Below are 66,884 nucleotides of genomic sequence, written 5' to 3'. Positions count from 1 at the left end.
CTATTTATAGTAACTTAAAAGGGAAGTAATTAAAAAAATTTATTGTAAGTGAACAAAAGAAGGATCTGCCAAATAAATCTGATGACATAAATGAAATTTAAGATCCGTATCTTCATTAGTTACGGAGATATACCCATTTTAATTTGAAATAAAGGGAGGTAATTTGACATAAAATCAGTCCATAGTTATCTACCCTGATTGGTTCAGTCCAACTAATGACAATAATGAAATTTCAAATAAGTCCTACAAGTACTTACTGATATAAATCCATTTTGATTACAAACAGGAGAGGTAATCAGATATAAAATAACTCTGGAACCTACAATTGGATCTGATTTGTCATGGAATCCAAGATTTATTGTTGTTGAAGATATTTTGGAAGTTTGTATCAAATAAAACCATAAATGAAGTATCTATATGGCTGCAAAAGCCAAAATAGCCAATTTTGGACCTTTAAAGGGCCATAACTCTGGAACCCATGATGGAATCTGGCCAGTTCAAGAAAGGAACCAAGATCTTGTGGTAATACAAGTTGTGTGCAAGTTTGGTTAAAATCAAATCATAAATGAAGCTGCTATTGTGCAGACAAGGTCAAAAAAGCTAATTTTGGCCCTTTCAGGGGCCATAACTCTGGAACCCATTAAGGATCTGGCCAGTTTAAAAAAGAAACAGAGATCTTATGGTGACACAAGTTTTGTGCAAGTTTGATTAAATTCAAATCATAAATGAAGCTGTTATTGTGCAGACAAGGTCAAAATAGCTAATTTTGGCCCTTTTAGGGGTCATAACTCTGGAACCCATTATGGAATTTCACCAGTTGAAGAAAGGAACCAAGATCTTATGGTGATACATGTTGTTTGCAAGTTTGGTTAAAATAAAATCATAAATGAAACTGCTATTGTGCAGACAAGGTCAAAATAGCTAATTCTGGCCCTTTCAGGGGCCATAACTCTGGAACCCATATTGGAATCTGGGGCCTCCGTGGCCGAGTTGCTCCTCATCGATGTGGGTTCGAGCCTCACTCGGGGCGTTGAATTCTTCATGTGAGGAAGCCATCCAGCTGGCTTACGGAAGGTCGGTGGTTCTACCCAGGTGCCCGCTCGTGATGAAATAATGCACGGAGGGGCACCTAGGGTCTTCCTCCACCATCAAAGCTGGAAAGTCGCCATATGACCTATAATTGTGTCGGTGCGATGTTTAACCCAACAAAACAAAACAAACATATTGGAATCTGGCCAGTTCAAGAAAGGAACGAAGATCTTATGGTGATACAAGTTGTGTGCCAGTTTGGTAAAAATCAAGTTATAAATAAAGCTGCTATTGTGCAGACAAGGTCAAAATAGCTAATTTTGGCCCTTTCAGAGGCCATAACTCTGGAACCCATAATGGGATCTGGCCACTTCAAGAAAGGAACCGAGATCTTATGGTGATACAAGTTGTGTGCAAGTTTGGGTAAAATAAAATCATAAATGAAACCACTATTGTGCAAACAAGAAATTGTTGACGCACGGACACACGAGACAGACGGACTGACGACAGACGAAGGGTGATCACAAAAGCTCACCTTGTCACTATGTGACAGGTGAGCTAATAAAGCTAGAATGTGTCTGTAGGACACAAGGTGTGCCCCCCACTGGTACATTTGTCACAGATAAGGGGCAATAATTCAAATGTTTGCAGTCTGAATGGGATATAGCCTCAACAAACATTTTATGAAAAGGATTCATTATTCTAGGCCATATCCTTTTTGAGCTATGAGCATCATAAAGAAAAAATCCACTATTTTGGCTATTTCAAGGGCCATAACTCTGTAATAAGAACTAAGATTCTCAAAAAGAATGCCAAGTGTGCAAGGTAACATAACGATAAAGACTACAGCAAGGTTTCCTGAATTTACATCTAAGACTTTTTGAGCTAGGCACATAATGATAATTAGGTGAAAAAGTGCATTTTTTTACTATTTCAGGGGCCATAACTTTAAAAATAGGGGGTGGAGCCAGCCAAAAAATTAGAGGTGTGTAAGTTTATATCGTGATAAAGACTTATGCAAGTTTTCAACCATTTATATTAAATACTTTTGAGCTAGGTGTGTCACAAGGTGAAATGTACATTTTTAACTATTTCAGGGGCCATAACTCTAAAAATAGGGGGGCGGATCCAAATGAAAAATAGGAGGTGCCCAAGTTCATATCATGATTAAAACTCATGCAAGGTTTCATGAATCTATATCAAATACTTTTTGAGCTAGGCATGTCACAAGGTGAAAATGTACATTTTTGACTATTTCAGGGGCCATAACTCTGGGTGGAGCCAGATGAAAAATAGGAGGTGCACAAGTTCATATCATGATTAAGACTCATGCAAGGTTTCATGAATCTATATCAAATACTTTTTGAGTTAGGCATGTCACAAGGTGAAAATGTGCATTTTTGACTATTTCAGGGGCCATAACTCTGAAATTAGGGGGCGGAGCCAGATGAAAAATACGAGGTGCAGAAGTTCATATCATGATTAAGACTCATGCAAGGTTTCATGAATCTATATCAAATACTTTTTGAGCTAGGCGTGTCACAAGGTGAAAATGTGCATTTTTGACTATTTCAGGGGCCATAACTCTAAAATTAGGGGGCGGAGCCAGACGAAAAATAGAAGGTGCGCAAGTTCATATCATGATAAAGACTCGTGCAAGGTTTCATTAATTTATATCAAATACTTTTTGAGCTAGGCATGTCACGAACTTTGGACGGACGGACAAGAGCAAATCTATATGCCTCCACCACTCATGGGGGGTGGGGGCACAAAAATGTTAAAGTTTTTTTCTTTATAAGTCTATGTTACCTAATGAATCCCATGGTGGGGCCTATTTTGACCCAAAGGGTATGATTTAAAACAAGAGGGCCAAGATGGCCCTAGGGCGCTCACCTGAGTAACACGCCAAAACAGTGTAAACATGTTTTACCTAGTGATTTCATGGAGACAAATATTCTGACCAATTTTCATCAAGATTGGACCAAAAAATGTGGCCTCTTGAGTGTAAACAAGCATTTTCTTTGATGTGACCTAGTTTTTTACCTCTACATGACCCAGATTCGAACTTGTCCATTTCTTGAAAACAAACATTCTGACAAAGTTTCATGAAGATTGGAGCAAAAAAGTGGCCTCTAAGAGTGTATACTAGCTTTTCCTTTGATTTGACCACATGACCTGGTTTTTGACCCCACATGACCCAGATTTGAAATTATCCAAGACTTCATGATAACAAACATTCTGACCAAGTTTTATGAAGATAGAATCAAAAATGTGCCCCTAGGGTGTAAACAAGCTTATTCTTTGATTTGACCTGGTGACCTAGTTTTTGACCCCACATGACCCAGATAAAAATTCATCAGATATTTCATGCAGAAAAACATTCTGACCAAGTTTCATGAGCATGCACAAGGGTTTTCTTTGATTTTAACAGGTGACCTAGTTTTTGACCCCAGATGATCCAGATTCTAACTTTCGCTAAAGATCATAAAGTTCATCCTTTTGACCAAGTTTCGTGAAGATAGGATCATAAACATGGCCTCTGGAGTGTTATCAAGCTTTTCCTTTGATTTGATCGGCTGACCTAGTTTTTGACCACACATGACCCAGATTCGAATATGACCTAGAAGTCATCAAGACAAACATTCTGAACAATTCTCATGAGTTTCAAACGTAAACTATGGACTCTGGAGTGTTAACAAGATTTTCCTTTGATCTAACCTAGGGACCTAGTTTTTGAACCCACATGACCCTGTTTCCACTTTGGCTTAGAGATCATTAAGACAAAAATTCTGACCAAGTTTCACAAATGTGGCCTCTAGAATGTTCCCAAGCTTTTCCTTTGATTTGACAGGGTGAACTATGCAATGATACATGCCAAATATTTTAGCTCACACTATTACAGTTTTAAACAAGATTTTTAAGTATATAAGTTTATGTAAAACAAGTGAACATAGGACTGAGCAAATTATGACCTGCGCAGCATGATTTGAACAAACTTGGTAGTGGACAACTACACAATGCTACTGGTCAAATATCTAACCTCAGGGCATTGTAGTTTTCAGGTCAGCTACGACTTGGGACTATTAAATATGGTACTTACAATTTATAAACATGTTATAATTGCATCAATGCATGCCAGGCAATTCTAGCACAAAACATGTAAACAAGAGCTGTCTGATGACAGCGCGCTCGACTATTCGAAGAATTGACTGAAGAATGGGGTCAAAATATTTCCACGGATATTCAGACAAAAGAAATAAATAGATTAGACAAACAATGTTCCTGTATTACTTTGATTTCGGTAAGTCTTGCACTAAATGGCAATATAAGAGCCAATTTCAAAGTCCAAAAAGGGCCATTATTCAGTCAAAATAGTTATGTACTCTTGCCTACAGATGGAAATCATAATGATAAACAAGTGTTCAAAGTTTAAAAGCCATATGTCAAATAGTTTTGACAAAACATGGACTTGTATGAAAACAGAACCAATTTCAAAATCCAAAAAGGACCATAATTCAGCCAAAATAGATGACAGAGTTATGTTCTCTTTCCTACAGATAGAGACTATTATACTAAACAAGTGATAAAAGTTTCAAAGCCATATGTCAAACACTTTACAAAAAATATGAACTGGTACGAAAAACTTAACCAAGATTTCTAAGTCAAAAGGGGCCATAATTCAGCCAAAATCCTTGATGGAGTTATGTACTCTTGCCTATAACTGGACATGGTGATGGTAAACAGGTGTTAAAAGTTTCAAAGCTTTATCTCAAAAGACTTTGTCAAAATATGAACTGGTACGAAATATTAACCCAGATTTCTAAGTCAAAAAGGGCCATAATTCAGCCAAAATCCTTGATGGAGTTATGTGCTCTTGCCTATAACTGGACATGGTGATGGTAAACAAGTATTGAAAGTTTCAAAGCTTTACCTCAAGAGACTTTGTCAAAATATGAACTGGTACGAAAAACTTAACCATGATTTCTAAGTCAAAAGGGGCCATAATTCAGCTAAAATCCTTGATGGAGTTATGTACTCTTGCCTATAACTGGACATGATGATGGTAAACAGGTGTTGAAAGTTTCAAAGCTTTATCTCAAAAGACTGTCAAAATATGAACTGGTATGAAATATTAACCAAGATTTCTAAGTCAAAAAGGGCCGTAATTCAGTCAAAATCCTTGATGGAGTTATGTGCTCTTGCCTATAACTAGACATGGTGATGGTAAACAAGTATTGAAAGTTTCAAAGCTTTATCTCAAAAGACTTTGTCAAAATATGAACTGGTACGAAAAACTTAACCATGATTTCTAAGTCAAAAGGGGCCATAATTCAGCCAAAATCCTTGATTGAGTTATGTGCTCTTGCCTATAACTGGCCATGATGATGGGAAACAAGTGTTGAAAGTTTCAAAGCTTTATCTCAAAAGACTTTGTCAAAATGTGGACTGGTACGAAAAACTTAACCCAAGGTGTGACGCCGACGCCGACACCGACGCCGACGCCGTGGTGAGTAGGATAGCTCTACTTATTCTTCGAATAGTCGAGCTAAAAATATTTAAAAAAAAATAGATTTGACATTTTATCAGAACCTTTCAGTAAATGCCAGCAGCTGATGTCTCTTTGTGAGTGATGCACTTTAGGGCCCATATACACATTTTTGTTTTGGTCATATTTGGTTGTGAAGTTCTGTAAATTTCCTTCATTTTTATATGAAATAAATATTTGTAGATAGATGCTTCATTCTTAAATATACTCTTACTTATTTACCTGAATTTAGAAGATAGCTTTCTTAAATCATATGACCTATCTATAGATTTAAACAAAATAGCTACATTGTTTATATTTTGCCATGGGACATCTGTAATCGAAGTGTGAGAATCTTCTTCATATGCATTATCTACCTATTAAAACACCCTCTAAACAAGGCAATATAGCAGTTTTATGCTAGAATGTCAATTTGAAATGTACCCAATATGCTCATAAAAATATTCTAAAAACAGTTTTACAAATCACACTCTGCAGCAGACCAGTCTACACTAGACAAATTTAATTCTACACATTTTGCCAGTCAAGTATAAATTATACTATCCACACAAAACAAGGGGTTAAATAAAGTTTGGAATAGAAATTCTCAAGAAAAGCAATAACCAAAAACAGAAGTATGTGTTTGTAACATTTATTTTCAATAAGTGTAAGCATTTATGATACAACACAACACACACCTCCCTGTACCCCACCCACTCAAGAATACCCTTCTGTTCAGTAAGTATGTACCACATTGTTAAATGTAAAACAAGTAAATGTATGTAGGTATAGTCTTCCTTGATGACTTGTACAGTTCAATGCAGCCATACTGGGAAGATAGTAATGTAGTTTAGATTAATAGTTATGATGATATACCAGTAAATAAATTTCATGAAAGACTTTCAACACTGCATTTATAATCAGCTACGTTTTGATAGATTATTCAAACAAATCAAAATTTTGTTTCAGTAAATGAAAGCTTGGTTAAAATGAAGTAAGTCTAAATACATGGACGAAACAGCACAGAAATTGCAGTGGTACAATATTCCTGACAAAAACAAAACTAAAACACATCTTCTATGTTGTAATAACTTTGTCTCAAGTTTATCATTTTAAATCTCTTGTGTATTTCATTAACATTTAAGCCCCTTTGTCTACAACCCCATAGTAGAAAGCAAACAATATAATAAGGTTATTCTTTTTGAGATTTACTCTTCAGTTACTAATTTTACTGATAGTTCAACCAGACTGGTCGAGGAAAACTACACAATTTTAAAGAATACAAATAAAGTACTGGCTACTAATTTTCTCTATAGTTTAAACCAAATACTAAGAGCATGTCTGGTTCAACTCTACTTTGTAGATACAATTCAGAAAAAACAAACAAAGAAAAAACAAGAGAACTTTTTTTTCAGGTAACATGTAGAACTGAATAAATAAGAGGGAAAATTGCTACCACCATAGAATAAAATATAAAGTAATAATGTAGCATTTCTTCTTTAATAGACAAAGCAACACACATTTGAATACATACACATTTAAAAGGCATAAACCAGAAAATCAACACTTCGTTTACATCATATATTGCACATTTAATACCAGGGTCCACAGTTAGGTAGCACTATCCTCTTAAACTGCCACTGGATAATTTCTGTACTAAACAGTCACAATATGTAAAGCACATTTCCAGAATCCTATCAATATTTCAAAAGTGAATGGCATCATAAGCAGCAATGTCTATTTTTGGATGTCCTTGGATTCCCATATTTCATTGTAGTCTGCAAAAATATGTAACAGAACACTAAATGAATACATGTAGTAACTAGCTGTTAACTTGTATTTATCAAAAGAAAAGTTTACAATTAAACAATGTTAATGTGCAAAACAACGTAATTACTATCCAATGTGAATTATCAAATCTTGGAAATGATTGCTTGTTCAGGTTTTAAATCAAACTGACACAATTTAGATCATATGGTGACCTTCGTGAAGGAACACCCCATGTGTCTCTTGTGGCATTATTAATATTTCAGGCATGAATTGGGTACCACACTGACCTGGGTAAAAGCACCAGCCTCTCTGAAGCCAACTATAGACGACTTCCCCCAATGACAACATGAGTTAGGGCTCCATCCCAGAACTGAGGAGCAAACAACTTGAAGTCAAAAACCTTGACTACTGGGGATAGAGTAATGGATGCCTCTTCTTGGCATTACACTGCTAGTGATGCACAAGTGGGTAAATGTAGAAGTGATGATTTCAAAGATGCATCAGAAAATCTGAAAGTTTTCTTACCTGTAAAGAAGCTAAGGCTGTAAATCTATTTTCCTTTCCCTTTGCCAGTTGGTTTAAAGTGTTGATAGTAACTAACTGTGAAGTCAACCATTAAATCTTGTGTACATTCTGGCAGCTCACTGGTAAATGTTCCTAAATACAAGAATTAATGACATTTAAAAACATGTAACTGCACTAGGACAATGATGACCCTAAATCGCTCACCTGAGTAATATGAGCCACATGTTTAAAATGGCAAACTGATGCTAAAATATTACAAAGTAGGTCAGTAGGTTACATTCATGGTCAATGAAAGTCAGTTTTAAGATCGGGTGAAAACTGTACATGTCATCCAAATTTCAAGGCTGTATCTTAAAAAACAAGAAAGTAGGTCAGTAGGTCAAGGTCACAGTCAAGTGACCCCCACTTGGGGTCATCAGGTAATTATAATTAAACAGTCTAGGAAATATGATCTGATAATTTTTTAAGTATTATTCCTATATAACTCATATAATAAGTGACTCCAAGGGCAGGGCCTCTTTTACTCCAGGAGCATAATTTAAACAATCTTGCAGGGCCTCTTTTCACCCCAGGGGCATAATTTAAACAATCTTGCTAGGAATCCACTAGGCAATGCTATATACCAAATATCAAAGGCCTAGGCCTTGAACTTTCAGACAAGATTTTTTTCCCTATATAAGTCTATGTTAAATTTGGGACCCCCAGGGCAGGGCCTCTTTTCACCCCAGGGGCATAATTTAAACAATCCTGTTAGGAATCCACTAGGCAATGCTATATACCAAATATCAAAGGCCTAGGCCTTGAACTTTCAGACAAGAAGATTTTTTTTCCTATATAAGTCTATGTTCAATTTGGGACCCCCAGGGCAGGGCCTCTTTTCACCCCAAGGGCATAATTTGAACATTTTGGTAGAGGACCACAAGGCAATGCAACGTACCAAATATCAAAAGCTTAGGCCTTGCAGTTTCAGGTGAGAAGATGTTTTTTTAAAAAAATCATATATACGTCTATGTAAAACTTGAGACCCCTGGGGTACAATTTGAACAATCTTCATAGAGGACCATAAGATAATATCACATGCCAAATATCAATGCTCTATGCCTTGCGCTTGTGGACAAGAAGATTTTTTAGTTTTTTCCAATATAAGTCTATGTAAAACTTGAGACCCCTGGGGCAGGGCCTCTTTTCACCCCAGGTTATAATTTGAAGAATTTTGGTAGAGGACCACAAAGCAATGTTACATACAAAATATCAAAGGCATAGGTCTTGTGATTTCAGACAATAAGATTTTTTTTCCCTATATAAGTCTATGTTAAATTTGGGACCCCAGGGAAGGGCCTCTTTTCAACCCAGGGGCATAATTTGAACAATTTTGGTAGAGGACCACAAGGCAATGCAACATACCAAATATCAAAAGCTTAGGCCTTGCAGTTTCAGGCAAAAAGATTTTTAAAGTTTTTTCCTATATAAGTCTGTCTAAAACTTGTGACCCTGGGGCAGGGCCTCTTTTCACCCCAGAAGCACAATTTGAACAATCTTGATAGAGGACCATGAGATGATGTCACATGCTAAATATCAAGGCTCTATGCCTTGTGGCTTTGAACAAGAACATTTTTAAAGTTTTTCCTTTTGGTTGCCATGGCAACAAGAGTTCTGCATGGAATTCAATTCTTTGAATATTTTTGAAAGGAGGCGGCCACCCAAGGATCATTCCTTTGAAGTTTGGTGTAATTCTGTCCAATGGTTTTCAAGAAGACTTTTTTAGAAAATGTTGACGGATGGACGACGGACATAGAGCAGTCACATAAGCTCACCATGAGCCTTTGGCTCAGGTGAGCTAAAAATAAGACAATTTTTTGTTTTTTTTGTTGTGGTCATAGGACGACCTTCCAGCAAGAGCCCAGGTACCCCTCCTTGCTTTATTTCACCATGGGTGGGCACCTGGGTAGAACCACCAACCTTCCGTTAGCCAGCTGGATGGCTTCCTCGCATGAAGAATTCACCCCCAAAATAGGACTATTGCCCAGCATCAAATAGCCCCTACCTCAAGAGACATTTGTCATACTTGCAGCAATAGGATCCACATTTTTACAATGAATGTTAAGTGGATATTCTGCATATTCTCCCAATAACCTACCTCCTTTCAAGTCATTTTTCATGAACAAATTTCTTGTACTTCGAAAATTACCAAATAAAGTATCCTTTCTGACTGATGGATTAACAGCTAAATGGATGGACAGCTTAATGGATGGACTACTAATGGATGAACAGATGGGACAAAATGAAAGTATCTGTATATTCTACATATTGCCTTCTACCTATGTCCCAGGTTTCATAAAAATTTCTTGTACTTTTTAGTTTGTGCCGAATCCATCATTTGTGACTAACATTACAGACAGGTGAATGAACAGACAGAAAAATGTACATGTAGAACAAAAAATAATGGGCATATTCCCAACATTGTCTTTTACCTATTTACTAAATCTCAAGAAAAAAATCCCTTATACTTTTTTAACTTATCACAGAGTCCACATCTTTGTCTTATTTTTGGACTATTTGTTGTCACAGCAACCACATTTCTGCCACATAAACTAAACAGAAGATTGTGCATCTTTTTCATATTTCCATCTATCCATGTACCTATGCACAGTGTATGTTCATTCAGATTTAAGCCTTAAAATTAATAAGGAACTTCTAAGACGGTTTATACCACATACTGCACTGAAACATAACCTCTTTCCAGCCTATCAAAAACTTAGAAATAATAGTAAACATGACAGATGATGAAAGGGACAGGTGATTTACTGGCATTTAAATAAAATAGGGTTATCATAATAGTAGCTCGATATGGTATGCTGTATTCGGCTCTTGTGAATTTTGCCAGATTGGATCTCAAGAGGCGCGCAAGCTCAAGTTTAATCTGTCCTTGCAAAATCCACGAGAGTCAAATACAAACTCCCAGATCTGACTACTGTTGTAATGAACCTTTTATTACATACCTCCAACTTTTTGTTTGTTGTTTTGTTATGAAACAAAATCTTCATTGTCAATGTTAAAATAGAAATGAGTGGTTTTTGTGTGCGCGCTTTTACAGAACTGTCAGGTTATGCATATCAAATAAAAAAAGTCTGGCAACATACAATACAAAAGGTACAATATGGAATTTTTCTGCCTGTTCATATTTACTTGTAAAGTACAAGCAGTATTTTCTACAGAATTTATATATGTATATAATAAAGTAGTTTATACACATGGCACTAACCTGGAGAGCCAGAAAATACAGTAAATGGGGGAACAACTGTCTCTGGTGGTAACACAGTGTTATCAGCTATTGCACAACAGTCCTTCAGCACACATCTTCTACCCTATAATACAGAACAGTGATTCAGCATAAGAAATATAAAAACTTTGAAAAAGGACTTTTAACTAATCTATTACATACCAGTATTAAAATCACTCAATTTGGTCTATACCACCAAAGGCAATAAAACTATAAAATATACTTTTGAAAGATGCCACTGTTATTTCAAGTGAACAAGTTTTGTCTGGGTTATCTGATAATACTACATGCTAAAAATGAGTTTTCTTGTTACATGACTCTTATCTTTTGACATTTTCAATGACTCTTATCTTTTGACATTTTCAGAGTTTCAATGACAATACAAAAGCAATTGTGGTGTCTGAATGAATTGATTTAATGTATGACTATTTTGGTTTTAAATGTCAAATCGTCCAGTTGAGGCTATGATACAAAACAGATAAGATTATTGTCAAACTCAGATATCTGATGTATTCTTACAACGTGTGCATAAAAATACATCAGACACCCATGACTCTCTTTCCATACACTATCAGTATTAGGTCTGAAAATGTTGTTGTTCCGTCACAGATGATTTCTTAACATCAGGTGAACTGAGTAAGCTGGAGAAATGTTGAAAAGGACACAATTCTTGTTTATGATGTTCTAAAGAGGCATACAGTAAAACCTGCTTTAGCAGTCACCTCTATTAAGCAGCCAACTTGTCTTAAGCAACCAGTGTCTCACTTCCAAAAGTGGTCATTCATTCTATAAATTACCTGCATTGAGCAGCCACCTGCTGTAAGCAGCCACTTTTCCCCACTCCCTTGAAATTGGCTGGCTGCTTAAGACAGGTTTTACTGTAATTAAAATTTCAGTTTCAGTACAAATATTCAGTATAACAGAATTCCTTCTTACAATTACACAGTTTTTCCCAATATGTACATATGATCCCACTTGTGCAGCATTTACAATAGAACCTTCATCTATAAACACATGGTCCCCAATATGGAGTGGAAAAAATGCAACTCTGAAAAAAACAAACAAGTTAAACATAGAAATTAACACATATAAATAACTTATAATTCATTACTATTTAATTAAATACATATATTCTTTTATGTTTTCAATTCACCAGTGTGTTTCAGGCAGTATTTTAAGGATTATCCTCACAGCATCAATGTCACACTAACTGAATATTAAGACAAAACAAAATGGTGAAAAAAAGCTGTTGAAAAGTTAAACTACAGCAGAAAACGAGTTCTGTCATTTTGTATCCCATCCATTATTTAAAGCAGGCATTTTTGTAATAAACACATCATAAGAGACATAATATCACTTAGGAAAAGAGCAATCTCTTTTTTCACCACCTAGCAAATGTAATTTTAATGTTTGTGTGTCCACTAGCCTTCTTCTTGTAGCAGTCTTCTTATATATGACCTAGTGACTTAACAGGTCAATGAACTTGAGGACAACAGAAGTCTATCAGACTTAACCTAGAAGCACTTACTCTAAAAGCAGAAATTTATGCGAGGGTTTAATTTTCATTTTATTTGTGAGTTCTCTCACCTCGCCTTGCAAAGATTAATCATCCCCTAAATATAAACCATTAGAACAATAAATGAAAATCAAGAATATCTTGTCATTACACAAACCTTCCTCAGTACATCAAATCATAACGGTCACACCTACAAATATTGAATATTTCCTATGTTTCTATAACAGCTATAGGATAATACAATTTTAAAATGAATAGAAAACAAAACAAGAGCTGTCGGAGGACAGCAACGCTCGACTATTCAACAGCCTTGTCAATTGAATGAATACAAAAGTTGAAAAGGGGGCATAATTTTGTAAAATGCAAAGTAGAGGTATTGAACCTCTGTACAGCATGTCATATCAAGACAGTGAACAAGTGTGTGAAGTTTCAATTTTTTCCAATTTGTGGATACTGAGATACCAGCTTACATACAAAAACTTAACAAAAAACTGCTAAGTTAAAGGGGCATAATTTTGTAAAAATGCCAAGTAGAGTTATGGGACCTTCACAGTGCATGTTAGATCATGACAGTGAACAAGTGTTTGAAGTTTCAATCCATTCCAATTAGTGGATACTGAGATATCAGATTACATACAAAAATTTAACCAAAAACTGCTAAGTCGAAAAAGGGGCATAATTTTGAAAAAAAAGAGAGTAGAGTTATGGGACTTGCTTAGTGCATGTCAGATCATGATAGTGAACAAGTATGTGAAGTTTCAATCCATTCCCATTAGTAAGTACTGAGATACCAGCTTACATACAAAACCTTAACCAAAAATTTCTAAGTCGAAAAAGGGGCATAATTTTGTAAAAAAGCAAAATAGAGTTATGGAACATGTGCAATGTAGATCAGTTCATCACAGTGAATAAGTGTGTGAAGTTTCAATCCATTTCCACAAGTGGTTACTGAGTTACCAGCTTACATACAAAACCTTAACCAAAAATTTCTAAGTCGAAAAAGGGGCATAATTTTGTAAAAAAGCAAAATAGAGTTATGGAACCTGTGCAATGTAAGTCAGTTTGTCACAGTGAATAAGTGTGTGAAGTTTCAATCCATTCCCACAAGTGGTTACTGAGATACCAGCTTACATACAAAACCTTAACCAAAATCGGGACGCGGACGTGGACGCAGACGCCGACGCGGACGCGGACGCCGACGCATGGGCGAGTGCAATAGCTCACTATTCTATGAATAGTCGAGCTAAAAATGTATAATTTAAAACTGATATAATAACTTTTATGTTAGCAGTTTGTTTAATTAAATATTGACATCTAGGCCCCTGGATGTAGATTACATGTATAACCATATTTGTTACACATAAAGAGTTGTCAATATTTACAGGTAATTTGAGGTGTTAAAACATAGCAGCCATTCTTTATGAGACATTCAAAGCATACCTGTCTAGAGATAACACTTTGCGATGTGTAACTTAATTGGACACAGCCGAAACAAGCAGACCTATTTCTAAAATGTTGTGAATATAAAGCCTCGCGAATATACACAATATTACAAATTCGCTAAATTTTGACCCAGCAAAAGTATTTACTTTTACAGTATGTCATTTAACAGTAACTAACACAAAGCAGACAAAACTTATCCTCACTGCAACTTACCCTTTGCTAAATTTTTTAAATGGTGGTCTGATGACAGCTTTCCTGCTGATCACACAGTGTCTACCTATCCTTACATTAGCCAGATCCCCTCGTATAACACAGTCTGTCATGATTATACTCTGAAATAACAAGATATAAATCATTTATGCTGATCACACAGTGTCTACCTATCCTTACATTTGCCAGATCCCCTTGTATAACACAGTCAATCATGAATATACTCTGAAATAACAAGATATAAATCATTTATGCTGGTCACACAGTGTCTACCTATCCTTACATTTGCCAGATCCCCTTGTATAACACAGTCAATCATGAATATACTCTGAAATAACAAGATATAAATCATTTATGCTGGTTACACAGTGTCTACCTATCCTTACATTAGCCAGATCCCCTCGTATAACACAGTCTGTCATGATTATACTCTGAAATAACAAGATATAAATCATTTATGCTGGTTACACAGTGTCTACCTATCCTTATATTAGCCAGATCCCCTCGTATAACACAGTCTGTCATGATTATACTCTGAAATTACAAGATATAAATCATTTATGCTGGTTACACAGTGTCTACCTATCCTTATATATTTAATAACAGCCAGATCCCCTTGTATAACACAGTCTGTTATGATTATACTCTGAAATAACAAGATATAAATCATTTATGCTGGTTACACAGTGTCTACCTATCCTTATATATTTAATAACAGCCAGATCCCCTCGTATAACACAGTCTGTCATGATTATACTCTGAAATAACAAGATATAAATCATTTATGCTGGTTACACAGTGTCTATCTACCCTTACATTAGCCAGATCCCCTCGTATAACACAGTCTGTCATGATTATACTCTGAAATAACAAGATATAAATCATTTGTGCTGGTTACACAGTGTCTACCTATCCTTACATTTGCCAGATCCCCTCGTATAACACAGTCTGTCATGATTATACTCTGAAATAACAAGATATAAATCATTTATGCTGGTTACACAGTGTCTACCTATCCTTACATTAGCCAGATCCCCTTGTATAACACAGTCTGTCATGATTATACTCTGAAATAACAAGATATAAATCATTTATGCTGATCACACAGTGTCTATCTATCCTTACATTTGCCAGATCCCCTCGTATAACACAGTCGGTTATGAATATACTCTGAAATAACAAGATATAAATCATTTATGCTGGTTACACAGTGTCTACCTATCCTTACATTTGCCAGATCTCCTCGTACAACACAGTCTGTCATGATTATACTTTGAAATAACAAGACATAAATCATTTCTGCTGGTTACACAATGTCTACCTATCCTTATATTTAATAACAGCCAGATCCCCTCGTATAACACAGTCTGTCATGATTATACGCTGAAATAACAAGATATAAATCATTTCTGCTGGTTACACAATGTCTACCTATCCTTATATTTAATAACAGCCAGATCCCCTCGTATAACACAGTCTGTCATGATTATACTCTGAAATAACAAGATATAAATCATTTATGCTGGTTACACAGTGTCTACCTATCCTTACATTAGCCAGATCCCCTCGTATAACACAGTCGGTTATGATTATACTCTGAAATAACAAGATATAATCATTTCTGCTGGTTACACAATGTCTACCTATCCTTATATTTAATAACAGCCAGATCCCCTCGTATAACACAGTCTGTCATGATTATACTCTGAAATAACAAGATATAAATCATTTATGCTGGTTACACAGTGTCTACCTATCCTTACATTTGCTAAATCCCCTTGTATAACACAGTCGGTTATGATTATACTCTGAAATAACAAGATATAAATCATTTCTGCTGGTTACACAATGTCTACCTATCCTTATATTTAATAACAGCCAGATCCCCTCGTATAACACAGTCTGTCATGATTATACTCTGAAATAACAAGATATAAATCATTTATGCTGATCACACAGTGTCTACCTATCCTTACATTTGCCAGATCCCCTTGTATAACACAGTCAATCATGAATATACTCTGAAATAACAAGATATAAATCATTTATGCTGGTGACACAGTGTCTACCTATCCTTACATTAGCCAGATCCCCTCGTATAACACAGTCTGTCATGATTATACTCTGAAATAACAAGATATAAATCATTTATGCTGGTTACACAGTGTCTACCTATCCTTACATTAGCCAGATCCCCTAGTATAACACAGTCTGTCATGATTATACTCTGAAATAACAAGATATAAATCATTTATGCTGGTTACACAGTGTCTACCTATCCTTACATTAGCCAGATCCCCTCGTATAACACAGTCTGTCATGATTATACTCTGAAATAACAAGATATAAATCATTTATGCTGGTTACACAGTGTCTACCTATCCTTATATATTTAATAACAGCCAGATCCCCTTGTATAACACAGTCTGTTATGATTATACTTTGAAATAACAAGATATAAATCATTTATGCTGGTTACACAGTGTCTACCTATCCTTATATATTTAATAACAGCCAGATCCCCTTGTATAACACAGTCTGTCATGATTATACTCTGAAATAACAAGATATAAATCATTTATGCTGGTTACACAGTGTCTATCTACCCTTACATTAGCCAGATCCCCTCGTATAACACAGTCTGTCATGATTATACTCTGAAATAACAAGATATAAATCATTTATGCTGGTTACACAGTGTCTACCTATCCTTACATTTGCCAGATCCCCTCGTATAACACAGTCTGTCATGATTATACTCTGAAATAACAAGATATAAATCATTTATGCTGATCACACAGTGTCTATCTATCCTTACATTTGCCAGATCCCCTCGTATAACACAGTCGGTTATGAATATACTCTGAAATAACAAGATATAAATCATTTATGCTGGTTACACAGTGTCTACCTATCCTTACATTTGCCAGATCCCCTCGTACAACACAGTCTGTCATGATTATACTTTGAAATAACAAGACATAAATCATTTCTGCTGGTTACACAATGTCTACCTATCTTTATATTTAATAACAGCCAGATCCCCTCGTATAACACAGTCTGTCATGATTATACGCTGAAATAACAAGATATAAATCATTTCTGCTGGTTACACAATGTCTACCTATCCTTATATTTAATAACAGCCAGATCCCCTCGTATAACACAGTCTGTCATGATTATACTCTGAAATAACAAGATATAAATCATTTATGCTGGTTACACAGTGTCTACCTATCCTTACATTAGCCAGATCCCCTTGTATAACACAGTCGGTTATGATTATACTCTGAAATAACAAGATATAAATCATTTCTGCTGGTTACACAATGTCTACCTATCCTTATATTTAATAACAGCCAGATCCCCTCGTATAACACAGTCTGTCATGATTATACTCTGAAATAACAAGATATAAATCATTTATGCTGGTTACACAGTGTCTACCTATCCTTACATTTGCATGATCCTCTTGTATAACACAGTCTGTCATGATTATACAGTGTAACTTCCGAAAACCGAACAACCTCCGGACCAGCCTAAAAGTTCGGTTTTTGGAAGTTTCCGGAATTCAGAAGTTTGAAAGTTTGTAGGCGAAGTGGACTTGGTGCACAAGAGTTATGTTTTCTTACACGTAGGATGAAGGAGATTATTATCCTTTTTTGATTTTACAATTTAATTAAAAGTAAATAATTAATTTATTAATTAATTACAAACATTAAGGATAATAAATACATAAATAACAAATATAAAAAGAAACAACATATCTTAAGTAATAGCATTTACGCAAATATTTTCCACTTACATTTACCTTTTTTGGAGTTTGGAGTTCGTCAACATTTCATTAATGTTGACAATGCATAGTTTAATCGATGTAACTAAATGAACTAAAACACCTATCTTTCTTTCATTCAAACATTAAAAAAGTTTTTTACACTAAGATATTTAATTTATCACGTTTTCATAATATGAATACAAATAAAAGTAATCACTGATTACTTGCTTACTTTTGCATCAAATGATCATTGTGATTATCTAGCGTGTCAAAATAAACGCGGGCTGCTGATAGATAAACAAAAGAACATGTTGACAGCATTTTTGGATTAACAGGTGACATTTTTAACCCAGCAAAAATTTTGCTGTTCGGTTTTCGGAAGTCAATTTTAGTGTTGAAATATAAACGGTCCTTCAAAAATCGTCCAGTTTTCAGAATTCGGAAATTCCAGTTTTCAGAAGTTAAAAATAAATAGAAATAAGAACAGAAAAAATCGGGACCTTGGGTTTCGTGCGGTTTTCAAAGGTTTCCGGTTTTCAGAAGGTCCGGTTTTCGGAAGTTACACTGTACTCTGAAATAACAAGATATAAATCATTTCTACTGATCACACAATGTCTGTCTATTCTTACACTGGCCAGATCTCCTGGTATAAGATAGTCTGTCATGAATCATGACAGTAAGAAGATATGTCATTCCTCACAATTAAGCTGAGAATGATTTGAGGATTTTTTTCCTTGTTTTCTTTTGTTCAATCATTTTTTTCTATCAAAAGTGCCATACGTGTAGAAGATTATCTCAAATGTTCAGATGCAAATTATGTCTAGTACTGTCCACTGATATAATGTGCATATCAATGTCAAGCTTACAAAATAAATGTAAGATATCAGGATCCAGTACTCAGTATTAACCTCCCCAAACCATGAGGAAAAAACACTGACTGCTCAAGGACACAAGAGAATAAGCAAAAATACTTGAGTTGTCCACAGACTTTGAGTGATGCAAAAACAGAAAATATTTGTAAAATGACTTGGGACCATATTTACTGCTCGAATGAGCCTGGATACTCAAGTCATCAATGTTTGAGGGAGGGGTGTTTCCCTCTCTGTACTCTGCTGATCATGGGGATCAGCCTGTCCTAGTGTCTGGTCTGGAGGTAGGTACATCACCTATTCATTGAAGTCCAACAAAGGTATCCATTCTGATAATGACATTAACATTTACTCTAAAATTTAATAACAAAACATTTTCTCTACAAATAAAAGTAGAATTAAAGGAAATATTGTTATAGTATTTAAAGGTGCAAAATAAGACAAATGAATAGACATAAATCTTAAAACAAGACTACACATTTTGAAATATACTACTAAACATTACGATAGCCGTGCAATATTCCCTTGAAATCAACATATGTACAGAGAAACAAATTATTGTTTTTTTATTTCCTTAGACTGACATGGGTGGTCATTTGTCCTACTTTCGTGTTTATCGCTTTTCCGAAATCGGTCGGAAATTCTTCGGGATCACGTGATTTTAAAATTAATTCAAACGAATATCCGTTTAAAGACGCGTGACAAAATAACTGTATTTCCATGATGGTAATTATACACGATTTGAATGAAAAATATGAAATGTACAAATTTTTAGTTACAAACTGACAGCGACATATATCAGGCCAAGACAATATGTTTAATGTCTAAAATTTTATTGAATTAATATAGCCATATCTAAATAAATCCGTGTATTTAGGTAAATTTCAATCACATTTGCTACACTGTAAGATAGTTATTCATTTATATTCATAAAACTATGTTGAAAAGAGGTTAACTGAAAAAGTTTGCAGACGAAGTTGTGAAAACACTTGTATTTGAGAAGGGCATAAATTGTCCTCCCAAAAACTTGTAGTATAGCTGTATATTACCTGTATTATAAGAATGATTTTCATGAAGTTTTTGTGAGTTACAAAAATGTTGAATTCCCTATGCTAAGTTTGTAAAAATCAAGTTATCGTTTGGGCATTATGTCTCGTTTCGGAGGATTCTTCCGAAAAATTCCGAAGATACGTGACCTTTTCGTAAGCAGTCAGAAAACATACTTTCGGTTTGAAATTGGCAATTTTTTGAACATATTCATGACTACTTGGTCAGATCTGATGCAGTGGGTCATATTTTCAGTAAATAGAAAGTCTCAACTACAAACTCTGGTTTTCATGTAATACTCGTTCTGGTGTTAGTAGTGGACCTTTAAAGCTTCAAGAAGAACTATTTACAGTTAAACATTTTGTATACACACCTTTCCACTAATTACAATATTTTGACTTCCACACAGTACTGATGAACGACTGACCTTGTTCCCTGATGCCTGAAATTTTACAAAACAAATAATATATGCACCAATAACTAAACAATATAGGTATTTGTATACCATATATACTGTAAAATCTTTCTTCTGTTAAAGCCCTGCTCCAGTCCTACCTTTGAACCTTAAATTGTCACTAAAAAAGCATGAAAATCCTGACTATGAACAGTGACGCCTGTCAAAATAGAGTCTTATTTTATATAAAATTCTATAAAAAATACCTGTGGTTTTGCGTGCGAAAGTGTGGCACGTGGCTGTTAACTGTTACCTATTGTAATCATGGGTTGCATACACACAATAGAATTTGAATAGCCTCGGAGCAGGGCTTTAACCAGAGACATGAAAGTTTAAGATGCCATGATGAACCAAACAAGTTTTACTGACAGTCAGACTCCTTTAGTCATTGTACTGATTAGTTTAAACATATTTTATTCCCAGTAATACATGTACAAATCAAATACATACATCATTATCATAGTTTGAACAAGATAAGTAGGAAAGGATAAGAATGAAAGACACATAGTCTTATAGAATTCTTCTCCTTAATTGTATTGATTGCTGCTAAGTACCGGTATATGTATTCAGATTAGAGTCTTGAGTTTAGATACATGTCAATGTAAGCCTAAAAATATATCATTATTAAGCAGATCTATGTAGATTTAAAGTAATTTGATGAATTTAACAGATGATGCAAGTCTGACTGCTAAACAGGCACTTTCATAATTAACTGTATTTAAATAACTTTTAATGAGCACCAAAATATCACACTTTAACATTCAGCAACCAGTTCCACAATATCACAGTATTCCAAAGCAAATATTTGAACAATGGGTTGGAAATAGTGTAATCATTTTTAGTAAGCATGTACATATAAAAAGGATCAGTTCACATACTTTGGCTTACTTTTCATGCACTAAATTTTGTATCTTCCACACATCCTTTAAAGGTTTAGGAAGTATTCCAAAACACTGAATATTTTATATAGATAACATGTTATTCTAATATTTTACTTAACCATCTAATGTTCTGCCATACTGTCCCGTACTGCAAAAATTCATTGAAAACAATGGTGAGACTTTGAAGGCAGTTACTGCCCGAATGGTCCCATTATAGAAGTCATTTTCTTTCGGAATTAATTGTTTTATCCTAGTTATTGACATTGTCTTATGAGCTTTTTGTCATCTAGTTTATAAATTCTTCAATTACTCTTCAAACACAAGTGTCGTATTTTGAATTACATTTAATTCAAAAAAGAATCTTACTTAAACAGACCCCACTTCAGACAGTCAAGCGCTTTTAAATTACTCGGACATTTCAATGGAACTTGTAAACCACCATGTCTTTATTACTGATCAATCCATGATCACGTGCGATGCTTGAAATTTACAAACACGGTGGGCACGTATCGACTTTTTTGTTAAAAAATTTTCTACTATACTTAAACTGGCTTCATTTTAAAAAGGCGGAATTTTCTGATGAATACTTTTGGTAACGTGCAGTAAGCATACATGTTATGAGGAAAATTGGTTGTTTTCTTTACTCAACAAATATTTTCTAGTTATGGTGATATATCACAGATAAACCTTAAATTTGCTTCTGTACGTAAAGTATGAATTGTACTTTCTGCATTAAACTAGAATATAATAACTATATGCACCAAAATTTTAATTCTAAGAGGGCATGCTGTATAATACCATAGAGCAAGCTCCAGATAATTGGTAATAATTAAGCTTTAGTCTGCTCCACTGATCTGTCTAGCAATACAGAGTCAGTAACAAGCCAATGGGAGACTTTGGTCAGTTATCTCCCATTCATAAAACTTATTAAATAAGTACATAGTTCTTCATTGGATTATCTTTGTTATCGCTATTTATTGTAACATGACGTTAAAGCTAAGTACTGATCATCAGACTGTTTATTTAAAAAATCCTTCAACTACATTCGTAAACACTCAAGTGTTATTGACATTACATTTATTAACAAAATACAAATCTCATACCTTAAACTGAGATATCTCATAGGCAAAACGTGATAAAGTCGAGATTCCAAATGAGGACTTCTTACAATTTTATCATCTTGGACATTGTCCAATAAGGGAGACAATTTGAAACTCACCAATGTCCCTCATTAATTACTGTATCAAATACCATGATCCACCGTGTGAATGCTAATCTAACAAGAGCACCGCCTTGTGGGTGCTGACGCTCATCTGACTTTTTTTTGTGTAATAGAAATATTGTCCTACCCATGATATTCTAAGACTAAAAAGGGCCATCATTCTTGCAAAAAGCAGGATAGAGTTATGTTTCTTGATGTACAGTGTCCACTTATGATGGTGAAAAACTGTTGCAAGTTTTAAAGCAATAGCTTTGATAGTTTATGAGAAAAGTTGACTTAAACATAATACTCAACCAAGAAAATGATTTTCTAAGTCCAAAAGGGGCAAGAATTATTGCAAAAAGCAGGATGGAGCTATGTTGCTTGCTGTACAGGGTTAGCTTATGATGGTGAACAAGTGTTGCAAGTTTCAAAGCAATAGCTTTGATAGTTTAAGAGAAAAAGTTGACCTAAACATAAAACTTAACCAAGAAATCTGATATTTTCTAAGTCCAAAAGGGGCCATAAATCTTGCAAAAAGCAGGATGGAGTTATGTTTCTTGCTGTACAGGGTCAACTTATGATGGTGAACAAGTGTTGCAAGTTTTAAAGCAATAGCTTTGATAGTTTAGGATAAAAGCTGACCTAAACATAAAACTTAACCAAGAAAACTGATTTTCTAAGTCCAAAAGGGGCAATAAATCTTGCACAAAGCAAGATGGAATTATGTTTCTTAATGTACAGGGTCTGCTTATGATGGTGAACAAGTATTCCAAGTTTCAAAGCAATAGCTTTGATAGTTTAGGAGAAAAGTTGACCTAAACATAAAACTTAACCAAGAAATCTGATATTCTCTAAGTACAAAAGGGGCCATAAATCTTGCAAAAAGCAAGATGGAGTTATGTTTCTTGCTATACAGGGTCAGCTTATGATGGTGAACAAGTATTCCAAGTTTCAAAGCAATAGCTTTGATAGTTTAGGAGAAAACCTGACCTAAACATAAAACTTAACCAGGCAACGCCGACGCAGACGCTGACAACCGCTCAAGTGATGACAATAACTCATCATTTTTTTTCAAAAAATCAGATGAGCTAAAAATAGCCAGGCTTTCCCTATGCTCATAGAAAATTGTCTTAATCCTCAATGGCAAATCATTTAACTTGCATATTGTCAATTAACAAACATACCACATTTAACCTACAACTATGAAGGTTTAAACAATACACAACTGATAAGTGCATATAGTTCCAGTCATCTATTGTTCATATTGATCTACTGGTAACTTACTAATACTATAAATCATTCTCTATCTATATATAGATACATGTACATAGTATTGATAATAGCATTGGAATTAAATATAAATAATTGAAATCTTCTGCTAAACTTCATAAATAAATGACTTTCCATATCCAGTGGGTAAAATTATTTTTCTAAGAGAGAAGGAAAAATAAATGCGGAGAAGAGTCTAAATTAAAAATAAGCATACGACCTCATGCAGTTGCATGCTGTTTTTCCTTCAGAATCCTTTAAGATCAATCTCTGCAGACATCTAAAGACTAATTATCGCCACTTAACATGTGATTGATACAACCTTTTGAACAATATGTGTGGAACCGCCGATTTTTTAAAGAAATGTATAGATCTGATAACTTGCAAAAAATGAAGTAAAGGGTGAAATGTGCGCACATAACACTGTTTGAAACCAATTTTACATTTGTATGCGCATTGCAGATATTTGACCTGTTGAATATTTCTTCTTTTAATCAAGGCAAGTATCTTAGCTTGTGGCATGAGTTAAAATAAATATTTGACTTATTTTACAGACTGCTTTTAAATACATTTTTTTCTTAATTCATGACATTTCCTAAAAATGAGACACCACTAGATCTGTAAAGAAAATATTAATATTGTATTTATTTTAAACTGAATTACTGACGAAATCTTTCTGCATACAGAAATACGCATCAATACAGATATTATCTGATTTCCACTTCTGAATCAATTAACCTTTAGCCTGAGGCCGGCAAGTGATTCTGCCTTTGCGACCAGTGCAGACCAATATCAGTCTGCACTTCCATGCAGGCTGATCATGGTCTGCACTGTTCGCTACTCAGTCAGTAAATTTTCAGTGAACACGGTTCCAGTGGGTTTTTTTCACTTTTAGGGGAAGGGGTCGGTGCCCTTTGGAGGGGAAAAAATCAACGTAAAACTAAGAAAAGGGGAATTCTGGTTGGTGTTGAAATAAACAAGTTTCAAGTATTGATAAATTCAGGCCCCATAATAGCATGTGACATGACATATAACACAATGTAGCATAGTAATACCAGATGGCAAGACCAAATAAGTTTTTCAAATGTGGTGGACAAGACATCAATTTTTGACCAGAAGATGTTGAGCATTCAATCACCAGAAAAACTGACCTACCAAAATTTACAACAAAAATTAGGTCCCTTCCTAGACAAGCTTACTGTCGCTGAGTGGCTGCTTTTTTATTTCTGACATTTGCAGCCAACGTTAAATTTGCCACTGCCAAAAAAGAAAAAGGACTTTGTCAAAAATGAGGCCATTGAGGGAAGGCCCCAAAGGAAATACCAAGCGCCAAAAAGCTAGATCAATAGAAAACGTAATCGTTTATTTGTAGTTATCGTCAGAGCAAATGCTTGTCAAAAGTTGAATAACAGCAGAGCTACCGGCGCCGCTGACAGCGTCGCATTACGGTTAAACGTGTGAAAAACAAGAGCTGTCCGTAAGACAGCCAAGCTCGACTATTCGAAATATTGTCCCAGAGGCAGGAAAATATTACTTAAAAAGGTTAAATATCAATAGAATTTTAAGTTCAAAAGGGGGAATAATTTGACCAAAATGCATATCAGTTATGGGACTTGCTGCTATCAACTAGTTTTATAACCCCTAAGGCACATGTGAAGTTTCAATTCAATATCTGCATTAGTTTTGGAGATAGAAACTCGCATGTAAAACTTTAACCAGAATTTTCAAAGTCCAAAAGGGGGCATAATTTGCCCAAAATACATGCCAGAGTTATGGAACTTGATCCAGTGAGGTTAGTAATTGATATAGAAAAAGAAAAAATAAGTTTCAAATCTATATGCCTTTTAGTAATAGCTGTATGTACTTGCACACAAAACTTTAACCAGAATTTGCTAAGTCCAAAAGGGGGCATAATTTGGCCAAAATGAAGGTCAGAGTTATGGGACTTGCTGCTATCAACTAGTTTTATAACCCCGAAGACACATGTGAAGTTTCAAATCAATATCTGCATTAGTTTTGGAGATAATAACTTGCATGTAAAACTTTAACCAAAATTTTCTAAGTCTAAAAGGGGGCATAATCTGCTCAAAAACATGTCAGAGTTATGGAACTTGACCCAGTGAGGTTGGTAATTGATCTAGAAAAAGAAAAAATAAGTTTCAAATCTATATGCCTTTTAGAAATAGCTGTATGTACTTGCACGCAAAACTTTAACCAGAATTTTCTAAGTCCAAAAGGGGGCATAATTTGGCCAAAATGAAGGTCAGAGTTATTGGACTTGCTGCTATCAACTAGTTTTATAACCCCGAAGACACATGTGAAGTTTCAAATCAATATCTGCATTAGTTTTGGAGGTAATAACTTGCATGTAAAACTTTAACCAAAATTTTCTAAGTCTAAAAGGGGGCATAATTTGCTCAAAATACATGTCAGAGTTATGGGTCTTGACCCAGTGAGGTTGGTAATTGATCTAGAAAAAGAAAAAATAAGTTTCAAATCTATATGCCTTTTAGAAATAGCTGTATGTACTTGCACGCAAAACTTTAACCAGAATTTTCTAAGTCCAAAAGGGGGCATAATTTGGCCAAAATGAAAGTCAGATTTATGGGACTTGCTGCTATCAACTAGTTTTATAACCCCGAAGACACGTGAAGTTTCAAATCAATATCTGCATTAGTTTTGGAGATTGTAACTTGCATGTAAAACTTTAAACAAAATTTTCAAAGTCCAAAAGGGGGCATAATTTGCTCAAAATACATGTCAGAGTTATGGGACTTGACCCAGAGAGGTTGGTAATTGACCTAGAAAAAGAAAAAGTAAGTTTCAAAGCTATATGCCTTTAAATGATAGCTGTATGTACTTGCATGCAAAAACTTAACCAAGGTGTGACGCCGACGCCGACGCCAGGGTGAGTAGAATAGCTAGACTATTCTTCGAATAGTCGAGCTAACAAAATGAATAAAACTGTGTAAAGAATTACTATCGAGTTGCAAAATTCGTGGTACTTTTTTGGAATCGGTGTTGTTCGGGTTTCTTCCAGCACACAATGCTCATAGTAATTAATCAGTAAGAAAGTCAGTAGACGCTTGCTGTTAACGGTTGACAAAAGCGTTTCGCTTACTGCTTTGAACGTTGAATAAAAATGTAAATGAGCGTTTGATAATAAGAATTTAGTGCTAAATACATTTTCTATGAAGAAAAAACAGATAAAATACAATATTTTCAATGCGAAACAATTTTCATCACGCTTCCATAACTGAAATTTATTATATATACTTATATTTGAGTTGATGATGTCATACTTCCTCATTGGTGCAGTGGTTAGCGAGTTCGCTTTGAAAACCAAAGGTCGGGAGTTTGATCCTCAGCAGATGCATTTTTTTTTATTGGTTTTTTTTTTATTTCAGTTTTTTTTTAATATTTATTATGAGTTTTAAAAGCATTTTAAAAAATAAAGTCATTCATGGGAAATTTAACAAGACTTAGTGTTTTGTTAGTGAAGTCAGGTTCCAAATGTCTGTAGATAAAACTTACTTTTAAAAAAGTTTTGGGATCAAAATATACAGGCATTGAACTGTGAAAAGCACATAATGCTCTTCTCCCCGTTCACATATATTTCATCCACAAGCTTAAAAATCACTGACCAGAGTTTATTACTAGGAAAAAAATCCTATTGCCTATGAATTATCAAACATCAAAAAGGCTCCTACTACCATTCCTATTCTATACCAGTAGTGCCAAAAGATTAACCATAAAAATGTCATAGACTGTTAACTTAGCAGTTCAGTAAATAAAACAGAAGTTTTCGAGAATTTCGGCAAACAGTGATTTTCTCTGGGTAAAATTCTCATCACTAACTTTGAAAGATGTCTAGTCTTTTGGATTTTAAACAAGCTTTGTACATGTAAATGATTTTCATTCTCCCATAACAGATGTCTATCATAGCAGTATTTTTGCCTTAATTAAAGTTGGACACATTCTTCCTTCTAAAAAGAACCTTAACTTTCTTTAGTTCGTATATAGCATATTTGTAGATTTTTCGCATATCAAGATTTAATCTTAATGCATTCTAAGACATTCATTCAGAAATCATGAATTATCATCAATTCTTAAAATTTTAATAGAATCTAGATCTTAATGAACATAAACTTCCTAAAACTGATTCCAGATAATTCCAGCAGCACTCCTTTAATTTTCAAGGGGCACTGGTAACTTTTTCAAGGGAGCTCTGCCTTCTAGGTAGCACCTAAGTTCATATTAATGTTAATCTTGACTCACTGTTTCAATGTACTCCGGATTATTGTAGAATGTGTCAACCAGTTCCATCTTGTTGGTGACTGTGGAGCAGAACACAGAGTTTACAAATAAAGTCAAATCAATAGGAATAAGTTGTATCTATATTTACAAACTGAATGTTCTCGATATCTCAACCATATTTCGATAAAACGATCTTTTCTACACAAATTCTGCCCGTATTTTTAAGAAAGTGGAATAATTTTGGCGAGCTTGATTAATAAAAATTATCCGACGGATATGCTTGATTCTCATTAAACTGTTATTTGAACTTAATCGATCAAGTTGTCGTTATTGGGGCAAGGGACAGTAAATTTGAAAACTCCACAACTCTGCGCTGATACCAGTGCGAAAAAAATCATAAAAAAATCCAATTTCGACAAATTCAAGGCAATTGTTGAGCGAATGTCTCGCATAGACATAGCCCCTTCATTATGTGACATTTTCAGTCTGCCGATTCTGTTGCTTCTGTGATAAAAACGAGTAAAACGCAGGTTTCAGGACACTAAATTTTTAGACAAAAATGGCCCAAAATGCACTCCTTGCGCGACCTGTACCGTATTATCTGCAAATGACTGACCTAAAACACATGCATATTTTTAAAGCATGTGGGCAGACGAAAATAATGGTGGGAAGAAAAGTATCACATAACCGTTTACTTTTTCCGCAAATTTGAGCTGAAGCTGGATGGATGGAGGACTGTTTCCAATTCGTCTGACTTCCGTTACCTCAGGTAATGTTTTAGACCCGGCTGTCTACATGGAGCTAGGAAAATCGATACATGCACATATTTATTTTACACAATAATCACTCGTACGCAGGAATCCTTAGTTCTATAAACATCATAAATAACCAGTTGAATATATATGCCTGTAAAGTACATATGTCTATTTTATTTAAAAAACGTACCCGGGCCAAATGCGAAACTGGCCCCTGCCACTTAAGCGGCATTACACTAGGTTTTTATTTAACTTATATTTTCTGGAATAACACTGTACCTGCTGAGTAAGACATATCTGCCAATAATGCTCCAAGGATGCAAGGTTGTCAAAGTCTTCTTGGAGCTGCGTAAGTGTTTCTTGGTATTGATGATCATGGATCTGAATAGAAGGCAGACATCAGCAGAACTCGGACTGGACATTATGTTAAGCCAGCAGGAGAAGAGGACCGACAACAATGCCATTGAGGCCACCGATGTGATGGGTGAGGTATCTGAGCTGGAAACCTCAAGGGTGAATGTTTTCACGGATCCCATAGTGAGCTATCTTTTGTAAGAAACGTGAATGAAGAACTTTGTCAACAGCTTTTGAGAAGTCGATCTGATGGTTGTTGCCGATGCCTTTGGCGAAATCATAGATGGTGGGGAAGAGTGTTGCTGGAATGCCTTTGACGGAATCATTGTTGGCTGTCTGTGAGGATATAAGAACATTTCCGGAACATATGGCCAATTTTGCCAAGGTCTGCAGAGAGGTGGAACATTTGAAAGGTCGTCACAGTAACGACTGTGACAGGGCGGCGTTTTGTATCTGACAGATGCACATAAGTTGAAAAGACAGATTCAGATACAAGCGATCAGGATGCGATACCCTTATTATTGGTGAATACAGCCCATATGGTTCTTAAACGTGCCGCTTCGGTGTAAACCACTGTTGCGCCTCGGCGAAGCCTTCTTTCTGAGAAGAATTACTTCTGGTTCCATATACAACATGTAGTTGATTGAATATACTCAAGGATATCATTACAGTGTCCGGATCGGGATTTGAACCCCGGACCCTTCTAGATGAAATTTAAGCGTGTTAAAACCACACCGCTGGGCTTTTCTTTACATATACCGGTATCACACGCGAGAAGGAGTGGTCGTGACTCTAGCGGGACCGGCCCAAACCCACGACCTCTGAGTTTAATTAAAACACTAGACTACCTTACATGTGGTAAGTTCAGAATCCCAAAACTGCAGGTTTGCTATTTTTCAGCTGGAGTTTGGGTCTCAAAACAGTGACATGACTACAGTGCACTGGCTATGTCCCGATTTATAGTCGCGCCATCAGTTACCCGAATGTGTTTCCCACCTGATACCACAACTTGCAGAAAATACCCAAGTTCTAGAAGTTTCTCTGATTTTTTTTTAGTTTATACTACCTCACTTAAGGTCGATTATATAACAGGCTCTACAATTTTTATTAATCACTCTCGACTCCTCCTTTCTAATGGTATACACTGCCACGAGGATACGAGGGAAGATTAGCGAGTTTTCCCTTCAATGCTGCGCGCCGAACAAGGGCTAAATGTTTAGCTTGCCAATTTGTCAGTCACCAAATACGCGGGTCACAATATATTAATTATCCTAAAACAATATTTTAGGAGCGGTGTATCGACAACAACGCACTGACATAAAATTAATAATAGTCTTGAAAACGATTCTTTGGAAACATTGCACAGAAACAAGCAAAATAAAAGAGACTCAGTTTCATTTCAAGTATTAATAAAAGGTCATGAACAGTACATCCCCCGCGTCCCTAGTACATAAACCTCTGATAAAAATTTCCTCAATTTCGAACATGAATGCAGTTATTATCTGTGACAGGCAGGTATTCTTTAAGCGACAAAACAATAAAAATCTTGTTTTCTTTGACATCACAACATTTTTCTCTCACCATGGTAGATAACAACTAAAGTATAAATTTGCAGTACTTCCTTCTTGGAAAAGAAATCTGATAAAACTTCTGATAACAGAACATTAAAGGGTGATTTTCATAACAATAGTAAAAATAGGAAAAGTCATGATATAAAGTGACGTATCTTTAAACAAAGTGGCATACTAATTACGTTTAAACAGAATGTAACGTGAAAAATGTATAATATCAGAATATAATGATAGGCATTTAACTAGAGCATTTTATTTTCAAGGGAAATAATTGTGGTCTGACTGTATTATTTTGAAAATCACAGTTGAGATTTTTTTTATGTGTGCACCGGTACAGTTTTGCGGGAAGCGAAAGTTGACATGGAATTTTGTCTTCTTCTAAAAACAAGGTAAGTTGACAGTTTTTGTTGAAATATATATCTGATAGCTGACACATAGGAGAATGTTTTGGTTTATATCCATCTTACAGATTTTTTTGAAAATGAAGAGAAACAGGGGGAATTCTGTAAATTTCTTCTTATATGCAAATGAGCTGAAAATGTATTGAAATGACTAGATCAGAAGTTTATGCCTTTCCAGTAAGTTTTTTCCTACCTTTGACGATAGTTATTAAAAAGTATAGATATCCACCTCTTTGCTGATATTAGTACCTAAAATTTTCAGCCTGTGAATAGCTGTGGAAATTTGGGACTTCCTTTTTTTGAAGATATAAATAGATCTAAGCTATATTTAGACTAAAGTTTTTTTCAGTATAACAGCATGTAGAGAACCCTTACATACAGTCAAATATTCTTGATATTGCAAGGAAATATTATGCATTTTTCAAGTGCTTGCTGTTTCTTATGTTGTGCATACTTGATATAGGTCATTGTCAATGTCAACTATCACTATACTGACATTTGAAGTTGTTGTTTTTTTCCAAATTACCTCCCTTATATATGCATTTTTCTTCATTCATTTCATTGATAATTACTTCCCTTTATGTTTAGCAAAAATTCTCAGATTGCATTTAATTAACTCCCTTTATTTAACATGAAAAATTATCTTGTGTAATGATAATTTGTATATTTTACTTATAGTGTCTGATACATGTAGTTGCAGTCTGTCTTTGGAAGCTGTAGAAATAACAAGGAAGAGGCTGACATAGTGGTATAGTTTGTTATATATGAAGTTTATTGATGGCATTCATGTCATGATGATATCATTAAAGTACAACATACATTGATTTTCTGACAGTCATGTGTTATTACATTTGAACTGAGACTGTTTTATAATCAGGTTCGTGATACAATTATTAATATACATTGTATACAATAGTTGCATTTTTTTCAATATTAATTGCAGCTTTATAAATTAGAACACTTCAGGTTCATGTTTGATATAGTTTATTAATGATTATAATTTTAATCATACAATGAGTTATGAGATATTTTATTAATTTTAATATATTTAGATTAATAAATGTAAAAAGTCTGTATTAAATGCATAGGTCATCTTTTGTACAAAAATAAAGGAAAAAAATGTTGTATAATTTTCATTTTCAGTTTTGGCAGGGAAAAGTTTGAGTATGTACATGTACAGTTGTTTGACCTGTCTTACCCTGTGGCAGTCCAAGAAGATATTACCATTATGAAAAATGCAGGAGGTATTATGCTTTTGTATGTTAAACAAAGGTCTCAAAGCATTTATATGCTGTATGGCTACATTCTTGCTCCTGAAATAACTGTACAAGACAGCTATAAGGCTGACATTCCTGACAAGATGTGAACCTTCTGGACTTAATGTCAGCCTGGCATAAACATTTCTTTCCTGTAGCTTTGTGTATCCCTCAATTTACTAAGTACATATCTCCATTAAAAATAATGATAATAGATATGGTTTAGTAATAAATGTGTGATAGCTTTGTAATGTCAACATTTCAAAAATAGAATGAACATGTACTTTGATAATAAATATTGAAATACAAATTTCAGTATATTGTATCAGTCAGCAAAAACATGAAGTACATTTGTATCTTTGTATTAAGATAATTAAAACAATTATATTCAAATGCTTTGACACTGATTTTATGTTGATTTCCTAGAATGTGTGTGAATTAATGTTTTACAATATTTCAGAACTTGAAGACAATGGTTAGTGCAGAAGGGACATAAAAGTTATGACAAAAGTAACAGATATAAATAAGGTAAACTATTGTGATAAAAAGACATGGCCAGTGCTGCACATCACAAAGGCAATATTGAATTTAATTTTTTGTCACTTATGAATTCTGTAAAGCTGATTTTGCAATATATATAAAATGATTAGGATTAATTTTTTTACTGTGATCTTTTTTCACATGATTTTGTCAAGACTGACAATTTGTTCATTGGAATAAGATAGTTAAAGGCGGCATTGTGTCACATAAAAATATGTCTGCATAGTTGCCTAACATTAAATGTCAAATTGTAAACAAGGAAATTCTAAATTTGGAAAATCCTTTGTTGTTTTTCTTCATTTAGCTCAATTGAAGGAGAAGAAGTTTGAAGCAATTTTCACAGTACAACCTCTCCAGAGTAGCTCACTCTGAAGCAAAAACCTCTCTATAACAACATCATAAGAATTTCCCTAAGCTGAAATATAACTATCAAATTTACTTCTCCAGAACAACAACCTCAAAATAACTAAAATATTTGTATATCCCACAGGGTGTTGCTCTACATAGGTTGCACTGTACTTATAATATCTATGATTTCAAATGCTTTAAGAAAAACAACACTTTCAACAAGGGGAAAAGTGAACATATATTACTCATAAGGTGAAGTTTTGGCAGTTCTCAAGTTCATTGTTTTTGCATGCTATATAAAAACACTTTAGGTAGTTTATCATTATTACATCATATTCTAATCAGAGGTTGTAGGTTGTTGTTGGAGCTTTTGGGTGAGATCATAGGTGAACATCATCAGATTTATCTGTTTATTTTTTCACCATTTTATTGAATATATGTACATTGAATGTTATAAAATATGCAGTCTTTTCAGTCCTATTAAATAACTTGTCATTTAGTGGATCTAAGTATATGTAAAATTTAAATAAAGCAGCAAGCCAAATAGCAACACAATCTTGCTGCTTAAAACAGGTAATTCCTTAGACAAGTTGAAATTAGACAAAATGTCAATTTGTAGAGTTACCTGACTTGCTGCTTGATAATATATTTCTAAGATTAGAATATCTGCAAATGTCTAAAATGATGTTATAATTGTTTTAAAAACTATCATGTTTTATTCTCTTTATGTAGTAAAGTTTTACATTTGTATTTCCAGAAGTGCTACAAGTGTGTTGTCGTGTGAAATGGAATTTACCCCAACTGTGCTGCAAGATGTATATTCAAGTGCAAGACAGCCATGCACCAGCTGTAAACTGAGATGGACCCATATAATAAATATGTTGACTTTTCTATGTATTATCATCCGTACAGAATGTGTTCATGACAAGACTGTATACATATATTGTTAAATCATTTTTTATTTCCATTATTGCATGCATGTAAGAAGCAAGCATTTAACAATTGCATTCATAGAAGTGTTAAAATGTGATCAATCTAATTTAAAGAAACACATTTAATTTGACTTTTTAATTTTCATAGTATTTGTGGTGGAGACTGACCCAGTCATTCAGCAACTTATACTGTCTGTGTGTCATTTCTTGTATGTTATAGTTTCCTTAATAATACATTAAATGTCAAAGTTATGGTAAGATGAACTCATTCATCACTTGTAGATTAATGTTAAAGCAGTTCAACATTTTACCATAAGTTAACTAATATTCTATTTAACCAGAGTTGTCACATATTTTCATATAAATATTTGTATATTACAGTCTAATCTAATCTACATACGATGTTCCACAATTTTTTAGTTATATTTTATGTTGATATTTTATGTTGTTTTCATGTCTCAACATATAATTACTAACATCAAAGAAACTTTAATAAACTTTACAATTTGGTTGGTATAATTGGTTGTTTTGTTTATATATTTTATTTTTTTCCATCCAGGAGAATAAAGAAATATACATTTCAAAATATCTCATCATTCTAGATAAGTACACTACATAATCAAGATAAAAGAAATAAGAACAAAATATGTTGGTGGAATTTTATTTTCAAAAATTGATATACAGTCTTTGTAGTATTTACTTCTTTAGATATGTTGGACTGAAATGGGAATAACAACATACTTTAAATTTTTGTAGTCATAAGGTAATATGGGAATTATTAACTTAACTTAAAAAGATTTTATCTCACTGTTATGCAATCTGAGCTTTAATAGTTTTCAACATTGTCATTGGCAACAAGGCTCAAAATTATTTGTTGTGTATACCTTGCATTCATGTGTGATAAATGCTTTTATGGTATTCATTAATATAATTTATGCTTTTCATCTTACCATGGATTAAAAAAAATATAAATTTATTTGTCTGAAAATTAAGGTAAAAATACTGACTGATTAAATTGCAATATAAGAAAGCTTATTTGAGATAAAGGGAGGTAATTCCATGAAAAAATATGTAGAATGTAGGTGATAAATGTAATGAAGGGAGGTAATAAAATATTGTGAAATTATTAGTCTTCATTTCTTTGATGAGCTAATTAATTGTTTTACATTTTGGTTTATTAACTACAAGTATGACCTAACATGTGTACCTGTCCTGAAGGAAAATAAAATAGGTTGTTTGATGTCCTTGTACTATTAAGTTGTTCCTGTATTTGTTTACATTCCATGTCTGAATGAAATGAAGAAACAGACTTTAATGAGGGTATCCCGGGAAAATACCTAAGTTTATTTTTATATCAGCAAATTTGATGAGATAGTCATTCAGGAGTTGTCTATCCTATTTCCAAAAATGCTATGGGGACTAAATTTTTTGGAGTAAATATCTCTTTTAAAAAACAACACACAGCATTTTAATATTGTATATATATTATCTGATGCACTTAGCAATATATATTTGGAGTCAAAATGTTAAAAATTCCGGTTTTAATTTTTTAGTTACAATGTCTATATAATGTATTACAATTACATTTAAACGAGGGTTATTTTTGATCCCTTCATAAAATATACAGGGAGCGTTTAATTTATAACCAACGTTATTGTTTTTGTCGACATAAATTGAAATACATGAAATTATAAAAATGAAAAGAAATATATAATAAAGTGTAACTTAACCAATAAAAATGAAATATCGATCAGAAAGACAACAAAACATGTATAACTTAGTCATTACTCATTAGACATGAAAGAAAAAACTAATGTGTAGATAATGATAGTAAAATTTCAGCGATCTATCAAGTGTGAGAATTTGTATGAAGACATTCTGAAAGTGCAGCGTTTTTAATACGTTAGCCCGTTAGTCCAGTCGTGCTATCACCGTTGCTTCGTAGGCTCGATAGTACGACGACACGGCTTCACGCTAGTTCATAATTATCATGGTGATGGTGCGAGGGCACGTTGGCGACAAGGCCTAAACGATTCTACGACAGTACATTGACAAACAAACGACATTATCGTCACCATTGTGTCTTCGTTTCCACGCCTTCGTCTAATCGTACTGTTGTTGCATCGCTTATAACTGATGCGACAGCTTTTTAGCACGAAAACGCGAGATAATATCGCATCTTCTTCATCGTGTTGTCGTAGCATCACACTATAACCACCGTATCATACTATACTCAGTCGTGGCATCGCGTGTACCTGATGCCACAGCGATTGCATAAACGCTGTCGCTGTTTCCGTTCCTGTCTGTCATATGCATTAACGAACAACCGTTGAATGTTTAACTTACATGCGCGTATACCCAGAAACAAATTTGAACAAAAATACAGGTCTTTTACAGCTGTAAAATTTCGTACAGGTACCCAGATACTTAAATCAACGCTGTCTCCAATTATTTTCTTTAATAAAAATTCTTTGCACATGGCATACAGGAAGGCAGTAATACGTCAGCGCGAGGACCCTCTTCACGTGCTATTGCTGCCCAGTAAGGTACACGCCATGGTACGGCTGTACGATAGCACTATTCCTCAAAATATGTTGCAACATCGATTTACTAGTATCCTCATCGTGCTATCTTACTGTCGTGGCATTACGTGAATCTAATTCTCAACAAAACACCTGGATGAACAGTAATACTGTGAGTATATGGTGGCTATAACATGTACAATATACAAAAAAAAAAAACCAACAGGAAACTGTGTTAAACTAATAATCATAGTTAGGCTATGTATGTCGTTTCTGATCATTGAGTTTAATCATCAAGGAGAAAAAAGAAAATAACCTGTCCAGAGGATTACGACATCCAACCAGTAATATAATTAACCTGTTTTATGTATGACTAGCCAGTAGTAACTGTTACTGTACTATTCTATTGCTAACATCACACCGGCCTTATGTTTTGTGTAAAATTTACGTGAATTAAATCATCTTCTAAGATAGTACTTGGTCTTCCAGTCTTTAAACTGATGAAATACACCGAACATGAAAGCGTCCCTTTAAAATCGTTCTGTTTATATCGATCCGCTTTAATATAGATAAACCTTAAACATTTAATACTTCTTTTTGTTCATGAATGTGATGAAAGAGAATGGATTATTTTAGTAGTATGTGTGCTTGTGCAACTTTTTTATTTTACGATTTTTGCAGTATCTTTATGTAAAATATTATACTGACAATCTAAAAATGTTTTAAAAAAAGTTAAAACGCTGAAAAATAAAGGTAATACCCTGTCATAAAGTTAACAGTCATGCATTACCATTGTGTCAGCTTTCGTTATCAAGGTAATATGAGCCGTGCCATGGGAAAACCAACATAGTGGCTTTGCGACCAGCATGGATCCAGACCAGCCTGCGCATCCGCGCAGTCTGGTCAGGCTCCATGCTGTTCGCTTTTAAAGCCTATTGGAATTGGAGAAACTGTTAGCGAACAGCATGGATCCTGACCAGACTGCGCGGATGCGCAGGCTGGTCTGGATCCATGCTAGTCGCAAAGCCACTATGTTGGTTTTCTCATGGCGCGGCTCATATATAGAATTACGAATAAAAAGTTGGATACAGTAAATGCAATGAGTGAATTAACAATGATTTCAACTCATTCGTATGTGTTACCTTCATGAACATAACTGTTGCCTTTAATGGCATTGAAAACCGCTGTTACTTTAGTGACCGGGATTTTTGCCTTTATGGTCAGGTGTTACCTTCGTGGTGAGATTTTTGTTAAAAATTGTATCGAAGCTGTTGTATATATGGTGCTATACCATTTGAAAAGGTCTCAGAAAATACACATGAATGTCAGATGAATAAATATAGTTTTAGGCACTTTGTATGGATCTTATTATTGACTTGTTAGTTATTATTAATCAGATGTTCTACTTAGGTGTGGTAATATAATGTCTTGGTTCTTTTTATCCGAATAATCTAAGACATTTTTGTGTCCTAGTATTTTGCTTAGAAATGAGGATTCAGTTATGAATTGAGTAAATGCTAATTGTAGCACTTTTGGTACTATTCTACCGAGAGCTCATAAAGTATGTAGAATTTGAAACATGTTATTGTTGTAATAATGGCAAAACATTAAGCATATAATGTTACATGTAAAATATAATTTGGAACTGAAAACAACTGTATTTAGTTATAATGTCTTTGGAATTTATATTTAGGATACACGCATCGTTTAGTCATTAGCCACGTATATTACTATGAATGCATATTTGATATTTTAATGTTATCAAAACACATTATGACACAAAAAAAAATGTTAGTTATTCTAAAAATAGACTTAACATATCACATGCTGTTATCTAGAAAATTTGTGTGCATGCCATATTATAGAACCTCAGCGTTAAATTATGGAGATATAATGTATTACCAGCAATTTGAGCACCAAAATGGTATTCAGGAGCCACGGGTTCGGGTCATGGTCCGGTTGCACACTTTGCACAGCTAACATTTAGCGACCAAATTAAACTTATATACTCCGAGACCATGTTTTCCCATTTGAAAATTGTGGACAAATTTCAGCATGGCGGGGAAATATGTCACATCATAAAAAAGCGGGAAGATTTTTTTTAAGCTGATCAGTAGCTTAATGGGTTGAGGGTTAGAACGGTATTCCGGGGTCAGATGTACGAGTACCTGTGAGTTGAATTTCCTTCTTGCCCGGTGACATGCATATTTTATTGTGTCTTTTGCAGACTGGAATGACTGCAAAACGAGGAAAACTGTTCCACATGGCCGTGTTCATCAAAGCAGCCATTGTAGCCGTGATTTACTAACAACTTGTCCCTATGTATGTTTTGATGGCTATGAAAAGCCACTTTTCATCAATGAAGTGTTCTGTAGTAGACTATCTGGACGTTGGGAGACCTGGACTGGTGAACAGCCGTGTACTGCAACTAGTAAGTACATAGATAGTTGTGACTTCTTACTTACGTGGGTATACGTGTTTACTTTAGTATTACAAATATTGTATTTCAATAAGCGCATGCAGTGTAAACATTCAGATCATGTCAAATTAAGCAAAGTACTCCTTATCATTTTTAATTTCACAGACATTTTAAAACTATTTTTATTACAGGAACAAAAGTGCAGCTGCACATTTTTGTTTCGTGTTCGAATTTACAAATGTTTGTTCAAAAATAGCTCTACGTATCCTTTAGATAGATTCTGAAATCAAAGCAGACTACTATATAGTATCTGGGGACAATGCTCACAATAACAGAGTCGTCACTTCTTACTCACCGGAGTGAATTTAAGCTATCTGGAACCGCCATACTTTGATAATAGTTCATTGTTCCTAATAGTATATTTCTTGATTCAAACTGACCGACATGTCACGTTGTGTTTTAAAGGTCTTTGCAGGCCCGCTTAGCTCAGTACGGAGAGCGCAGATCTACGGATCGCGGGGTCGTGAATTCGATCCCTGGGCGAGGCGTATGCGCTCCGTGACGATTTGATAAAAGACATTGTGTCTGAAATCATTCGTCCTCTACCTCTGATTCATGTGTGAAAGTTGGCAGTTACTTGTGGCGAACAGGTTTGAACTTGTACAGAATCCAGGAACACTGGTTAGGTTAACTGCCCGCCGTTACATAACTGAAATACTGTTGAAAAACGGCGTTAAACCCAAACAAACAAAAAATGACTTGTGATGACGCCATTTTCTGTTTACGGGCGTTTATTTCCAACGCGTCGTTTAAATGTGCTACTAAGCGTTCAGCTGTATGCCTTTTTGCATATATACATTGTACATGTTGTAAATGAAATGTGTGTGTTTGTGTGTGCGAGAGAAGTTAGAGGAAGGTAAACACCACGAATATAACATAATTATGCACACATAAAGTGCAAGTGGAAATAGGAACTACGTCTTGGATCAATCAGTAAATTTGAACAGAAGAACTGTGAATGATTGAATCTTACTCCCTCAGCACACTTAATGAAAAGTTACACTTGTTACAGTCATACATGTACTTCAACAAGAGGGTCATGATGACCCTGGATCGCTCACCTGAGTAATATGAGCTACATGTTTCAAATGTCAAACTGATGATAAAATATTAAGAAAGTCAGTAGGTCACATTCATGGTCAAAAAAAAGGTAGTTTTACGATTTGTGTGCAAAACTGTGTATGTCATCAAAATTTCAAGGCTGTGTCTTAAAAACAAGAAAGTAGGTCAGTAGGTCAAGGTCACAGTCAAGTGACATCATACCACTTGGGGTCATCAGGTAATTATAATTAAACAGTCTTGGAAATTGGATTAGATGATTTTTCAAGTATTTTTCCTATATAACTCACATAATAACTAAGTGACCCCAGGGCGGGACCTCTTTTAACCCCAGTGGCATAATTTGAACAATTTTGGTAGAGGACTACTAGACAATGCATCATACCAAATATCGAAAGCTTAGGTCATATGGTTTCAGACAAGAAGATTTTTAAAGCTTTTTCTTATATAAGTCTATATAAAACTTGGGACCCCCAGGGCAGGGCCTCTTTTCATCCAAGGTGTATAATTTGAACAATTTTGGTTAAGGACCATAAGACAATGCTACAAACCAAATATCAAAGGTCTAAGTGTTGTGGTTTCAGACAAGAAGATTTTTAAACTTTTTTAAATATAAGTCTATATAAACCACGTGATCCCCGGGGCGGGCGATATTTGATCCTAGGGGGATAATTTGAATAATCTTGGTAGAGGACCACTAGATGATGCTACATACCAAATATCAAAGCCCTAGGCCATGTGATTTTGTACAAGAAGTTTTTCAAAGTTTTCCCTATATAAGTATATATATATTAAAATTTAAAACCATGTGACCCCCGGGGCGGGGCCATATTTGACACTAGGGGGATAATTGAACAATATTGGTAGAGGACCACTGGATGATGCCACACACCAGATATCAAAGCCCTAGACCCTGTGGTTTTGGACAAGAAGATTTTCAAAGTTTTTCCTTTCGGTTACCATGGCAACCAGAGTTCTGCATGGAATTCAATTCTTTGAACACTTTTGAAAGGGGACCACCTAAGGATCATTCCTGTGAAGTTTAGCTTAATTCTGCCTAGTGGTTTTCAAGAAGAAGATTTGTTTAGAAATTGTTGACGGACGGCGCACGACGGACGACTGACATCAAGCGGTCACAGTAGCTCACTTTGTCACTTCGTGACAGGTGAGCTAAAAAACACCCGGCTCCTAAGACAACTTGTTTCATTTTCTATTAAACATTTGCGGTGTGTTAAACAAAGGCTGAACTTAAATATCGCTTGTTGTCTGTCCTCAGGGTCATGCGTAATTGTTTTGTTTATAATAATAAAAAAAACCAAGTGGTGCAGTGAGTAAGGTGTATCTATGCGCAAGTTACATAGAAACATTTTATTTGTAAAGTAGGCGGAAATTAGCACTATTTTACATCATGGGAAATGTTGATTTAAAGTGTCAGAAATCGTGCAAGAAATCATGAAAACACATTGTTATGCAAGTTATATTTTGTTTTAATTTAGAACATACAACAAAGATACACTTTCACGCTGAGTTCCCAACTATGCCTGGCGCAATACCACCGTCTACAAGACGTCGGATAAAACCTACAACGTTCAAGCCTGATTTACTGTTTAACTTCAATGTTCAGAACGTGTATCCTCGCGTGACAACAAGCGATCCGACGCCACGTGACCCTGGGGCTGATACGTTGGGATCTGCAGCAATATTTGGAATAATAATGGCAGTTATAATAGGGTCTGCGTTTTTACTGGTTTGTTGTTGGTAAGCGCTTTATAATTATAAACCGGAAATACAATGCGGACAGAAACTGCTTAACCACTTATTTCATCTGCCTGCAAAACATACAATGAAATAAAAGTAATGTCAAATAAACTCCTGGCTGATTAAGCGAGTGGACAAAGAACGTCCAGCTACTGTAAAATCATTAAATTTCGTGGGCATGAAATTTCATGGTTTTGGTCAAAACGGCAATTTCGTGGGGATATGAATTCGTGGATTTCAACTTTTGAATATAAAATGAAAGGGAATTTTACTTGTTCGTTGGGATTAAATTTCGTGGATTGAGTCAACCACGAAATCGACGAAAATTAGTCCCCCACGAATATTAATGATTTCACAGTATTTACATGAGCTTGTCTGCAAAATCCACTTGCGCATAATTGTATTACCTTAACTTCCAGGACCCAAAATATGTAGTTTTTGTACTCTGTTTAGTGTCTGGTACTGTTATTCTAAATTTGTTTTCAGGACATGTCTCATTAAATGTGTAACTGCGAGGAGACAAGCTAAAACTCGCACAAGAGCAATAAGGAACCTTGTTATACTTCATAATGCCTATTCCCCTCCGTCCCAAAGACATTCGCAAACGATCGGACAAACAACGCCACAGAGTACAGAGCTAGGCGCAAGTTCGACCTCTTCAAGTAATACAATTAACAATCCGGTCAGGGGCAACACGCCCACAACCGGAAATGGTAATTCAAATGGAGATCAGCCTTTAGGTCGGGAAAATAGCAATGAAGAAGGCGGGTTGATATTTTTGTATATCCGGCGGTTCATTCCAATATTCCGACACCCTGTACCGTCTGCTCCACCAGAACCCCCACCTTACGACGCAGAAGGCGCTGCTCCGCCGGCATATGAAGAGGAAGGAACACCGAATATATCTACACAACAGACACAAAGTGAACCCCCACCACCTTACTCCGTATTTTAATCACATACATGCATGTCATAATTAAATATATGAAAAACGTTGATGGCAATGTGAAGATTAGTTCTGCAAAGCATCTGGACAAGAAGATATTTTTCTTTTCAAATTTCTTTTTTCTATTCCATCAGAGACTTGTCTACACACGATGAATTAGTTCTTTGTCGGAATGTTGTAATCACTATCTTACTGAATGATAACTGGCGACCCGACAACAGCATAGGCATATTATGATTATTAAAAGACATAAGCACAATTACGATATGTTTTTTTTTGCACGGTTAGATCAATGATACACTTTTTCGAAAATAAGAGATAACTTTTTGTAGCTAGCTTTTATTGACTTTATTACGGCATTTGACTATGTGGTACATGGTGTAATATGGTATAGAATAAGAGACACTTGAACAGTAATCTAAAGTTGGTAAGCAAAATTTGGTGATGCTGGAATCGACTACACGGTAGAGTATTGTCTCGATGGCAGTCACCAACTTTTGTCGGCTAAAAAAGGGATTGTTGTATAATATAAAAGAAAAATTTTATTTGCATGAACCAATTTCCGATAGTATTTAATATACTACATTGTAGTTGTATGATATCATCTGCATTTGAGCATGGTGAAGATTTCTAGTAACTAGATAAGAATGAGCGTCTGCACTAGAGCTAGTTATTATTGTATGAATGACAATTGTGAAATATTTATTTTGACTTTCAAGTATACGTATGCAAAAGAGATGTTTTATCAATTACTGTACTAATATATTTCACTAAAAAGTGGGACATCTTAACTGAACAATTAAAACGTCGAGATCTGATATTTCTTCAAACATGTCCTCGTTAGCAATGCAATTAATCTACAGCATTTGCGGAATGAAAGTTTGTAACGGGGACAGGTGCGTGGTGTTAAAGAATAAACATAATGTTAATTGCGTGTGTATTAAACGACCTCTAAACAACTATGACGTAACAACACGCAGTAGTTTACGAAAAAAATCATGTGACCACAATCATTAATAACAAAAGCATTATTAGAGTCTAACAAGATATCTAACGGCATTACATATCAACATTATTTACATACACTTTTCATGATTTATGGACAATATTACATGAGCGTGTTTCATATTAAATTTATCAAACGAGTTGAATGAAATAATAAAATGTGAGGCTCTGTCGAACATTTCATCAATTTTATTCGACGAGTTTAATAAATTCAATGTGGAAAGTCACAAATATGATATTCTTTTTATCACATGTTAGCTTTTCTTGCCGAAACATCAAAAATTCTACTTCTTAAACAAGTCAATTTGACCAGCTTCTCACATACTTTGAACGATGTCGACGTCGTCAATTTTATTTTATGTAATGATTTTATTTCACTCCCGCGACGTCAAACATGTGATAAAACAAATCTATACGAAAATGAAAATTGAAGAAATATTTACTAAACCGAGATTAAAATCTTCAAGAACGGCTGGTAGATCTAATTCATACAGTTGGGACAAAACAGAAGACGTACACCTAAAATAAAATCTCGAATTGTTATCTAACAGTATAATATGATTAACTATTAAATGTACTTTTGACAATCCACAATATTTTATGTTATTCATCCACATGTGCCGTCTTTTTCGCATGTTTGTTTTTCTTTGCTGCCATACTGTGATGTAACAGTCTGCGCATGCTCCGTAGCATCGAACAAGGATGATGCCAACTTCCAAATGTTAGCTTCTCTTGCAAACAGGTATTGCCCAATAGAATCCTCTCTGTCAAACTTGATGTAGGTCTGGGATTTATAGTCATATTTTGGCCAAACAACAGTAGATGCTACATTATTCGGATCACTGAAATATACATAACGAACAAAAAATAACACCTGGAACAACTGAATTAGACCTTCCTGATAACACTATGCGTAAAGAAGAATATGTTTTTTATGACCAAACAAATCTTTATAAGTATGATACTAAGAAAACTTCAATGCCAATGTATCATGATATTTATGGTTATTTTTTTATAACAATACCCTTTTTATTTCGTTCAACTTGCACCATTTACACAATTAAAAGTAGTATAGCAAGGGGGATATCGGGACCCTTTCATTTTGCGAGACTGATAATGCAGTAACAAAATAAGACAAATAAATTCAAACACTGACAGAAAAAAAAAACATACAGTTTATATGTCTTTAGTCTATGAGAGAAAGCAGAAAGAATAAAAGAGGAGATAGAGAAAAAACACAATTATACTATACGTAACTGTCTCCGCATCCTTACATGGTAAATAAAACAGTATTATGGAACCCTATGTGCTAAATGCAATGATATATGATAATTGTGCATTTGTAACATCTGAGAGAAAATGATGAGAAAAATGTACCCTGTTTTTGCCCAATATGTCATCATTCGTCGTGATAACTCAAGCTCCCACTCTGGAGCTGTGTAATCAGGTATATGCATCATAACATTGTAATCGAAGTTGTAGCCAAATATAGGTATCACTTCGTCCCCGTGGTTGCCATGTTGATCCAGTTTGGTGTTGGAAGTGCATGTTTGTCCAGAAGAGCAACAAAATTGTAGATGTAACTATCAACACCAGACGCATTTGAATGAACGCGACTCATTTCTATTGAAGGGACATTGAAATAAATATCACTAAATAGCCGCACTAGTTGTTCACGCAGTGTTTTAGTGTCATCAGGATTTTCCCAGTCCGTATATTCAGCAATTAAAATCTGTTTCAAAGCGTTTGGTGCTGCTCTTTTACCATATACCATTGCTATAGCACTGGGAATTAACTGTGTATTCATTAGTTCTCGAGGTATCTCAAGGTTGTCTAAATCTGGATTTCCGAGCATCATAAAAAACATTGTGCCTTCTCTACCATTTACGCCATTCATTAGTTTAATAGAGCGGAAGAAGTTGATTTCCTTACAGTCTTCATTTTGTGCTTTCGCATACAAGTCAGCAGGGCTAGTTTTGATAAATTCTCCATCAATTGTGGGAGTAGTACCGACAAGTGCATCAGCTGCCAAGCCACCGGATGCCATTGTGTCTGAAACAACTTTGATTATACTTTCAGGTGCTGCTGATTTGAGACAAGTGAAAACTTCATCAACATTTTCAACACTACAACCCATGTTCTCGGCATAATATTTCGCAACATTCATGTTATTATCGTGATACAGTCCCGGCATCGTTAAAACCCCACTTTGAGTAATACCACTTGTGAAAAGTCCACCATTTGGTGGATAAATCATATGCTGAGAAACGCTAATAGCTCCTGCGGATTCTCCAAATATGGTCACCCTATCTTTATTCCCTCCAAACGCACCGATATTTTTGTTGACCCACTGTAGGGCCAAACGTTGGTCAAAAAGGCCAAAATTACCTGATGATTTTGCATTGTCAATGTCTAAAAATCCAAGCAATCCCAGCCTGTAATTGATGGTGACTACAATAACATTTCCTACAGAAGAAAGGACTCCTCCATCATGCATAGTTCCTGAACCCATTGTAAATCCGCCGCCGTGAATAAAGAACATAACCGCGTGGCCTGATCTCTGGTCAGGTTCCTGTCGTGGTACATAAATGTTCAAAAAAAAAAACAATCTTCTGATGTTTTTTCTTCAGGTAAGAATTTAAGCACAAACGATTGCGGACATGCTAGTCCAAAGCTTATATGGACCATACGGCTCCGGCTTTTTGAATCTCAGTTCTCCAGTTGGCGGCTTAGCATAAGGGATACCAAGATATCTGTCAACTTCATACGGTTTCCGCTGAAAGGTCACACTTTTAGTTTCCCCTAGTATTGTCCCTAACCCTGTAGTTACACTTGGAATTTCTTCTGACAGATATCGATTAACTAAACTTAGAAGCATAAATATCCCTGCTGTAAAGCGTGCCATATTTCTCTGTGCAATTCAAACCAGGAAACGGGTAAAACTTAATTACACAAAGTTGAAAGTACGTTTCTTCACTCTATTATGATATATATGCCACTGCGACTATATTATTTAAACTCTTCCATTATCCATACCATAGGTAAGTCAGGCTTTACATACTTTTACTTGACACTTCCCCACCACCCATCCTCCCCCGCCCCCTCCAAATGTTAACCTAATAAAACGAAACGCACAGGTCGCGATCATAAAACCTTTATTTTGTTACAATTTAACATGTTTTAAAAAAATCCATTTACTACATGAAATATGAGACAAAGAAACTATTCACTACCCTACTTAAAGAGATACTTTTTTCTTTTTATATGAACAAAATATTGCTCAGAATGATAAAACAAACATTTACGAACTGAGATATGATTACCTTTTTACTCGGATACCTATATGCTGAAAATCGCTGACGGAATTTTGGTGGCGGGACCTGCCTGCATTCTGAGATAGAGATAATATTTCACTTGAATCAAGAAATCCATGATACTTCAGTCACCGTACTCCTATTATTTTACCCATATGGTTCAAATGAGGAATGCGTACTAATAAATGTCCCGTCTAATTGCTTGCGTGTATATTTCATGAATACGCTGATATTTATGTCGACGTTGGGTCTATTTCTTACCCCAACCACCACCAAAATCGCGTGTTTTCATAGATTTTGCACCTTATGCGCCTATCAGACAACTTTAGGATGCAAGAGTGTAATCAAAACTGAACGAATATATAGCAATAAGTGGTACAGTCAAGAAAATTAATAAATTGAAATCTATATATATGTTAAACGGACCCCGGGGAGCAGTCAAAATAAGCACATGACGTCCAGAAATTGTAGGAATTTGACTGCTGTTGCTACATTCTACAGCCTGTATTAGAAAATATGAGGTGCAGAACTTGTTAAAAGTGTAATGTCACTCTTAGATATTAACGTTTTACCAGACTGGCAAAAAAAAAATGACATAAATCCTCATGTAGTCCCGAAGATTAAGGATAAAAGTAGGAAAATTCTCAGATGAACACTATTTTTAATGCCTTTTTCAGTTTCTGTAAAAGAAAAAATGCATTACAGCGGAAGCACCATGCATTTTTGTCAATGTTTTAACACAATCTAACGAAAAATGTCATTTAAGTCACTCAAAATAAACGGGACATCATAAAAATAGGCAAAAAATAAGCATTTTGCTATTAAAGGGAGGTAATTCAGATTCGTATTATCATCTATTGTCAATCGCGATTGATAAATTGTTTCCCTTTATGGTGAAATATCGTTCATTCCGTATTTCTCACATAATAAGCGATGTGCTAACGCAATTACGTGACTATATTTCAATAAATCAGCAGTTATTTTAACTTTAAAGCCCCCTATTTACCGTTCAAATAAACATTTGAAAGAGATACTGTTTTCATTTTTCGAAAATAGTACAGAAAATAAAGTAAAATTGACACCAGCGACTGTTTCAAATACAGATTTGTCTAAATTTTATGCAAATTAACACAAAATGTATGAGAATGATCAAGATCAAGGTCCAGCTGTATCATTTCAGACATTCACTGGGCTTATACTTTTTTTTTATAAAAAAGAACGCTATTTTCATTCTTTTTGCCAAATAATATTCATTTCTCGGATTTCCGATTTACACAGACCTATCTGGTTCCAGTTATTGCTTACTGTGTTCACAATTGTGCATATATAAGCTTTAAATTCAGTCGAAATCATATAAATATGTATAGAACAACATATACGCTGCAATATAGCTTTCTGAGGCAGAAAAGTACCTCTCCATCACACCAGTTCCAGTAGTAATCCCATTTTTATGATAAATTTTCATGAAAAATCTATGTGAAGACACGTTTTATGTTTTAAAAGTTTTAAACCAGACACTATCATGCAAATAAAACACATTCATCGTGTATTTCTCTGTTTACAGCCACCCACATGGCATGGCAATATAGCAATTCAGGGTGCCCTTTAGGTCAAAGGAAAGTAACAGTTTTCCCATAGACTTACATTGTAATGTTTTGGGTTATAGCCCTTTCCTAACATTTAAACTTTTGATGCCACCTACCCAGGCTGAAAGAACTATTCAAGACCTAAAAGGAAACAGCCAGAAATATACATGTTGACCATCATTTTTGTGCACTTTTTTCACCCGCAAGTCAGTAGCCCCCAGTCCGGCAGTGAATTTTTGTTTACATTTCATGAAAATACCAAATCACTAAAAGAAGCAAAATTTTCAAACAAAATACACTTCAAATATTTTTTCCTCCATTAATCATGGCTTAGAACTTCAATTTAAGAAATAAAACAGTTTTCAAACATATTCAACAGATATTTCACCAATGAGAGACCACTTTACATCTTAAATATTTGTCTCGAAATACATATACTTTTTCAACCAATCAAAGGCCCTGTTAGTTATTTCCCTTTGACCAAAGTTCGCAAGAACCTGTAGCCTGGTTCCCAGTGTAGCAGTTAAGGGTAGCAGGTAATCTAGACTATCGGGTTATCAAATAGGCTGAACGCCACTAAATCCGGCTGTTCTCTATTTCATATAAAATCCACTTACTTTATAACGGTTTTTCGACATTTTCTAGCATATCAGATTTTCAGAGATTTATATTCCCATAAAGAACTATATAGCTACTTTAGAAAAACAAAAAGAAAAGGTGGTGTTAACGTTTATATAAGAAAACTAGCTACAGTTCGTTAAATACAACCCGCTGAATTTACTCCTTTTCGCTACTTTCCATTCTTCTTTTCGAGACATTAAATTCTTACCTAGTATGCGATAGGAACATGCCGATTTCAATAGAATGCTGAGTGATACATACTGAAACGCAGTAGATTAAAAGAAAACACGGTGCTAGAGGAAAGGAAGAAATATTAGCACTATTTATATTTGGGCTACTTGTGACTAGACCTGCGGAGGCTTACATTTGATTTGGTAGTGATCTGCCTATAAATGCTGGACACCACACAATCTGACTGTTCTTTAAACACAGAGAGAGAAAGAAAAAACAAGAAAAAACACTGCACTAAGCAGAACTATTCAAGAGAAAGATTTCAAGCCACAATTAACATGCGGTTGACAGGCCCTTTTTCCACCATCTTGACCAAATCACATGCACATATAGTCCCTAAATGGCCACAAACATGCACAACTGGCCTATCATAAAGTCATGTTATGCATATTCTGACATTCTCATTCTGTCAGATTGTACATACACTTACTATTTCATATCCCCCCATTAAAGTATGCCATTTACTGCAAAACTTCATCAATATTTACCATCAAACAGAGGAACTATTTTCCGTGTAACCTCAGCCTTATTGGTTGACCAAATAACTGTGCTCCTGTGCTGTTTTCTTACTTGCTTTAAGAGTATTAATGACAATATTAAAACAATTCCAATGTTTATCTTTAAAAAGAATATATAATCATTTTCAGCTAACTATTCTCTTGCCTGATTATTGACTGATAATTACTATAATTTTGACCAAATTCGAATAATCTCTCTTCACTACTGAGAAACGAAATGCTCGTCACTAAGTTATAACGATTCGGCCAGTGAGTTTCTTTCTGATTAGGAATTTCATATGTAAACAAATTGAAAATATATGAAAAATTTGTAATAAGGCAAAAAGAACTAACATGACTGTAAAAATGTACAGTAAATAAGATCATATCAAATATAAATTACATATTCCCCAAATTCAGGAAGGAAATAAGTCTATTGAAGAGAATCGAACATTCAGCCGCTGACTTCAGTGCGTGGCATGTTATAATTTCTGGTTTTGCCAGATGTTATTCCACTTGGGAAAAATTAACATATCAGTACAAATATCCATATTTCATTTCCCAAAAGGTAGTACATGTATATACTTAGATGAATAATGATTTTGAAGTAGATTAAATACCAGGAGTTACAGGAGAACAGCAACAGTTTTGTTGGCATTTAAAAGTCACTGCAGGTCGAACCGATACTGATAATAGCTTTTCTTAGCCGCCAACACAGACATTGTCTGAGTTGCATACAGATAGTATAGAAATTGCTAAATCTAGTTTGTTACATTGCTATAATTAAGGTACAATTTTCGACTTTTCCAACTTTTGACTGGAACATTCAAGTAGTTGGAAAAGTAGAAACAAATGCTTTGATGGTTTTAAATATTGCCATATCCTGACTAAACTTGTTAGATTTTGAAAGCCATGCCCGTGAAAAGATTTTTTTTATTATTAAACAACGTTGAGCAAAATGTTTCATAGGGTCTGGAGCTGCTAACCTGGCCTGTCCGAACCCAAAACATATGTGGCCGCCAATGCCTCGGGAGATTCTGGTTCCACTTTCAAATGAAATACTGTTGAAAAGTATCAAACTTTTGTTGTTGTAAACTTGTACCTCGTCGAAGACATTTTTACGAGTTTATGCTCATCTAACCGTGAGATTCTTTGCATATTCTTTCTATAAAGGTACATTTTACAAGATAAATATATAATTATCATCTTGTAAATTTTTGGTTGCAATGCCTATTTTAAATATTGGTCATCGGTATGTGGAACCCCAGGATTGGACGTTTGCCCCTTTACCTATAGGGTCTCTGACCATTATAAACTAAAATAATTTAGATTTAGATGATTACTCCACCCATCGATTCCAGACCAGAGTCATACCCAAACCAACTTGAGTTGACTCAAGTTTACTAATTAAATACTAGATTTGTAAAACGCTCATTACAGTTGCGTCAAATTACGTTTAAATGATGTTTGCAACGTCACGCTAATAATATAACAAAAAAAAATTAACAACTTTCAATATAACTAACAACGTTCAAAAAAAGAGAAACTAAACCGGGTATCGAACCCGGACCACAAGGTAGTCCAACGGCTTAATTCAACCACTCGGACATAGACATTACTGCTAAAATTCAGCTGCGCTAACTTAGATTAGAGGGTATCATAGGTAAATCCCCGTCTATTTTTGGCTCACATTTTTAATCGATGATTTAAGGAGGAGGACTTTCACTGTTTTATTTTATTACTGAGATTATATTTTACTATATCGTCTGCAAATGGGAGCATCAATTGACTGGGGGCCTGTTTAAAGAGTTATTCTTCGCATTATACGATTTACAACAAACATTGTATGTATAAAAATAGGTTTTACTAAAGCCGCTCGCATACACTAGACTGACTCAACATGGCATACGCAATATATAACGTACGACATACAAAGCATCATGGGAAGTTATCAAATACTGATACAGGTTATAACACACTAAATAGTTGTTGTTCTTTATTCTATATAAAATTGACCTATTTCCAATGACCGCAGCACACGTCAGGACCCATTTTAAATTTCTGTAACTTACATTTTCTTGAAGAATATTGTCAGTGCTAACTAAAAATCAAAAGAAAAGTGGGGGTCATGTTTGATGCAAAAAAAATAATTTCAGTCAAACACACAAACTGCAAAATCAGCTAAAAAATGAGACCCCAAATTATACTGGTGGTGTATGATCTAAGTTTCCATGAAAAATTTTGTCATGGTGTTATTACATGATCAAATGCTATCTCATGTCAAGCATAGATCTGTCATGTGATTTTACCAAAAAAATTGCAAAGAAAATAAGGAAAATAGCTCTACACAGCGAAAAAACTGAGGACTATTTGTATCCGCCATTATGCGACTACCATTTTTTTCGCGCCATTTTTCTATTTAGTGTCTGTATGCCTATAAGAAAAACTTTTTTCTCTGACAGTGTGCCAATTTCATTTGAAATGTACAAGAAACCCAAATGCATGACGAAATCCAAGGTTTTAGCTTGATATCAACAGTTTCCAGGTTTTTATGGCATTTTCAGTACCATAAGACAAAGCGTCAGATTTTGTCAAAAATAGCTGTCGCGACATAATGTTGAAGCAGTTACCCTAAATTCAGCCTTGTTTTGCCCTGTTTTGACATTTTCTACTCTGATCTGCATGCAAATTACACATTTAAACTGTTATATATCTTCACTTTTACCTCTGATGGACAGAAAATAGCAATCAGTAGCCTATAAATATGCAGTTTATGAAAAAAATACACCCAAAACAGTGAAAATGTGATATTTTTGGGTTTTATCCTCATTTTCAACAAAATTGCCATTAATTTGTCATTTTCTATCAAATTCTAATCAAACTAGCCCCTTTCCACCATTATCTGGCCAGATTTCATTTTTTACCAATGTCATCTTATAGGTTATAACACACTAAATAGTTGTTGTTCTTTATTCTATATAAAACTGACCTATTTCCAATGACCGCAGCACACATCAGGACCCATTTTAAATTTCTGTAACTTACATTTTCTTGAAGAATATTGTCAGTGCTAACTAAAAATCAAAAGAAAAGTGGGGGTCATGTTTGATGCAAGAAAAATAATTTCAGTCAAACACACAAACTGCAAAATCAGCTAAAAAATGAGACCCCAAATTATACTGGTGGTGTATGATCTAAGTTTCCATGAAAAATTTTGTCATGGTGTTATTACATGATCAAAATGCTATCTTCATGTCAAGCATAGATCTGTCATGTGATTTTACCAAAAAAATTGCAAAGAAAATAAGGAAAATAGCTCTACACAGCGAAAAAACTGAGGACTATTTGTATCCGCCATTATGCGACTACCATTTTTTTTCGCGCCATTTTTCTATTTAGTGTCTGTATGCCTACAGAGCCTCAATTTCTGCGCATGCGCACTGTAAATGGAATTCCCCAGCACAAAGGAAAATCAAAGCACTGAGAGTACTGATGGGGCGGTGCATTTCAGCCGTTTTTTGTAACATTCTTAGATGAAAGTCAAATATTGAGATAGGAACCTGTGGTTTGCGCAAGAGACTTCGTCTGACCGAGGATGACATTCATGCCAAATATAAGATAGATTGCATGATAAAATGTGAAACACCACATTTTATCAATTATATTCAACGAGTTTAATAAATTCAATGTGGATAGTCACAAATGTAAGATGAATTCTTTTTATCACATGTTAGCCTTTCTTGTCGAAACACCAAATATTCGACTTTCTTCTGCTATATAAACAAGTCAATTTGACGGACGTCGCCTATACTATAAATGACGTCAATGTCAAATTTTTATTACAATAGTGTAGTATCGTTTTTATTTCATGGCTGTATTACACTCCTGCAACGTCAACATGTAATAAATAGAGAATATTAGGTTACTGTCATATAAATTTAAATTTATTAAGTGAGTCAGAGAAAATATAAACAAGAGGGCCATGAAGGCCCTGTATCGCTCACCTGACCTATTGACCTAAAGATCATCAAGATTAACATTCTAACCAAGTTTCATTAAGATATGGTCATAAATGTGGTCTCTAAAGTGTAAACTAGCTTTTCCTTTGATTTGACCCGGTGACCCAGTTTTTGACCCAAGTTTGAACTTGACCTAAAAATCATCAAGATTAACATTCTGGCCAAGTTTCATGAAGATACAGTCATAAATGTGGCCTCAGGCTCAACAAGCTTTTCCTTTGATTTGACCTAGTGACCTAGTTTTTTACCCCCACCTGACCCAAATTTGCATTTGACATAAAGATCATCAAAATCAAATTCTGACCAAGTTTCATTAAGATATCATCATAAATGTGGCCTCTACAGTATAAATTAACTGTTCCTTTGATTTGACCTGGTGACCTAGTTTTTTATTCTAGATGAACTAGATTCAAATTGGACCTTACGATCATTAAGATCAACATTCTGACCAAGTTTCATGAAGATATAGTCACAGATGTGGCCTCTAAAGTGTTAACAAGCTTTTCCCTTTATTTGAACTGGTGACTAGTTTTTGACCAAAGACAGCCCAATATCAACCTCGTCAAAGACTTTATTGAGGGTAACACACTAGCCAAGTTTCATTAAGATTGGGCCCAAATTGTGACCTCTGGAGTGTAAACAAGCTTTTCCTTTAATTTGAACTGGTGACCAAGATTTTTGACACCAGATGACCCAATGTCAAACTCTTCCAAGATTTTTTGAGGGTTCCATTCTGACCAAGTTTCATTAAGATTGGGCCAAAAATTTGACCTCTAGAGTGTTTACAAGTTCTTCCTTTGATTTGACCTGGTGCCCTAGTTTTAGAGCTAAGATGACCCAATCTTGAACTCATCAAAAATTTTATTAAGGGTAACATTCTGACTAAGTTCCATTGAGATTGGCTCAGAATTGTGACCTCTAGAGTGCGAACAGTCAAATTGTTGACAACGACGACCAATGACCGACACAGGGAGATCACAAAAGCTCACCTTTGAGCACTTTGTGCTCAGATTAGCTAAAAATGAGGCTCAAAAATCATTTTTACTACATTCAATTTGATCCGAGTCTGCCTTGCATATAATTCTGGATATCATAACTAAATAAGGTCTTTTATATACTGACAGCGATCATTTAGTTATGGAATTGTCCTCTTAATTTCAACTGTTTAAGATCAGCACATAAAATGCGAGTTCACTGTTAGAATATTGCAAAAAAGTAATGTCTACATATAATTGTAATATTATTCAAATGTTTTGTCAAAAGAATTTTGATACTAAACCTACAATTATAACGATTTTATTCTGAAAATTGCATTATTTCCCAGGGCTTTTCACCAGCAAATTGGGTAGAGGCCTAGGCCTTTAAAATTGGAAAATTTCTGCGCGATATCTGTCCAGATTGGGAAAGAATGCCATTTATGGAAAGATATTGTTAGTGTAAAAAAGTTAAACAGTAATAAATATTTTAGACTCAAATTTAATTTTTACTGTTATAGATTAGACTTTACAGCACTTTATTTTTCAGACTTCCAAGTTTCACAAATTTAATCCCAGGCCGTGTTTTTGGTGTTATTATTACCGGTACCCTCGAATTTACACAGAACACAACGGATTAGACTGGTAATGCGCAACACGCAGTACTTTGCGATATAGTAAGACACAAAATCGACACCTGACAACCGCTTCCCCGATAAAAATAGAATGTAAACAAAATTAAACCATTGGTTGGTTTGATTTTGGGAAATGTTATCTTGCATTTTGAGAAGTTTCTCTGCCGTTTTTTTTTTTTTTTTTGAAAATCCTTGATTAAAATAGAATAGGCTTAGTTTATAAATAGACACCAACAACACCAAATACACAATTTTAAATGTGTTCAAAATGTGTTCATGGAAAATATTGATTTATTTATTAATTGCCTAAGATTTAATAGGCGAGATCGTGTTTGTATACAAATCCGTTGTATATTCTATTTATAGAACTGATAAGAAAAGATCGGATGGACAGACGCCGAGTGTCCATGTTTTTGGTTAACAGTGATGTTCTTCTAAAGGCTTATAATTTCTAAAATCACAATTGATATCAATAATTTTTTGATCAATGGAAAGGATAAAAAATAAGCATGTATTGATCACTGTTAATTATTATTTTGAAATAAAACGGATTAATTATGAACGCTTAATAGCTTACCGTGTTTTCCTAAAAGTTGAGGGCATCTACGGCCCTATTTAAATCATATGTCAGTTAAAACGGTTATTCATTTTCAAAAGATATTTGAATAACGAAACATGAATACCGTAAGCATTTCGAAACTTTTTGATTTTTTAATACCCATAAATGAACGAAATAATTCAGAATTAAAAATTCTAATCCCATACACAAACAATGTAAAATTATGTTTTGCCCACCATCTTCCAGAACCAGAACCACTCATTCCCAGGCATTCATTCAAGTTTCACCCTCATCCAACTATCATAAATTTTCATTCTTCCCTAGAGCAGTATATCATTGGAATGCCTTGCCCCCAGATGTTGTCAACTCGTCTGGGCCAGTGTTCAGTCAGGCTGTAAGCCAGATTGAGCACATCTCACCTTAAACACACCTGCCCTATTTTTAACCTGTTTTTAACCATTCTCCTTCTTTCTTTTTACTACTACTTTTTTACTCATTTTAACATTCTTGCTAGTTGACACGCAAAGTCTAGGTCCCCAGCAGGGGTTTGACTATATGGAAGATAGATAGATAGATCAGATAAACAGGTGTTGATCATGACGTCAGGGTGATCTATCCTATTTGATAAGGAAATACTTTGGCTACAAACAACAGTGGATTTCTTTCTTAATTAAGATTTAATTCGACATGGAAAAGGTTGGGAAACCAAAAATCGGTCATGTGGTTTACGGAATACCTAAGTTATTATCGATTCCGAAAATGGCAAATCGACGGGAAAACAGTTAATTGGAGTGGTATTTGTTGCACAAATAGAATGTGGTCCAACTGATGGGATACCAATTTGTAAAAATGTGCGTTTTGTAATATTATTTAACCGAATGCGACTGGAGTCGTACACATGTTGAATTTCAGAGAACAACTGACTTTGATGATGGAATTTTATGCTCGTTCATGATCATAATCAAAACATTCGACTGCCTTGCATAGAAATCTGAAGATTAATACGTCAAACCGTTATCTATCTACATGTATTTATACTTGATTACCCCTCTTTACGAGTATTATGTGCAGCTGCGTGCCTATATAACAAATTTAAAAGTAGAATGGACAGTAGAATACACAAATAGCTGAACAGCTGAAATATTGAATAGAGCCTTTGAAATTAATCAAAAATATTATAAAATAAGATCTGAAAAACAAACTCTAACCTTGTTTAGTTTTGTGCCCGACCTCTGTTCTGCTTAACATGTTTGAATAACTTTGATTTGCTGTCATGCAAAATTTTGTCCGAAGTTCATGTATACCGAATTACCCATCTTCGCCAAGCAAACGAATGACGTGACTTATACACACGCCATAACGCCGCTTGACAGAACAAATAGGCAACCCGTATCCTCGATGATTTTGTTCAATAACACTCCATTCCAGATGCAATATCTATCTAGATTAAATTGCAGAAAGCTAAAATCCTGAACAAATGCTAACATGAGTCACTTTCCGTTTCCTCAAGCGTTTCCGTTATAAAAACTTTTATGTAGTAATTGCAAAAACGGTATGCATACACTATACATTTGTACCATGGTCTCACGAACCTAATAAAAGTCCAGTTTATAATAATAATCGCACAGATATGTCTTTTTGCAGTTATTCTAAAGAACAAGATGGCGTCGTTTTAAGAAAAAAATTAAAAAAGTAGTCCGCAAAGCTTACAAGTCACTGACCTGTATATATTTTTAGATAACCAAGTGGGGTTTTCCGTCACGACGTCAGAGTGTAAAAATAGTCTGGCTTACCTGCCCCTTCACTGTCGTACTAAAATACATAATACGACGGGAACCAGACTAGTTTAAAATAGCCGTAATATAGGTCATATTCATGCGCTTTGTTGTAGGTGCTCTTATTTATGAGAGGATGTAGAAAGTGGATGCGCTTTGCCGTTTTGCACTAAGAAGTGACGGGCTTTCATTTTCCCGTCTTAATTCCATTGGAGGGGGGAGCTTACGCACCGCCCCAAAAACCGGGACAATGAGAGAATTGTAATGGTGTTTGTTTTCACATACTTACCATGCATTCGAAGGTAACGACGTATGTTAACCTTTGTGACAAATTACATGTTTGGATTGTTTCAATAACGACACTTTTCCATCATCGGGTTTAGTAATATGTAATGCGCGTTCAGCCAGAGAGTCGCCTCAATTGGAATGATTTTAACGTCAGAGGTTATTTCTAAGGTCACAGAGTTTGACCAGCTTGTAATGACAACAGTTTTTGCGATCAGTTGCTCAGTCAAGTGTGACTTACCAATTCTAAATGTTCCTTCTCAAGAAAAGGAACAATAATGGACTACATGTATTATTACTACCAATAAACGAAACACGAGAAATCTACTTCTCTAAACAGAAATCATCTAACGACGTTTCAAATGCGCAAAACAACATATATTTCCTGTTTTAGCATGCTGTGATTTCAGCGGATCTTAAATTCTTATTAGTTTACTTACTGCTACTTTTTCGACCAATGATTATGTAAAGACCATGACAAATGTTCGTCAACGTAACAGCTAGTCATTATATTCAACATAACTGAGACAGAAGGATCTGTGAAGTACCGTGATAATACTGGTATGCCATCGAGCAGCTATACAAAACTGAAACACATTTGATTTAGGAAGAGTCTGGTTTGGTTTTTATATTGCAATAGCTGGTTCTAAGCTTGCCAATTAAGTCGATTTTTTTGTTTTATTAAAATCGGCTAATTATTGAGAACAAAAGTTTTTCTGCATTTAAAATCAAGTAGATCTCGTTTGTTTCGCCAGTCTTAATGTATTGGGGTTCTGTAATTCCAGTTTTAATTTAGTCAGATTAGTTCACTCTGTTTTTTATTTCCTTCGTTCAGATCACGTCAAAAAAATATAAGTCTCACACCAAAAATGAAGTGACTTCTCCGTGATATATGTAAACTAGCCGAAAATATAGATCCATGTTGTTGATGCAGTATTGTACTATGAGGCATATAAGGATGTGGCAGTTTTAGTATTGCCTTAGTCTTACTGCTTCCTGTATTGAGAATAGATCAAGACCACTTTCATTGTGACTTTGCTTGCAGGATTTACTTTAATTCATTGAGAAAATTTGTACGTATATGTTATTGCTAAACATCAGCTTTTCTGGGAACATTTTCAGATGGTGCTATTTTTCAGAACAGATTGTTTGTTTTTGGTCCTTATATGTAACATAACATATAACATGTCTTTTAGTTTTGATAAGAAGACCTGTTATACTAACTGGCTATAAACATTACTGTAATTGGCCTTCTGACGACGAAGAACATCACTATAATTGGCCTTTTGACGACGAAGAACATCACTGAACATCATTGTAATTGGCCTTCTGACGGCGAAGAACATCACTGTAATGGCCATCTGACGACGAAGAACATAACTGTAACTGGCCTTCTGACGACAGTGAATTTCGATGTAATTAGACTATTGACGACGAAGAAAATCTCTTTCAATCGATATTTGTTTGGTCTGGTCGTTCTTAAGGCGTATCTAAAAAGCTGTTACCCCTCCGGAAACATAATGAGCGGTATCAAAATGATAAATTAAAAGCTTTTATTGCCAGTGAAATCGAGGAGAGCATCAAGATTTTCAACCGAGCCCGTCCTACATGCCTTGCAACAGACTGGTATCATACATTGGCTCCTGCAGAAACACTGCTCACGTCCTGTGAGACAAATCCTGCTGAGTCTCGGTACTAGTATATATCTGTTGAAGGTAAAAAGAAAAATAGTTTGTATTACACTGCACAGATCTTACTACAGCTATGGATCATAACCCACTGTTGAAAACTTCTCTGTCTTCAGTGATTGTGAGACTTGCTGTTCAAAATCTTGACCACGGGAAACAAAAAACTGAAGGTATTCGGAAGAGCCTCACACTAGCTATGATCAATGAAGACTCTCCTCCGGAAACATGGACTCATGTCTATACATATGGATCAGCCACATCAAAGATGGAGGTGCAGGAGTTTTCATTCTATACCATCTGGCAAGAGAGAAACACTACGTTCAGCAACAGGAAAACACTGCAGCAGTTACATGGCGGAGACTGAAGACTCATGAAGGTCGTCTCAATGATTGAAGACTCGGCAGAAAAAAGCTCCTCAGCCGCCTTTCTTACAGATGCATTTTCTGTCATGGAAGCTCTGATCAACAATAAAGCTCCACAGCTAGCCAGGAGAATGCAGTGCCGAAGTATCACCTGCAAAGTAGCATTTCAATTGATTCCATCCCATTGTGGACTTGCAGGCAATGAAGAGGCAGACCAACTGGCTAAGCTAGAAGCTCAGTTAGAAAATCAATAACACCTGTGAGCTACAAGGAGAAAGTCACCATCATCAATAAGGATATAGTGTAACCAGGTGGATTATTCTGGATCTTAAGTTACTCAGAAGTTGCTTCCCTTTGACCAGTTTTTAGTAGCAACCAGTCAAGCATTGAAATAAGTTCCCGCTGTTTTATGAATTTTAGTCACATGACTCCGCTTTTTCTTCAGTTGTCCGACATGTTTTCAAGGGGACAGTGGAATTGTTCCATTATAATCTATTTTGTGTTCATGGAGGAGTTTATGATTCTTTTGAGGTTAGGAAATGTTTTTGTTGCCTTGCAATTTATTTCTTTGATAAGTTGCAAATGAGCTGTGCTTAATTGCATTGTGTTTTTAATGCTTAATTCATGTACATGCATTGTTGACATGATTGATGAATTCTAAGATGGCGGCATTTATTAGCTTGTTGCTGAAGTGACACCCAGTAATGGTCAGGTGACTTACCGAGTCTAACTCCGGTTGGATGTCATTTTGTAAATAATAATCGTGGATAATACACTCAGCTGATTCCGATGGTACAGTAATGGCTGACTGTCGTCTCTGTGTGCGCGATCACAGCATGCAACCACTCCCGCCCTAGACTGTGTCCTATATTTATGCCTATCTATAGAACAGTCGGGTTCGACGTCTACTACATTGCAGTAATTCTAAGACATCACTGTTTCTATTCTATTGTACATCTTGTTTTGCAGCCTAATAGTAACACATGGTAGCAGTGTCAGTAACCAGCTCACTGAGAAAGTACATTTTTGGTGTTTGTGTGTCTGTGTGTCGCGTCAAGAGCCCAATCCACAATTGGTATGTATTTTTATATGTAAACTATGTGATATTGTTATCTTTTTGTTATTTCATGGGTTCTACTTATTTTATGTTAAATAACCATTGAGCCGGCCACTAGACAGGAAATACCAGCATCCATTTGTTCTACATTGCTTGATGATTATCAATTATATTGAAGTTGTATGTATAATGATGAATGTATAATTATGATTATTGTATAGTTTAAGTGTATACTTGTATGTTAATGATCTCTTTGCAAAAGTATTGAGTGCATTTATACTTATTTTAAGAGCTTGAGATCTGAGAGATCAGGGGGATCAGTGAGATCCAGGAGATTACAGTACACATTCAGCTGGATTAAAAGTGAGAAACTGTATGAGATTATGTCCATGATCAGACTGATTTTGAAAGAACTTTACCGCAAGTGTTACTTTCTAAATACACAAGCACTGAGATCAGTTGATTATGAACATTAAACCGGATAGTCGAACCCACCTCGTCTTATATTTTTCCTTTTAAATTTTATAACAAAAAGGGCATAAGGAAGGCCAGGTAACAATAGGAAGATGCTTTTCATCTTCTTGGTCGGTCTGAACAAATGATGCTGGTTAGGCTTCGTTCAGGGCACAACAAGCTCAATGCTCACATCTACAAGAAACACAGACTGGCGCCATCAACAACCTGTCCATCTTGATCTTGTTTGATTACGGTGGAACATTAGAAACATGCACTCACCGCGCCTGCGCCAAGTTACTAAGATTTTGGAATTCACACCGCCCCCCGCCCCACACCACCGACTGCTGATGTAAATGTGGAGACTGGATTGGTTGCTGTCATGTAATTACTGATTAAATCCGGAGGTAGAGAGTCCTGACCGTATTTGGAATGAAGCTGGTGAGTGAGATCAGACTACGGAGCATATATTTCAGAATTGTAAAAGGCATGACCATGAGCGAGATGCGACTTGGCCGATAGATACCTCAATCCAACAGAAACTGTATGGAGGCATATCCACAAGTTTCATCGAGGCTACTGGTCTGACAGCGTAGGGCGAACGAAGAAGAAGAAGAAAACATCTCTGTGACCAGAAAGGAAAAGACATTGTACCTAATATCTGGTACTTTGAAGTACAGGCGATGACAGCACTCACGTTTTATTCATCCGATTGAACTGAGTATAATCAGAGTTCAGATATGAGCTGCCTGAAGCCCCTATTATTTGTTATAAATATAAATCACCAATAAAAATGTTAACTTTAGATATAATAAGATAGTTTCGGACATGGATACACTATCAAATACGCTGGACGTGACTCTTACGTCGCGGAGACGTACTTGACAAAATTCATACACAACCAAAACGAGTTTTCTATTATTTTCTTTGTCCGCTAATATCAAATCGCCCATACTGGATGTACGCACATATTGAGTGTACAATATACTGACTAAAGGTTAGGGTTAGGTTTAGCATAGGTTTAAGTGTACATTCAATGCGTGCGTATACTCAATGCGGGAGAATTAATGCTGGCCTTTCTTTGTTGTGTTCTATAAGTCCACAGAATCGTTTTATAGTATCACTAAAGTCAGCGCTGGATTGAGGCCGCATCAGAACTTAAGTCTCATAATCCAAGAAAAAAAGATGATTTATTAAATATTGCTTTTCAAAAGTTTGAATCAAAACGTACAATAGTAACGTACAGAGTGAAAATAATCTTAATAAGAAGCAGTTCTTCACAATAAAATATTTGTGGCAGAATTACGAGTCTTGTATCATATGCTATGAGCAATGATGTTGAGTTTGTAAAACATACATTTATTTTCAATCTTATAAGGAAACATACCAAATCAGCCCAGCTAGACCAAAGCACAATAGAGAGAGCAAATTTCTAGATACTTAACCGAGCGAGACCTGTGTTTTCTGTGACGATTTGATAAAAGACTTTGTGTCAGATATCCGGACGAGACCTGCGTTTTCTGTGACGATTTGATAAAAGACTTTGTGTGATATCCGGGCGAGGTCTGTGTTTTCTGTGACGATTTGATAAAAGACTTTGTGTCTGATATCCGGGCGAGGCCTGTGTTTTCTGTGACGATTTGATAAAAGACTTTGTGTCTGATATCGGGGCGAGGCCTGTGTTTTCTTTGATGATTTGATAAAAGACTTTGTGTCTGATATCGGGGCGAGGCCTGTGTTTGCTTTGACGATTTGATAAAAGACTTTGTGTCTGATATTCGGGCGAGGCTTGTGTTTTCTTTGACGACTTGATAAAAGACTTTGTGTCTGATATTCGGGCCAGGCCTGTGTTTTCTGTGACGATTTGATAAAATACTTTGTGTCTTTATGTCTTAGACATCCGCCTCTGATTCACATGGAGGAGGTGACAGTTACTTGCGGAGAACATTTTTCCCTTAAAAAAGCTAATGTGTTTTCTAACAAAATGAATAAGTAATAACGATACCTTTGATAACTGAGATAAAGTATCAGTCTTGTGGTTAACGCCGTTTTTCAACAGTATTTCAGTTATGTAATGGCGGGCAGTTAACATAACCAGTGTTTCTGAGTTCTGTACCAGTACTCCGCAAGTAACTGCCAACTTCCCCGCATGAAACAGAGGTAGAGGACGAATGATTTCAGACACGAAGTCTTTTATCAAATCGCCACGGAGAACATACGCCTCGCCTAGGGTTCGAACTCACGACCCCGCGATCCGTAGATCTGCGCTCTCCCTATTGAGCTAAGCAGACGGGAATCAAGACCTTGAATGTGATTCCAGTAACAAGGGGTTCCCTCACCCCTTCCAGCCCATATCAACCCCGACCTGATAACATTGATATCAAAAGACAGTAGCCTGTTATTCTCTATTAATCATAGATTATTTCACGAATTTTCGCAGTGTTTACAAATCCATTAAACTGGCAAGTATTTCTCACATCTATGTTTTCTACCACTTAATTGACAGCCTTTTGCAATTTCATTAATTTAAATCTAAAGATCTTACTTAAAATGTCTAAATATTTCTTTTTCTTGTTAGTTTCTTTTTTTTTGCCTGTTTTCAACAGTAAATATTTTATTAATGAGAATATAAATATCTCAATACGATTCTGAGATTCAAAACAAAATGTTTTATTACCCTCATGAATGACTGAAAAGACACCCAAGGATATCTAATAGGAAAACATTATATTCCAGGAAGGCAACCCCTCAAATCGTATATCTATAATAGTGTACGGCTGGATGTGTATATACTAATATATTCACCAAAAATTTACAGTCAAAGTAAAACATAATTATTGACCACAATGATGACACTATTTAATACAAGAACAATATACTGCCAGTTTCAGAAAAGCTCGCCGAATGGGCGTTTATATCAAACGCAGGTAGTAAATGATGTAGCTGTCACTTCAGTGATCGGTAAGAGAGCAATTTGATGACCCTTTAAGTTTGCTCCGCCCAAACGTATATTTCTATCTGTAGCAGTGGAAAGCAACCTAGTTACAAAAGTGAAGTATTACAGGATTTTATTTCAGGATAATCCTGCATAATCATACATGTGCATGTACACATACGCAGCATATACACTTAAAACTATTTACATTATAGATCTGAACTGTCTGAAGATCGACATTGATGTGTATAATTTGTATTTATAAGCAACTCTCGACGAAATACAACACAGCTGGTTTCATGTATTTATTTTGAATCGATGTATCTACAGCTCGATTACCAGGTCATACGTGTTTACACGCTTTCAAACCAAAAATTTCTCTACTTACATTTAATGAACTTTCTAATTTTTTATTATGTTTTGTTTCAGCCTGTGCTCAAGTTTTTCTTAAACTAGAAACGCTAAACTAAGGAAGCAGGAGTTAAGGTTACAAAACGCAATCTTTAATGTTTACAAACATGATATTTACAAAAACGAACTGTATATAGTCTTCGTATTATATCCACGGATGTCAGTCACAGATTTTTTTTCAAACGTGGAAAATACCGCTTATTATCGATGTTGTCTTCCACAATGAACTACAAATGTATAAGGTTCGTTTACTCATTTTGCTTTCAATTGTGAAAAAACAAACTCGGCAATATTTATTTAAAACTACATGCAGTATCTTGCCAAAATACAACTGAACGTTTTGTCCCTAGAATCGTGAACGTCTAGTTATACCTAGTACATGTTTGTATAATGCCTTTCTTTTGTTTCAACCTTAGCCTGATTGTGGCAAGTGCTTCTGTCTTTGCGACCAGAGAAGACCTATATCAGCATGCACGTCCGTGCAGTTTGATCATGGTCTGTACGGTTCGCCATTCAATCAGTATCTTTTTAGTAAGTACCCCTTTTAACAGTTAATGGTACTGTCCAAATTGAAAGATGGACAAATTCATTATAGAAATTTAGCAGGGTATTCACTAGATTGTGTAATAAAACTTTGTTGTCTAGTTTACATGTCATGTTGATTGCTATTTTAGCGCGCCAATTCTGACTGATGTTACTCTATTGAACACACAGACACTTGGGGTCTGGAACCCCCAACCCCTCCAGCCCAAACTACTACGTATCTGTGTATATTTTTATCATCATCATCGTATATCCAGACCCAAACTATAACCACACAAGCAATGTTAAACTTATTTGAACTAATTTGAAAATATATATAATCTCTCACTAGCTTAAAAATACACAAGATATAAATCTTCGCCAGAAATATCTCGCACACCCACCTTGAAAAATCATGTCATGTTTACTATTTTAACAACTTTCCCCAAGAATTTTGGTGTTCTTCAGTACAGTACATATTTTTCTTCAAGATGATGTTCATGATAATACTTTATCTTCACTGCTGTCAACAAAATACGCGAGAAATATTACAATTGTGAAAATTTTTGCTCCATTTACAAAATCTTTCGACTGCGTATACTGTGGCTTCCGGCTTAGTACGATAAATAAACATCGCGTAATGAATATGGGAACCAGCTGGTTCCAGTATTCACTGCGCGAAAAATATTTACAATACGAAGCCGGCAGCCATAGCTGACGTAGTCGAAAGATTTTGTAAATGGAGCGAATTTTTTGACAATGGAAGAATTCTTCGCGTATTCTGTTGACAACACTGAAAATTCAGTACTATCATGAACATCATCTTGAAGAAAAATATGAACTGTACTGAAGAACACCAAAATTCTTGGGGAAAGTTGTTCAAATAGTAAACATGACATGATTTTTCAAGGTGGGTGTGCGAGATATTTCTGGCGAAGATTTATATCTTGTGTATTTTTAAGCTAGTGAGAGATTATATA

General features: G+C 35.1%; 4 protein-coding genes and 1 long non-coding RNA gene across 6 annotated transcripts; 3 read left to right on the top strand and 2 right to left on the bottom strand.

Annotated features, from left to right (window-relative positions):
- Positions 1–6,190: 6,190 nt before the first annotated feature.
- LOC123563602 (dynactin subunit 5-like) lies at positions 6,191–28,323 on the bottom strand. The gene is made up of 7 exons (XM_045356479.2): positions 28,076–28,323; positions 20,363–20,431; positions 14,302–14,420; positions 12,066–12,177; positions 11,112–11,214; positions 7,850–7,981; positions 6,191–7,332 (listed from the first exon to the last, which is right to left on the bottom strand). Exons 1-6 carry the CDS (start codon positions 28,121–28,123, stop codon positions 7,875–7,877), a joined length of 558 nt encoding a protein of 185 aa, XP_045212414.1. The 5' UTR covers positions 28,124–28,323; the 3' UTR covers positions 6,191–7,332; positions 7,850–7,874.
- A 2,751-nt stretch (positions 28,324–31,074) lies between these two features.
- LOC128552553 (uncharacterized) lies at positions 31,075–34,689 on the top strand. Its single transcript, XR_008369110.1, has 5 exons — positions 31,075–31,123; positions 31,814–31,883; positions 32,279–32,379; positions 32,852–32,919; positions 34,037–34,689. It is a non-coding gene; the product is annotated as an uncharacterized LOC128552553 (long non-coding RNA).
- Positions 34,690–37,237: 2,548 nt separating this feature from the next.
- On the top strand, positions 37,238–43,711 carry LOC123563601 (uncharacterized). Of its 2 annotated transcripts, none has more exons than XM_045356478.2 (4): positions 37,238–37,371; positions 38,961–39,164; positions 41,768–42,029; positions 42,516–43,711. In XM_045356478.2, exons 1-4 carry the CDS (start codon positions 37,356–37,358, stop codon positions 42,982–42,984), a joined length of 951 nt encoding a protein of 316 aa, XP_045212413.2. In that variant the 5' UTR covers positions 37,238–37,355; the 3' UTR covers positions 42,985–43,711. The 2 variants fall into 2 exon arrangements, with proteins under 2 accessions (XP_045212413.2, XP_045212412.2); XM_045356477.2 differs by lacking the exon at positions 37,238–37,371 and adding an exon at positions 37,825–37,971.
- A 1,764-nt stretch (positions 43,712–45,475) lies between these two features.
- Positions 45,476–46,654, bottom strand: LOC123562070 (cholinesterase-like). Its single transcript, XM_045354723.2, has one exon. It carries the CDS (start codon positions 46,520–46,522, stop codon positions 45,476–45,478), a length of 1,047 nt encoding a protein of 348 aa, XP_045210658.2. The 5' UTR covers positions 46,523–46,654.
- Positions 46,655–60,982: 14,328 nt separating this feature from the next.
- Positions 60,983–62,073, top strand: LOC123562640 (uncharacterized). The gene is made up of 3 exons (XM_053523179.1): positions 60,983–61,057; positions 61,496–61,601; positions 61,874–62,073. Exons 1-3 carry the CDS (start codon positions 61,032–61,034, stop codon positions 62,057–62,059), a joined length of 318 nt encoding a protein of 105 aa, XP_053379154.1. The 5' UTR covers positions 60,983–61,031; the 3' UTR covers positions 62,060–62,073.
- The last annotated feature ends 4,811 nt before the right edge of the window (positions 62,074–66,884 follow it).

Source organism: Mercenaria mercenaria, chromosome 2, assembly GCF_021730395.1.
Source record: "Mercenaria mercenaria strain notata chromosome 2, MADL_Memer_1, whole genome shotgun sequence".
Lineage (NCBI taxonomy): Eukaryota > Metazoa > Mollusca > Bivalvia > Venerida > Veneridae > Mercenaria > Mercenaria mercenaria.
Note: the sequence above shows the minus strand (reverse complement) of the source record. Positions and strands in the feature narration are given on the sequence as shown.

Bases quoted from the DNA above. Each gene is read 5' to 3' on its own strand.
- LOC123563602 (XM_045356479.2), bottom strand. From the start codon at position 28,123: ATGGAACTGGTTGACACATTCTACAATAATCCGGAGTACATTGAAACA. The intron at 12,178-14,301 runs GTAAGTTGCAGT...TGTTTTTTTCAG, and splicing joins TTTAAAAAATTTAGCAAAGG to AGTTGCATTTTTTCCACTCC. The intron at 11,215-12,065 runs GTAAGAAGGAAT...TCTGTATTATAG, and splicing joins TTGGGAAAAACTGTGTAATT to GGTAGAAGATGTGTGCTGAA.
- LOC123563601 (XM_045356477.2), top strand. From the start codon at position 37,902: ATGGCATTGAAAACCGCTGTTACTTTAGTGACCGGGATTTTTGCCTTT. The intron at 37,972-38,960 runs GTGAGATTTTTG...TGTCTTTTGCAG, and splicing joins GGTCAGGTGTTACCTTCGTG to ACTGGAATGACTGCAAAACG. The intron at 42,030-42,515 runs GTAAGCGCTTTA...ATTTGTTTTCAG, and splicing joins TTTTTACTGGTTTGTTGTTG to GACATGTCTCATTAAATGTG.
- LOC123562070 (XM_045354723.2), bottom strand. From the start codon at position 46,522: ATGTTCTTTATTCACGGCGGCGGATTTACAATGGGTTCAGGAACTATG.
- LOC123562640 (XM_053523179.1), top strand. From the start codon at position 61,032: ATGGAGGAGTTTATGATTCTTTTGAG. The intron at 61,058-61,495 runs GTTAGGAAATGT...CTTGTTTTGCAG, and splicing joins GAGTTTATGATTCTTTTGAG to CCTAATAGTAACACATGGTA. The intron at 61,602-61,873 runs GTATGTATTTTT...ACTTATTTTAAG, and splicing joins AAGAGCCCAATCCACAATTG to AGCTTGAGATCTGAGAGATC.